General features: G+C 40.9%; 4 protein-coding genes across 9 annotated transcripts in view; 3 read left to right on the top strand and 1 right to left on the bottom strand.

Annotated features, from left to right (window-relative positions):
* The window catches only part of HABP4 (hyaluronan binding protein 4), a 24691-nt gene extending 22333 nt beyond the window's left edge, over positions 1 to 2358 (bottom strand). The window contains exon 1 of one of the 3 annotated variants that reach the window (XM_068928169.1): positions 1917 to 2358. In XM_068928169.1, coding sequence (XP_068784270.1) covers positions 1917 to 2214 — 298 coding nt within the window. In that variant the 5' untranslated portion in view covers positions 2215 to 2358. Of the gene's footprint in view, positions 1 to 608; positions 648 to 1916 lie in introns of those variants that run through there. The other 2 variants (XM_068928168.1, XM_068928170.1) reach the window with 2 other exon arrangements.
* Positions 2359 to 10424: 8066 nt separating this feature from the next.
* On the top strand, positions 10425 to 18725 carry ZNF367 (zinc finger protein 367). The gene is made up of 5 exons (XM_068928171.1): positions 10425 to 11203; positions 12427 to 12577; positions 15013 to 15132; positions 15544 to 15682; positions 16112 to 18725. The coding sequence occupies exons 1-5, from the start codon at positions 10820 to 10822 to the stop codon at positions 16350 to 16352; spliced, it is 1035 nt and encodes a 344-aa protein (XP_068784272.1). The 5' UTR covers positions 10425 to 10819; the 3' UTR covers positions 16353 to 18725.
* A 1055-nt stretch (positions 18726 to 19780) lies between these two features.
* Positions 19781 to 43180, top strand: SLC35D2 (solute carrier family 35 member D2). 3 transcript variants are annotated; one of them, XM_068928174.1, is made up of 12 exons: positions 19781 to 20002; positions 23237 to 23270; positions 24887 to 24973; positions 27896 to 27963; positions 30007 to 30078; positions 32026 to 32094; positions 33133 to 33235; positions 34700 to 34792; positions 36939 to 37006; positions 37804 to 37882; positions 39667 to 39749; positions 40472 to 43180. In XM_068928174.1, exons 1-12 carry the CDS (start codon positions 19866 to 19868, stop codon positions 40572 to 40574), a joined length of 996 nt encoding a protein of 331 aa, XP_068784275.1. In that variant the 5' UTR covers positions 19781 to 19865; the 3' UTR covers positions 40575 to 43180. The 3 variants fall into 3 exon arrangements, with proteins under 3 accessions (XP_068784275.1, XP_068784276.1, XP_068784277.1); XM_068928175.1 differs by lacking the exon at positions 40472 to 43180 and adding an exon at positions 40059 to 40464 and having other exon boundaries at positions 19796 to 20002; XM_068928176.1 differs by lacking the exon at positions 19781 to 20002 and adding an exon at positions 21882 to 22000 and having other exon boundaries at positions 40472 to 40609.
* Positions 40891 to 69762, top strand: HSD17B3 (hydroxysteroid 17-beta dehydrogenase 3). Of its 2 annotated transcripts, none has more exons than XM_068928177.1 (11): positions 40891 to 41023; positions 48322 to 48368; positions 54442 to 54517; positions 60995 to 61102; positions 61819 to 61886; positions 63152 to 63187; positions 65328 to 65362; positions 66368 to 66449; positions 68155 to 68220; positions 68511 to 68660; positions 69329 to 69762. In XM_068928177.1, the coding sequence occupies exons 1-11, from the start codon at positions 40996 to 40998 to the stop codon at positions 69437 to 69439; spliced, it is 807 nt and encodes a 268-aa protein (XP_068784278.1). In that variant the 5' UTR covers positions 40891 to 40995; the 3' UTR covers positions 69440 to 69762. The 2 variants fall into 2 exon arrangements, with proteins under 2 accessions (XP_068784278.1, XP_009669658.1); XM_009671363.2 differs by lacking the exon at positions 40891 to 41023 and adding an exon at positions 46013 to 46298.
* The last annotated feature ends 604 nt before the right edge of the window (positions 69763 to 70366 follow it).

Below are 70366 nucleotides of genomic sequence, written 5' to 3'. Positions count from 1 at the left end.
TTGGCATTGAAGAGTCTCTGATCCACAAGATAAATAATTGTTTTTTGGGTAGCAAAAACGTTTAAGTATAAACAATGGAATTGGTAGCACTGGCAATGCCTTAACGAAGCAATAATGATGATGTGAAGAGCATATGCCTATGGAGCATCCTCCTTTGTGTAGAGCACTAAAATACATGATTCAGTTGTTACTGTGAACCCAACAGGAGCTGCTGCACTGAGCAATTCTATACTTAATACTGTAGGAGGAAATGAAAGCCTAGTGCTCTTAGTCTCATTGCAATTCTATGTAGCAAGAGAATGGAAATTTACATGAATTCAAGAGGGAGAAAAGTAGTCTTCTGTGCTAAGTTTCTCAACATTAGGCAGTCATCAGCAAGCTTTTATATACTACTTCAGATTTTGTGTCAGATCCAGTAACCAGAAGCTCAAACACCAGTTTTTTTTTAATAAATGGAATAGCCAAAGGGGAGCTAAAAAACAACCAAAAACCCAACAAAACACAAACACTCAAACCCTACACATGCAAGATATAGCCCAGCAGAACATCCAGCTGCTAAGATGATTCATCTAGACGTTTTAATATAAAAGTAGAATGGTCAGACTTACCATAACAAAGCTGGCTTCAAGCATCAAAACCCAGCAGTTGACAAGCAAATTAGACCACTCCTGAACATTATGCTAAAGAATTCAGCTACAAAATATAGAGCTTTAATTAAAAAATTCTGACATCAATGCAAGCATAAGACAAACTGAGTAGAGACTCCACTCCATCAGAGAGCCTGAGGTGCTAGAAAGGTACCGAGGTCACAAAGATACCAAGAAAGCCATGCTAGACGCTTCAGATCACTGAAGGGAGATGGCCAAAGTGCCAAATGTTGAAACATACCAAGAGGGATGCTACAATAGCAGTTAAACAATAGATGCCATGGTAGAAGAGCTAGTACCAACATGGCAAAATGTTTTTCCATTTATCTCTTAGGATTATTCCTGAAGTTTTAATTTCAACATCCAAAGGCCTGTTTCCCCCTTAAAGCCTTCTGGGTCCATCAAAACTCTGTAAGACTGAACCTGAACAGCATGCTGAAGCACAGTTACCCAGAGTAACACTTTGACTATCACTTGCTTCCTCAAGCGGACTTTCAGGTGTGCATTTACAACAGAAAATCCTGGGGCTTTTCAGTCCCGTAAGTCCAAATATAAAGGCTTTCAATCTTCAGAAAATTATAGGAACACTGCTCATTCCTCATCAGATCAGGGTCTTAGAACAGTGAGCTCCATCACAAAACAAAACAAAAAATAAAAAGGGGAGTAAGGGGAGACACAGAAAGAGGCTCACCTGAAAATAACGAAAGCACACCCACACACACCTCTCTCCAGATTTGCAACTCCCAAGTAGCTAGAAGAGCAGGAGCTTTTACTTGAGGATAACGAAATGGAGTTATAAGAGTAACTCCTAAGCATTATTGGTAGGTGCACTACCTTTTCCAGAAAGGAGCAAACTTAGCACATTCCTACAACTCAGTGGACTCAGCCATTTCCCCAGCTCACTCTCCGCCCTGCACCGTAACAGAAACGCCGATCTGATTCTCGAAAGCAAGAAGCTAAATTTACTAGCGAGGCCGGCGGGATCATCCGCTCCGCTGTCTCAATGCCTGAACGAGACACTCACCTCCGCCTCCTCCCCCCCCCCCCAAAAAAAAAAAAAAAAGCCTTCAACCCCCTTAAAAAAAAAAATCTCCCTGGAAAAAGAAAAAATAAACAACGCAGCGGAGTGAACCTGACTAGGTGCTCCCCGGGCTCCAGCCTCGTCCCGCGGCGCCAGCGGGCCGCGGAGCCCAACGGCCGCCCAACGGCCATCCAACAGCCTAACGGCCGCCGCAGCCCGCCCCCTCCCCCGGCGCGGGGCCGCCGTACCGGGCTGCGGCGGCGCCCCGGGCGCGGGGGGGCTGTCGGGCTGCTTGCGCTCCTTCTGGGACTCCCTCTTGGCGGCGCCGGGCCTGCCGCTGGGGCCGGCTCTCCTGGCGGCGGCCGCCACTGCCGCCGCCGCCTCATCGCGTTTCTTGCGCTGCTGCTGGCGGCGCTCGGCCTCGCGTAGGATGTCGAAGGGGTCGGACTCGTCGTCCAGCAGCTGGTAGAAGCGATTGGCGACAGCACAGCCGAAGCTCTCCTGCATGACGGCGGCCACCGGGCTGCCCACCGCCCCCTTCATCATCGCCGCGGCCGCCCCCCGGGGCTCCCGGCGCTGCGGCGGCTCCCGGCGTTGCCACTGCGCAGGGCTAAACCAACCCGCACCGCGGGGAGGGGGCGCGCGGGAGCGGGCGGGCGGGCGGGCGCCGCGCCGCCCCGCCCCCGGCTCAGCGCCGCCCCCGGCTCAGCGCCGCCCAGACCGCCGCCCAGACCGCCGCGCCATCGCCGCTCCCCTCGCCCCCTTTCGAGACTCGGTAGCCAATGGGCGCGCGGCAGCTCCCCGCCGCCCGAAGCCACCGCCTATCAACGCTACCGGCACCACCCACCACCAACGCGCGGCGACCAATGCTAAACAATGGCCGGCGCGGACAACCAATCCCAGCGCTGGTCTCCGCCCCGCCCCTGAGCTGAGGGCGGTAGCCAATTAGCGCGCGGCTCCGCGCATATTCAATAATGGCCCGCGGACCGGCGCGGGCCGCCGCGCGAGCCGCCGGAGTGCGGGCTGATTAATTATCCATGAGACCGTGAATTATTCACCAGCTCTCCCCACCGCCCCTCGGCCTGGGGCTGCCGCGGCTCCCCGGCTTACTGCACTCGCTAAAGGCGACGGGGCCAGCAAACGCAGCGGCGGGGTAAAGCCCAGGCATCTGCAGTGCATTAATTGATCGTTTTTTCTTGACAGCCTCCTCCTGACAGGAGGCTGGCAAACGCACAGAGCCAGGGAATGAGGACACGCTATCATTGCTCAAAAAAAAAATCAATATTTTTTGGCTTAAAGGATGGTTGGAAGAAGCAGGGGAAAACAGAATGCTTCAGACTCCTTGATGAGATGCCTTTAGAAGGGCATCTCATCAAAGGAAACCGGGAAGCCTTAACTCAGCAGTGAAAGTTCAGAGCTGAAACTGGAGGCTGCGGGAGGAAGAGCCCACTTTGAGCGGACTGAGTTGAAGCATGCAAAGGCAGGGCTTTTGGTAGGCAGAGGCACTGTGCATGCGGCGACTAAGCACTAAACTTTCAGTCTGCAAGAAGGCTATCGAGGCATGAGTATGGGCAGTTCAGTGCCTTTTGCTTCAGTTTGCAGAACCTATGACACAATGCAGACATTTGAGAGCACCAGTGCCTTGCTCAAGGGGACTGAGCTTGCTCCAATAATAAGCAGGCGGGCAAATAACTTCTTTTCACTTCTTCTCTTGCTTCCCAGAATTGTCTATATGTTTGTATATACATTTCAGGCTAAGCTATTTAATGAGAGCTTAGAATTTGTCATCATCACATGACTGTTTAACCAACAGTCTTTGAATACAATCCACCTGTTAATGAGCGGTTTTGATGAAAGATTGAGTATACAAGTATCTTGGACTCTTAAGAATAGCTCAGCTTTAGGTAGCTAGTATACTTGCACAGACTAGTCTGGCATTTCCAAAAAGTTTGTGAGTTGTCTCTTCTCTGCTTACAAAAACTGCAATGTTAATGAAACCCCTGGATCTCAAAGAGCATGTGTAATAATACTTTGAACAGCTGACCAGCTTAAAAATGCAGCACTATAGTGAGACATGTATGTTTTATAATTTAATTCAAAGACCTGCTGTGTCCAGCAAAAATTATGAATGAAACTTCTCAATTGTTACTAAAATTGCGTCATGTAATACCACATGTATGCAAGCAACCTTGTATCTGACTTTTACAAATACAGTCAACAAGGCAAACATTCCTGGAGACTCCACACTGTTTATTCACTGGGGACGGATGACTGAGCAGACAAAACATCCCTGCCCAGCCTTATCAGCAGTAACAACTCAAACACACGCTATAAAAATCTCCACCATTCCGACTCAATTGCCCAAAAAGTGCCAATTAGAGTACTGATTTCTGTGATGAGATTATGTTTTTATTGTAATCCTTAGTGGCAAACACACTTCCTCTGTTACTAGAAAGCACACTAGTTGATAACTTCACTGTACAATGCCACTCTGATAGGAAATTAATCTCATCCTTGGTGCAGGACCTTGAAAATAAATTAGACTTCCTCCAGAGCTTCAACACATGGGATCTGAAACAGAGCAGGCGGCCTAATGCAGGCAGCATAACGACTGTCTCCTCCCTCTTTCAGAGCACAGACAGGTCTGGGCACACCGCAGTAACACAAAGTCTAAAATAGCCTGTAGCACATTCATGCATTAGTCCAAGCCCTGCAACGCAACTCTCCTAGCTTTCATGTAGGTCCACTTATGCATGGTATGTCATCTTACCTGTACTGCTTGCTATATAATAAAATTAAATAGCTTAAAACACTGTGTGCCTTTTATAGCTTCTTCCTCACTCAAGACATCATAAGAAGTTTTGCATCCGTGACAGCAGTTAAGTAAGGGCTATTATCTGCTCACAAGTAGCTTTATAAAATATTGGTATTCAAGTCTGATCTCTTAGACTCTGAGACACTTCAAATTGGAGCAGGAAATTTTTCTAACTCAGCACAAAATATATTCATCATTATTATCATCATTTCTGTACAACTGTAAAAAATAGCTAGCTATAATAGCTATATATAATAGCTATATAGCTAACAATAAAATGGAGATTTCTAAACATATTTCCACAATTATGATGCAGTAATAAAATACTGCATAAGGAACATTTATCTAGATAAACTATGCTTGCCCCTGAATAGCTGCCTTATTTTATTTTCTGTGAAAAGAAGGAAGCGGAAAGCTACTTTGTCCTGTCCCATTCTAGAGAACGTACAACACATTACCAAAAGACAACCAAGTCTTTTCCAGACCTTAGTGGAACCACTTATTATCAGTCATAACATCTACATCAAATTTCCTCAAAAAGCATTGTATGCAGAAAGCTATTTGGAAATATTTAAAAAGTGATTTTTTTTTATTTTAGATGTTCTGTAAACTTGAATCAAAGTTTCTGAAGTGATACTGTGTATTAAAGACAGCAGACAAAAGGACTTCATTAATGACTACAGAAACAACGCATTTGTAGCTGTCATAGACCTTGTTTTGAAGATTGTGGTATTTTTGGAGAGGGATAAGAATAAAGACTTCAGAAATATTTCAGCAGTATGCTAGAGATTTGTTGTTACGCTGTGCTTTTTGTGAAATTTGGCTTTGTTTTTCATAAGGTTTCTAAAGGGGACAATAAAAAGTACAACTTCTCACTGACAGAATCCAGAATAGAAGCCAAAAATCACACTAGTGATAAACAGATCTGGTTTTGTCTGTAAATTTTTTTTGTACTTTTTAATAAGAAAGCTAAGCTTTAAACAAAATGTGCAGATAGTTTTCTGAATCTCTGAATAATGAATCAAAATGATTATTTCAAAATAGATTTTAAATCAAAAACTGATTAAAAGTCTTGCATGGGTGGATATTTTTAAAGTGAACTTGTAATCTTTCAATTAGCACTTTTTTGCTATATTTAACACCAGTGTGTTTTTCTTAAGTTACATAAACAACTCACCAAACAATAAAAAGAGATAGACAAAGAATACCTGAATTTAACTTTTGGTATGAAATACAGCATTTTGCCTGAATTTGTACTTTGAATAAATAACAGTGACAGGTTTGGTATGATTACAAATTTACTGGGGGTCTGAATCACACAATTGCAGTCCTTAGCACTGGTGTCTAACCTCTCTAATGGCAGATCACTCATCTTATTTCAGTCACGACCATGGCTGCCTGCCAAAATTCCTCCTTCAGCCAGGTTCTCTCTGCAAGTGGATTTTTCACAAGCACAGAATAGCAGGCCCACACAAGCAGAGGAGAATCACCTTCCTAAGCACGTGTAGATTTGGAATACGGTGCTTTCACCAAATGACCTCGCTTTTTTTTTTTTTTTTTTTTTAAGTTCACAGGTGCCTAATTACAGAAGGCAGTGAATCCCAAATGGTGGCTGATGTTCCTCTGACCTTTACAGCGAGGCATTTAACCACCAGGGAGAGGCATCCTGTCCTTCACCTTCCCTATGGCCACTCTCCTTCCTCCCCACCCCATGAACCTCATTCTCAACTGCCTAACTGTTACCTCCCCTGCAAAGAAACTTCCCAAACCTCCTTCGGGGCCTACAGTCCCACTTGGGGCACCTAAACAGGTAGAGTGTGTAACACCGTGTCATTTAGTGACATCAAGCTGTTTCATAACTTTTCTAGTGACATACTACTACTGAACTCAACTAACTGCATGAAGTTTTAGGCCATGCAATAGAGAGTGCTGTCACTAAAGATGGACCTACTTATAGTAACTACTACTCCTCCCTTGCCTTCACAAAAAGGAATGGCAATACATCTCCATTATGGCCTTGCTTACCTCATTCTGTTTCTTCCCCTCCAGAGCATTTAGTAGCTGGCCTCAAGTGAACTAATAACCAATTGTATTGTCTTAAAAGCACAGCTGACTCGATATAAAGCAGAACGTGCAAAATGCAATTATAAATACATAAATAAGAGATACTATGACTATTACTAAACTGTTGCATAAACTCATATTCTAAAATATATTAAAGTTACCTACAGTATGGTTAAGTATTTGTTTTCCTCCACCTAAAAGTCATCACCGTCTCAAAACTTTTTGGTTAGAACTTAAGAATATCACTAGAAATATTTGAAGCATGCCCAGGAGAGACAAAGTACCTTCTGTTCTCTTCATTTATTATGTCCATCTGTTTTGTTTCACTTCAATTGATAAATACAGCTTTTAATGACATAGGAGCTAATTTTTGTTCTAAAAGAGTTTTTCATTCTTGGAGTCCTGAATTATAGTACTCTTTTTGAGTCTAACTAGCCTGATAGAATGCAGGTACTTTTGACTGCTTTCTTTTGAATTCTTGCTCCCTGTCCTTTCACTATTTCCCTGACTGCTACCTCATGGGTAATAGAAAGTATACTTTGCTGACACATTAAATAGGATTTCATCTGATGGCGGTCCGTACAATATTACCCTGCTTCCCTGCTTCTTAGAGAGAACACTTTCTTGTTTGTACGCTACCTATAACTCTAAAATATTAATGCTTTTATATATTAATATAACAGTATATCATCAAAATAATATCTAGAGTAAACATATTTAATATGTTAAATACTATAGCTCAGATAATTATTTGAAAACTATTTGTACATAAAGTTAAATGCTCTACTAAAGCTTAATCTATATGATTGAGTGTTCTCAAGGGCAGTGCATTTTAAGCTCTTCATGCCACGCACGTTCTTTGTGTGCGTTCTCTATTTTTTCCTCATCCTGCTACTGGCAGTAGGACTTGGACAAAGAGGCCACTTTTTTCACTTTGGTAACTGTTACAATTCCATGAAACACTATTGCTCAGAGTAGTTACAATATCAGAAGCGGCATCAGTTCACCTCTTCCTTCTCTTCTGCTGTCTCTACTAACTTTCATAACAAAGAACTGTTATTTGGCATTAATTAGATAATTAAACAAGGAGTAACAATGTAAAAAAGTTAATCTGCAGCCTGGCCCTTGAACGTTATTACAAAATTTAACTTGTACATTAAGGTAGCACAGAATAATTACAGAGCTGTTTAGTTACTCAGTACTGTCTTTACTGCCTTATATCCATTGACTCTGTATACTATCCTACATACTGAACTTTAATGTTAATTTAATCAGTTACTGGAGTTTCTAAGCAATCACATGTGCTACTTGAAGCACCAATGGCTCTGGAAAATTATGAAGGGCTTCCATAGTTTGGTTTTGGGATGCAATTATTTTAATAAATCGGTCATTTTTTCCCAAACATGTTTTAAAATATTTTCCTGCACTACCACTCCACTTCAACATTATTTTCTAACAGGAAGTTTCTTCCTCGGGTTATTTTTAGTCCAGAAGCCTTAAAATGTGACATAGCCAAGTGTACAGAGACCTGTGTAGTCTTTCTGGTAATGAAAGTTACAGGCTGCTGTGTTTTCTTTCTGACTTGTTAAGTACTTGTTGTAGTAGTGGTAGGATTGTGACAGGCAATACTGAGTTTCAGAAGCTGGGGTACCATTACTATGACCCAGAATTTATCTAAGCAGTAATTGGCAAGTTTTTTTTTAAAGTTAGCTTAGTCATTAGTATTGAAAGGCTACCTATGTCTGGGTAGGTACTCACTACTGTAGTCCAGTACTAGGCTGTACAGTATAAGAACATTTGATAGGAGTTTCCTCTTTATGTGGAGGAGGTTTAGTTAGTAGCCCTGTAACACTGTACATTTGCTTCTCCTGCATTTTCCTGTTCCTGTCAACAGTGTGGTTGCTAATACTCTTACAGGGCAGCATTCTGCCCCCTACAAACTGCAGAGAGCAAATTCGAGCAGAGAAAGAAACCTGCATTAGTTTTACTTGGCTCCCTTATGTCTTTGATAGTAGAGTTAGAATTTAGTTATTAGTGTAAGCAATATGAGTTGCTCATTTCATAACTTTAAACTACTAAAGTACAACTCACTATGATGACAGGCAAAAAGTAGAACGCTAGTTTACTATTACTAAGTTATCTTCATGTTAAAAGGTCCAAGCTAAAGGCCAAAAGAAACGCCCTCCTGCATTATATTAATTAGTTCTACTGTTTAACAAAATGCATAAACACAGCATGAGATAAATGAAGTACTGCTATATCTGATAAAGCCAGTGTTTGTTTTTATTTCAAGTAATCAGATCGCAAATGATTTAGTTAATGAGGCACAATAGCTCGTTTGACATTTAAAAGCCAAATGCATGACTGATCTTTCAGGCTTTTACCAGATAAAGCTAAATCAATGTATTCCATTGTATTTCAGTATTATTCCTCCTTATCACCAAATCTGTCACTGTTTGGCCATATTTCTTTTAATCACATCGATCAAGTAAAAGCTGACAGAGATCCCATTTTCCTGTGCTTGTAGGAGCATTGCATCCACGTGCAACCGCAGTCTCTCTTCTCGGGTGCAGCAGTTTGTGCTAACAGATTGCAGAGTTCGAATGGGACCTAGTTTCAAAGGATGCGAGCTACAAATTTAGATTCACAAATACCATGTTAGTAATTATAGTATAAACAGCTAGACAGCTATATTAAACTGAAATTAAAAAAAAAAAGTAGCATGATACTAAAATTAGTAACTTGTAGAAACTTTGGATAAAACATAGTAGATAAATCACGAACATTTCCTGATGCACAGAGATGCATTAGAACTCATGAAGTGATGGAAATCCGGGAATAAATCCAAACAGCTATTTGGCACCCAACTGCTAGTGATTTCATAAACGTTTGGGAATCGTGCCTTAGTCAGTCAACGGTAAGACGCTGGTATAGGTCAGAGTGTATAGGTGCTGGAAGACAGTCCGGTACGGACTGCGCACCACCAACCACCACGAAACAGCATCACTCACTATTAGCGTATGCTCCACCGACCGGACGGGGCTGGTGCAGATTATTTTAGGAGGCCGGGGGAAGGAAGCCGCTGAGCTGATGCTGCAGGACGGCTCGTCAGTGTGACGGCCCTAACGCCGACACGGGCATTTCCTCCCGCGCAGCGCCAGCTCCGCGGGGAGGCGGCACTCGCCGGCGGCTCCGAGCTGCCGCGCCGCAGCGCGTCCTCACAGGGCGCGGCCGCGCGCTCGCGCCTCACAACGGCCGCCGCGCGCCGCAACGGCCGTAACGGTCGCGCCGCGCGCCGCAGCCCACCCCCGCCGCCGCGTGCGGCCATCAGGCTCTCCCTGGCGCTGGGGAGGGAGCCGCGAGAGGGGAAGCTTCCCCCTTTTCCCCGCTCCACGACGCGAGCCGCGCCCGCGGGCGGAGCGCCCCCGCACCAGGCGCCTCTTCCCCGCGCCGCGGCCGCCCCTTTAAACGCCGCACGTGACGCGCCGCGCCGCGCCCCGGGCGCGGCAGAGCCCGCGGGCGCCGCCGCGATTGGCCCGAGGAGGCCAAACAACAACAGCGCGCGCCAAGCTCCGGAGGGCGGGCCGGCCCCACCCCTTCGCCGCGGCGGGCCAATCAGCGGCCAGAGGGCGTCTGCGGAGGGGAAGCGAGTGGGAGACGGGCGGGGCGCCCACCCGCAGCCCGCGAGCCCAGTCCGTTTCGAATTCTGCCGGTGGGACAGGCGCCTGGCCAATCGGGCGGCAGGAGGGAGGCGGAACCCCGCCCCCGATGGGCGTGGCCTCTGCCTCCTCCCCGCGCGGTTGGCTAGCGGGAACCGCCGCTCGGTGACGGCAGCGCCGGGTTCGGCGATTGGTGACGCCCAGGCGCGAAATGTAACGCGGGAAAAGCTAGGGCTCGGCCTGGGCTGTGGGCGCGGAGGGGTCGCGGCGGTGGCGGCTCCTCCTCGGGCGTCGCCGGGACCAAGGCCGCGAGCGGGAGCCGGCGCCGCTTCGGAAAGGTGCGGGGAGGCTGCGGCTGCTTCGCCCCGGCCGTCGCTATGGCTGGTGGCCGCCGCTGACGCGGCGGATCGGCTCGCTGCTGGCCGGGAGGGCGGGAGGCACCGGGAGACCCCGCCAGGAGCCGCCGTCCCCGGCGATGAGCGGCTGAGGCAGCCCCGGGCGGCGACGAGATCCCCGTGCCTCGCCTCGTCTCGCGGAAAGCGGGGCTGAGCCGCGGCGGAGCTTCCCCGCCCCCCACCCGCTTCCCCGTGCCGCCGCCCGCGAGGGGGCGGCGATGGCGGAGCGGCCGCCGCCGCCGGGGCCCCCGGTGATTTTTTGCCAGGACTCCCCGAAGCGCGTCCTGGTCTCCGTTATCAAAACCACCCCGATCAAGCCGTCCTGCCGGGGGGGCGGCGAGGAGCCGGCGCCCGCCCCGCCCGTCCCCACCAGCCCCGGCTTCAGCGACTTCATGGTGTACCCCTGGCGCTGGGGCGAGAACGCGCACAACGTGACCCTCAGCCCCGGCGGCCCCGTCGCCGCCTCCTCCGCCGCCGCTGCTGCCTCGCCCGCCCCGCCGCCCCGCGGCGGCGGCGCAGCCGGAGCCTCCGGCGGGGAGGACGAGGAGGCGGGCAGCCCGGACAGCAGCAGCAGCAGCGGCGGCGGGGGGGGCCACCTGAAGGTGAGCGGGGCGCGGCGGCCGCGTTAGGGAAGGAGGGGGGAGGGGGGACGGGACGGGACGGGGCTGCGGAGTTAAAGGGGGACCCGCCGCGCCCGCCCCCCCTTCCCGCGCTCCTCCCGGAGATTTAAAGTGAAGTCACTTCCGGCTGCGGCGCGCGCGCGCACCGCGGTGACGCCCCGCGCGGGGGGCGGGGCGGGGCGCGCCCCTGCGGGGGGAGGAGCGAGCGGCCCTAACGGCCGGCGCGCGGCCGAGGGCAGGGGGCGGCGGCGGCCCGCCAACGGCCGGAGGGGTTGGGGGGGGGGGCGGCGGTCGCGGCCCCCCGCCCCGCCCCGCCCCGCCCCGGGGTGCCTAACCTAGGGCGAGGAGCAGCGTCGCTGTGGTGCCGTCCGTGCCGCCGCCGCCCGCGCCGGGAGGAGGCAGTGGCGCCGGGGCGGTGTGACTGTGCCCCCTTCGTGTCGTCGTTACGCGTCCGAGAGGGGCGGTTGGGCAGCGCGGGGGCAGGGCTGCTGCTCGGTGCCCGCAGCGCGGACGCCTCTTGCCGACCGCCTCGGGGCTCTGCTGCTGCTTCTAGAAGCTACTGTAGTAACTCCGGGAGTCGCTCCAAGCAGAGCGTGACAGCTGCAGGCCCTGCCTTCCGAGGCACGTGCTGGGGGGAGAAAACCCAAAAAACTAATACTGCCATCTGGCGACTCCTTTGAGTCATAAGCCGTCTCGTTAGGGAAGTTCAGGCTTAGTTTGCGCAGCTCTGCTGTTCGCTTTGGGCAAAGCGACGCTACAGCTCCGCAAAATAGTGTTTTGGGATAATGCTAAATGTGTTGTTCCTGTGACAAGGTCTTCCATGAAAAAAGCTTACGGTCCCCCGTGTATTATTTTCGCAGGTCCTTCAATTTTGTTGTCCTTACGTAAGAGCATTTGTATTGCCGTATGTTTTCAAGAACTGCATGTATGCTGTACCACTCTGAATTTTGCTTTTTCCTGTGTCTGGTAGACTAGTTCAGAAATATATAATTGCTCAGGTTTCTAAAAACCTTCCTTTAAAAAATAAACTGGGAAGATTCTTGTGCCATTCTTCTGTTGAATGGGTAACTTATAAATAAGTTCCTGCAGAGGAAGTTGTTGCTGCCTGTAAAAGTGTTGGCTTTTTTTTTGCTTTGTTTTGTTTATTGCTAAATAGCTTTCATGGAAAAGCGTGGTACTTCAGTATCTTAATCATTTTAACATAGGATGGGATAAGACGTGGTCGACCAAGAGCAGACACAGTTCGTGACCTAATAAATGAAGGAGAGCATTCTTCTAGCAGAATACGTTGTAATATCTGCAATAGAGTGTTTCCACGAGAGAAATCGCTGCAGGCACACAAACGAACTCATACTGGTAAGTGAAGAGACTAAAAGGAAGATATGACTAGCTGATACAAATAACTTGCGAAGAGCGTGGGAAGGGGGAGGGGGGGAAATAATTCAACCAGTTAATATTTTAGCATAACTGTTAATTAATCTTACTCTTCTCCCAAGGCATGTTAGTGCAGTTCAGGGGAGGGAAAAAGTCTTTGTGCAACTTCTTTTGTCAACTGGGTAACTGTGGCAGCAATTTGGACTAAGGCAAATAGCGTAAATATTTTATCTGCTGTTGTCAGAAATTTACTTAGCAGGAGGAAAAACTTTTCCTAAGCTTGGTGTTCCACACTTGACAGTATTTTTCATTCTAACTGCCTGCTTCACTTGAGTGAGAGCCAGTTTCCTGCATGTTTGTTTAGTTTTCACATAGTAATCAAAGAGTATCTATATGAGGAGAACAAATCTTAGAAACTGGCAATTTGGACAATGTAATACCTTAACAGTGTAGCTTAAACGTTGAGAAAAGACTCAAATGCTTAAAATCACCGTCCAGTTGTCTTTCTTTACCATCTCCTTAATTAGAATTTACTTTCTGGGCTGGAGGTGGTCACTTAAATTTACTAAACTATAAACATAAAGCAGCCCTAGAAGGCAAATCACAGTTCAGCTGAAATACAGTATCAACTCACTCAATGCCCATTCGAGCTTGAACTGAAAGGGAGGTGTTTTGTATACCATATACACTTGTTTTTCTTCACATTCTAACAAGACTGTGTTTGCAATAATAAAGTGTGAACTGTCATAGACATTTAAAAAACAGCCACAAAACCCTTGGTTCTTGTGGTCTTTTTTTTTCTGTCTGAAATAAAGACCGGACTGTGTACACTAATATAATATTAAAGGCTAGTTTCTTTATGCTTTCTCGTCAAAAGGTGTTTTTATTTCACTTGCTTCAATTAAGTGTTGAACTTGAGTCTGCAACATGGACTACTTAATTGAGCAGATTCATCCTGCCGTTACTCTGCTAACTTAGTCAGTCAGCGTCACCTTCTTTTAGTTGTCCTTCCTAAACAGTGGTGACGTGGGACACCTTTGCACACATGCACTAAATCGTACTCTCACTTGAGAGACGAGGCGGAGATACCTGCTATCTCTGTTTTTCCCATTCCTGTCGTTAGAGTTTGCATAGGGAAGTCCTTCTTGATGGCTGGCCTGAGAGAGCTTCCTTGGCTTGAGTCTGGAATAAGTTTCTTTTCCTATCTGTATTTATCCATTACAGCTTTTTTCAAAAAGTCAAGTAAAATTCTCCAAGATGCTTCTGCAATGTCATACATCCCTGTATTATTTGACCTCCGTTGCTGCCCTAGATCAGCTTATTTTAATGATAAAATGTATCTAGTTGTAACTTGAATTACAATTACATGCAGTAATTTTATTCTACCTATAATCTGTTCTCATATGCAGGATGCTATGCATACAGTATACTGTGTATGTTGCATTGTGCATAAGTAACTGTATTACTTGTTGTTGCACTAATGCTTTAGGAAAAAATTATGTCAAAGTTCTTAAATCTAAAAGAAAAACAAAAAACAAAATACCTTGCTATTATCACAGACTGGGACCTTAGGCTCTTGAAGGGCAGGATGCAATGCTCAGAGGAAAAACATTACCAAATTCTTCTCTTCTCTCAAACTGCTGTTTCTTACATCAAAAATGCTGAGATCATGCCATGACTGTAGTTTTGCAGCCTTATAGGAACTCTGTACACTAGTAAGTTTTCTTTGTTAAAAGTTTTCAAAGGTAGAGAGCAGTGGCATTACTTGCCGCTGCATCCCCTACTCAAATTGAACAGAAATAAGGATGGTTCCTTGATAAAGGACCATTGCACATGTCATTTGCAGTTGTAGTGCTCTTTCTACCTCACCCAAATTTCTACTGCAGTCCAAAAAAAAAAAAAAAAAAAATCTTCAGTGGCATGGAGGAAAGTCCATTCCTCTCACAGAGGGGAAGAAAGTGAGGCCTACACTTTCTGTGTTGCCCTTAGCCCATCCTTTGTATGCCTTCTAGGGTTATCTTCAACCCACCAGAAACTGACTTTCAGTGTGGCTGTAGTATTGAAGTTAGAGGTTTAGTCTGTTTACTCACTTCGCTTCATATATTTCTTGCTCTACCTGTGCTTAAGTTTCATTGGACAAAGCTTAGGTAGTGATGTGCAAGAGGCTTAAATCAGAAAATATGAAAATACTGGGAAAATCCAGTACCATTTAATATGTACTTTGACATAAACATCCATTTAGAGTAAGAGTAGGTCTCTGCTGTCTGGTATATTAAGGCTTTTGAGTAGATGAGAGCGTCTGAGGGAGTGAAAGGATAGCTTGCTTGCGCAAGTCTCAAGCGAAGGACTACCGTGGGATACTATGACTCTGCTTTCATATTCAGCTGTCACAAATCCGTTCTGTTACTATTTTTAAGGTGAAAGGCCTTATTTGTGTGACTACCCAGATTGCGGGAAAGCCTTTGTTCAGAGTGGGCAGCTCAAAACTCACCAGCGTCTTCACACAGGGGAAAAGCCTTTCGTCTGCTCAGAGAATGGTGAGTCATCAGAGACTAACTTGCGCATTCAGAATTAGGGTCAGTCTAGTACTGGGGATGTATGAATGTGGCAGCATTCTGTATAAAAGCTTTGGATGTTAACTTTGGAGGAGCATGTAAGGAAGAGAGGAGCCATGCAAAATCTATGCATAGTCATGCAAACATATATGTAAGAATTGCATATTTTATATAAGCAGATTGTCAGTAATTCCAACAGTTGATACTGGTGTAAAAAGTGATTGGGTGTGGTATGGGCATGCAAGTTGGGCATGCTATTCTCAACTGAATCCAGTTTTTTGTGGAGTGTGGAAGTTCAGATTCAGCAGCATCTTCATCCCGCAGATGTTAGGCTTGCATGTTAGTTGACTGCTTCCCTTAACGTGTTGTCCATTGTTTTGTGCTTTTTTTAAGGCTGTTTAAGCAGGTTCACACACGCGAACCGTCATTGCCCCAAGCATCCCTATGCTCGGCTGAAGAGGGAGGAACTCACAGATAAACTGAGCAAAAAACAGACGGCTGACAACAAAGCTGTGGCTGAGTGGCTAGCGAAGTAAGTTCCCCTTACGGTGTGATCTCTCTCTAAAGTCCTAACAGAGTGGCCTGAGAAAGCCACTCTGTGACTTACTCTTAGGGGCAAAAAACCCTAACAAACCAAAACCAGCCATTCCTTAGCATGATCCAGCCCAACCTTGCTTTTCTTTGAGAAGTTTTGACTCCTGGTTAAGACAGAGTTTCTCGTGGGGCTTTTTCTCGTCTTGTTTTTCCTTCTTCACTTAACTTCTGTTTGTTTGAAGAGAACCTGCTAAAAATGCTGAGCAAAGGAGGCCTGTGACGGCTTAAATACCACCGTGTAAGGGTTGAAAGAGAAAACCAAGTGTAGTGATTAGTCACACTACGTGGAAGGTTTTTGCCAGCTTTGAATGGTAGCTGGTGTATGAGTTATACATATTTAAAGGCATTTTCCACCTTCGCTTTGTAGATACTGGGAGACTAGAGAACAGCGTACTCCAGCTTTGAAAAGTAAAGCAATCCAGAAAACGGATCAGGAACAGCAGGATCCAATGGAGTATCTTCAGTCTGATGAAGAGGATGATGAAGACAAAAACAGCGCTCATTCAGCGGCTCGTCGCCGCCGCCTCCAGGAACAACGTGAACGCATGCATGGCGCATTGGCTCTTATCGAGCTTGCAAATCTAGCTGTGGCACCACTGCGACAGTAGCATAAGAACGGAGTCTGCCTATACAAAATGTACTCCTGGTGGTACTAAACCAGTTAGATCCTGGGCATAAGCTAAGCACCTTATTTGCTTATCATAGGCTGCTATTCTGTAGAATTTATGAAGAATGTTGTTGCCCCATAACATGGGGCGAGAGAATTGCACTTTTTATAAGGTTAAAGTCAGATGTAAAGTTTTTAAGTATTTTGTAAATACGGGACTGCATAATGCAGGGTGAACAAATTACATGTTGTGGGATGCTAGATTTTGCAAGGTTAACTCATTGATTTGAAGCAGTTTTCACAGGAAGCACTTTCTGAATAAAGTGTTTGGTTAGCAGAATGGTACGTGTGGCCAAAGAAGGCTAACAAAAGGAAAAGTATTTATCTGACTATTTAAGCAAGATTGTATTAAGTGGTAGGTCTGAAAATACTGTAAGCAGCAATGGAACCATGTTTTCTAATGTCAGTATATTTTTACCTAGTATTACTGAGGCAGAAGGCAAACCTTAGATATCTCAACTTGTAGAGAGGAAGAAACTGCTTCATGCAGGAAACTGTAAGATAGTTCAGGATCTTCACTGTGACTGCTCAAGGTATGAGACTTGACTTAGCTATTACGTGTTTTTTGATTTGATCTCAGCAGAATCTCTTGGTTTGAGTAGCACTTGTTATTCCTAACGTATGGTGTTAGGAACCTTTGCACATTGTTGGGTTTATTTGAAAATGATTAGTCTTGCAAAGTCTAGACAAAGGTAAACAATTGGAAATATTTTTTTCAGATATTTTTGGACCCTGTAATGATTTGGCACTTGTTTTTGTTTATAAAGGGGGTATTTACAGGGTGGTATTGACTTGTAGTAAACTATTTTAGATCTCTTATTAGCAAACACTAAGTTTTAAAGAATTGCTTTTATATGATTATTAGCAAATAGAAGCCTCCATACTTTCTGTGCATAAAGCCACCTTATTGCTTTACTTCAGGATAACATGCCAATTTTGTGTTCACTAACTGTAGCACTGCTATCAATTAAACACTGCAGAACAGTATTCACTATACAACTAGAAAATAGGCTTCCAAAGGTAGCTGCAAGTGTGCTAACTGTGTGATTTCATATATTTCCCAAATAAATGAAGTTGCAGAACAGTGTCTAGTACTCTCAGACGCAGATAGAGAATGTTGCCTTGTCGCCTCATGAATATTATGTACTTTTAAATACCATTGTCTCAACATGATTCTTTTCCTGTATTTTGCTTGGAAAACAACCAGAGATTCTTAATATGCTAACAATTTTATTTTCAAATTGGACACGCTCTGTTTTTTTTTTCAGTTGAGCTACTGCTTTAGGGATATTAATAGTTCATATTTACTGACCTGCTTGCTCTTAACTTCTCCCTCTCATTGAAGGTCAGGAAATTCGGATGAGAAGGGAAGCCACTTCCCCTTTTGCTTAATCAAGAGGGGAAAAAATGTTCAATTACTTGATATAGAGTGACTAGGTGCATACAGCTGTTTAAGAAACGTATTGCAATTTTACAGCAGAAGCTGCAACTGTTGGATTATGTTCTCTGATAATTAATGCCTGCTGTGGTAGAAAATCGTTAACTCTGTTTAAAATCATGTATTGATGCACTTAACTAGAGAGTAATCAGATTTTTTTTTTTTAAATTGTCTTAATTGAATGTAATTAGTTTTGCACCAATGATACAGTTTAACTTCTGTTTTCAGTTCCTCAACTTAGTTGATCTCAGGCTTATGTGTTTCTCTTTCGAGTCTTTTGGGCTTAAGGAAACTAAACACTTTAATTATTCTGGGATTCTTAGCCTACATAAAAATGCCTGGCAGGGGATGGGTGTCAGTTTAGAACTTTTAAAATAAATAAAATCCTTTTGAGCATTCAGTTGGCTGCATACAAATAGTCCGGTCCTAAAATAAGCCCTGAGTATTAATCTTTTTTAGTGGTGAATCCTGAAAATTGCTTCTGAGTAGTATTTCACACGACACAAGACTGTAATCACCAGCCAGTTGCAGGGTGAAGTCATAACTTATTTCAATAAATTAATCTTCCTAATCAGCTGTAATGCTTTGGGTAACTTGCAGAACAAGTACACTGAATTCTACCTAGCTATAGACAAAATTCAGTCAGCTCAAGCAGTTTTGTCTAAAGTGGTATGTTTGAGGTAAAATACCAAGTGAAAAAATTGAGGTGTGGAAGACTGCTTTTTGTTTTAATAAAAAGTGGTTATATACAAGATACTTTGAAGTGTTCTATGCTTCATAAGATTAAGTTGTAGTCTGGCATGACTTAACAGGAGAAGAGTAAATATGCTGTCATTTTAACAGGCGCTTTGAATAAAAAGTTGGTTTAAATTTCAAGTTTAGCATACGCGTATGGTATTTGGTAATTCATAATACTTCTGCTCTTCCTCATTTCCATAATGCTTTTGAGTTCTTTGACAAAATTTTGAAAATTTGCTTTAAATAAAAAACAGGTCTGATGCGGTGCAGCAGCCTGAAACTGGTAAGCAGGCAGTGGTTAGAACTTCTTGAAGGCCCTTGAACCTAGAGGTGGAGAGCAATACTTCACCAACCTTTTTTTTTTTTTTCTTTTTTTCTTTTTCTGGCTCTTTTCGAGAGTACTAGTGCTTATAGGTGCTGGAATTCCCGTGTACTCATACTGAAAGCTTTTTTTCTGGTGAGACTGGTTTGAAAATAAACAGAAGTGTGTTACTGTTTTGACAGATAGCTCATTCCCCGGGTGAGGCTGTGCATTACTCACTTCAAAATTACAGTATCAGCAGCATTGTGTCGTGCATAACCTTCCTGTAAGAACTGAGCCCGAGTTGGTGAGAAATCCTTGACAGCAGGGATGAAGCCTTGATCGTTCTGCCTGTGGATTTTGGAATTTTTATGCCTTCAAGAAGGGGAAAGAGATTGGTTAAAGAAGTGAACCGTTGCGTTTGGGAGCGCTACCACACGTTTTCCTCTGGAATAATCCCGAGCATAAAACTCAGGAAGGTTTTCTGTGGCCGCCCACCGGCCCGGAGAGGCCGAAGCCCCGCGTATGTATGTGTATGCACGCCTGTACGTACAGGCACTTGTTCGCCGAGCGGCAGCAGGGCCCGGTCCTGCGCACCCGCGGCAGCAGCGGGGAGGCTCTCTGCGCCCTGAAAACAGCGCATTAAGAGCTCGGAGCTGGAGAGAGGAAGTTGGGCGGCGGCTTCTGGGCTTTGCACAGTCACCCGGCCGCTGGGGTAAAACACCCTCTCCGCGGAAGCGGTTCAACCCCGCTCTTACAGCCAGCCGCCAGTTTTCGCCGCCGCCGCCCCGCGCCGCCAGGGGGCGCCCTGGGGCCGCCGCCGCCGCCGCCGCCGGGCGGGCGGGCGCCTTCCTGCCGCCCGGGCCGGGCCGAGCCGGGCCGGGCCGAGGAGGAGGGGCCGGGCCGGGCCGGGCGCGTTGGTGCTGCCCGCGGCGAGGCTCTGCCCGTCGCCGCCCGTCGCCCCGCGGCTGCTGGCCATGAGCGCCGGGCAGGCCGCAGAGGAGCCGGCGGCCGCGGCGCCGTCGCCGCTGCCCAAGGTGCTCTCAGCCCTCTTCTACGGGACGTGCTCCTTCCTCATCGTGCTCGTCAACAAGGCTCTGCTCACCGCCTACAGGTGAGCGCCCGCCGCTGCCCCCTTCTCCTCCCCCCCCGCTCTGCGCGTGTTTCTCCTTGTGCCCTCACCTCTCTCCTGGCGCCCCACAGGTGACACGGGCCGCGCAGCCCCTCGCCGCCCGTTGCCGGCGCCGCAGGTGCCGTGGCGGCGCCGCTCCAAGGCCGCTCCGGGCCCGCCGGCCTGAGAAGTACACGTTGCAAAGTTGGTGCGGACCCCAAAGCATCGGTGTCAGTTTGCTAGGTAGTTGCCGTACCGCGGCGCGCCGCGCCGGCTCCTTAGAAGGAGTAATTTCAAGAAACTCGCTGAGGGTTTCGACGAGTTTGGGGTCGGTCTCTTCCGTGTAACATCTGATTTACGTCTAATGTACGCCGCCATATGGCGGTGTTCTTTGCCACCGTATTTATGAAATGTGTAAATCTTTTCGCTTGAGGCCTGATCTTATTTTGAGTGTTGAGACGGGTATTTTGCTGGCCAAACGCCCACGGCCCCCTAGGGAAGTGGAGGTTCCTCTGATAGTTCCTGGCAAAGCCACGTCCGAAAAGTCTCAAGGGAGAACTTGCTGCCGGTGGGGAAGCTCGACTTCCCTTAGCGCCCTGGCTTCTGGCGCGGGCTCTTGACTGCGGGACTCTCCTGACTGCCGGTGCCGTAATTCCAGGCCCTGCTGCAGGGCCTGCTCCTTGGCAGAAGCAGAAGCTCAGTGACGTAGACCCCAGGCCTACTGGTTCATTTAGAAAGCAAGGCCAAACGTGGAAGTGCATAGGTCTAGTTTCAGTAAATCGATCTATTATAAGGTGGGTGAATTTGCCTGGATGTGGCCCCGAGCAGCCTGCTCTAGCTGACCCTGCTTTGAGCAGAGGGGCTGGACTGGGCGACCTCCAGCGGTGCCTCCCAACCTTGGCTGTGCTACAAAGTCGGTGTATGTATTACTGTAGCAACCGTGTCGCCAGTAATAACACAGGAGGATCATCACAGCTGTTACCTTCTTCCTTACATGTGGAAAGGAAGGATTACTTCCTTGATTCAGGGAGCCTGCAGGTCTCGTGGGCAAAACCTCTGTGCAGTCAGACGTAAAAGTAGTTCTTTCCTAATAGCTACACATTTGTTAAAAGCTAGTTAATGTTTACTTACTGATAGACTGGATAGGCAGTCACTTGCATAACAGGAATTTTCTTCCGTCGTGGGTCACAACTATATGCAAAATTCCAAGGAGTAAATTCAAATTTTAAGCATGCTGCTGCACTCTAAAATAATTAACCTGGGCTCAGTCACAGTACGTGGCTTCCAATTCCACAAGGTCAGTCAATGGCAGCTTCAGGCTCCCTGTATACTCCACTGAAGAGCGTAGACTTGCATTTACCTTGGCAGTTTCTAACTGTATCAGCTCATGCTGCTGATGCTGGCAATCTTGATATCTTCTTGTAAGAACCTTTCTGTTCAAGGTAGCTGAAAAGTGAAATTGCGAAAAGCTCTCTAATCATAAAAACACTAAAGATGCCACGTCAGTGACTTGATGTGAAGTCCCATATGGAATCATAGCCATTTAGCTATGATCTCAGGATTTTTAAACCTATATTCTTGAGTTAAGAGGCCCTATTCTTTGCTACGTTTCAGCTCATTATGAGTTCCTGGTACGTAACAAACGGAGAGGGGGGGAAAAAAGGCAAACAAAAGCAAACTTTGCTGTTCTTTTATAATATTCCATGGTATATGAACAAGTAAGTACTCTGTGTCACCTATCTTCTAAATATGATATATGAGGCAAGTTTTGTTTTTATTTTATAATGATTTTCACCTTACGGTCTGCAGGTATCTGTAAGTCCCTGGCATGCTTCTGTCATGTCCATGAAAGACAATCACGGAAAGCAAGACCATCAGGAAGCCTAAACTTTTATATAAAGAGCCAACAGCACTGTTGAGAATTTTTAGGGATTTGCCAATCAAAAAAGTGTGGAAACAACTGTCTAGTATAGGTGAATAAAAACTCTGCATTTGTGTGATGTAAGTGTAAGTATAAGCTAAAACGTAGGTTAGCTGTAACATGATTATAAGTGGAAGCTCCAGTTCTTCTGCTCTTCTTTTTCCTGATACCTCTGTTTCCTGGAATCTTTTTTACTGCTGGCCTTCTCTGTCCCCTTATCTATGTTATGGCTCCAGTGTCCTTATGACCTTCCTGCTGCGGTTCAGAGTGTTTCTTTCTTTTCCTAATACTGCAGTTCCCATTCCAGTGTCCCTCACTTCGGAAGTACAGTTCTCAGCACACCAAGCATATGTAGCCGTAGCCTCAAGAAGTTTGGAAAATTACAGAGTTTGTCAAGAAGATGGTCACTTCTTAAGGCATTACTTTTTGCAGGCATAGTAGGAGAATAAAATAGGTTTTTATTTCACATTCCCTGCATGTAAGTTCATGTGTGACCATGCGTGAGAACACAGTTCAGCAAAATACCGCATGATCCCTGGGAGGCAGCGACTGTGACATTTAGAGAGCTCCTCAACACCTAAAGCTTTTGGTCAGGGTGATTCTAAACTCTACTGCTTTTCTGTCCTAAATAGTTTATTTGCTTGTATCTCAGTCTGCACACAGAGAATTAGCACTTACTGCCACAGCTTTATTGTTGTTTTAACTTGATGTGGATTTAGGGGGGAAAAAACCATCCTGGAGGCTCTGAGGTTCTTCCAGCATTCTGCTAAAGCTTTTGCTTTCTAAACATTCAAGCATTTCTTCTAACAGCTGAAGCTAGCTGAAAGGGTACGGTAGGGGTTTAGCCTTTTTAGAAACTAGTAGGCGTTTCTACAACATTTGCACAGGTACTTTCATTTTATGAAAATATACTGTTAACCTGGTTTGGCTGTGAAGATAAGCTTCCAGGTGAAGACAAGTGCAAGAAATGTAAGTGACCATGCAGTCTTAGGATATTTTGATTATGTGAGGCCTCTCAAAAATTATGCTTTTTTACAGTACTCCAGGAATGAAACCTTCACTTATAAATATACCAGAAACAACTGACTCTTTAAAGTTGGTCAGCAGTGTGTATGCTGTATTATTTTGATGTGGTTTGTATCTTGCTGCACAGTAAAATGCTAGGACTTGAGTAAGTGTTGCAGTTCCTCAGCTTTTCTGCGATTGTGGCATCCATATGTCCAGTTGCTCACTTCAGTGTTGATTTTGAGCTTGTCTTTTTTTTTTTCTTTCTTTCTTTCTTTCTTCGGTATTAAATGTCCGATGTTTTTTTCCAGCTTCCCATCACCAATATTTCTTGGAATTGGACAGGTATGTTCCCAAATAAAACATACAAAGTTTATGGATTATGCTGTAAATTAAACTCATGTTCACATAGAGTTATATTTTAGAAGGACAAATCCCTGTTATAATGCACTGCTACTCTTCTGAATTAGTCACACTATAAGGAAGAGTGATTTGTTTTAGTGAGATGGAGGAAACTTCAGTTCAAGTAAAACCTATTGCCTAGGAGAAGTCACATAATGAACTGGAAATGCCATTAATCTTCCCTTGTAGAATTCAATAATTAAGAAGTCTGGCCTTCAAAACTGTCAGGCTTCGCAGAAAGCGCACAGGTCCTGGGAGATTCCTTGCGCGTTCATGAAATACATGAAGAGGCACTGCCTCTGTATGTGAACAAACTGCCTGTGTATTTCCTCATAAATCTTCTTCTCCCTTCCACTGCAGTTTTCCGTTAGGACTGCTACACAGTTTTGGTTCTTTGTTGCCTTATTTGCCTGTAGGCAATCTACAGTGCTGCAACAGAAGTAAGGTTTTTGTTGGTAGATATCATTATAAAATCAAGGTGCAAACATTTGTGCATGTGGCCCATAAAAAAAGAATGGGTGACTCTGCAAAGGGAGGGCTGGGACAGTTGGAGCCTTGAAGCAAATATTGTTTAGATAAATGCACGTGAAAGAAAGGATTTATCTTCTGTCAAGGTGACAATGTAATGGGTAGGGAGGAAGAGGAGACAACAGGCTACCGCAATTCTGATATCTCTGCTGTATGGTATTGAAGGGAGTAAAATGTCATAGCTTTGCTGTGAAAGATGGAGAGAAAGATAGTTTTGTACATCAGGGTATACTTTAGGATGACTCAGAGAACCGCACGTCCTTGGGGAGCTCATGTTTCGGTGGAGGGAAGAGTGGAAAATGTGGTAACACTTCATATCAAGGGCAATGATATGGCCTTGTTTCATTGCAGAATCTAAGACTCGATGGTGTTTCCATGCTTTGTTCACTGACCCCTCCCAGATTTTCCTGAACACTTTGAAAAGAGCATAGGAGATGATTTAATCTCTAGAACACTGTTCTATCCTCTCCTTGCAGATTTACAATTACTGTATTTTTACGTAAGGAAAACCTAACAAATTTTTCCTCCCCGTGGCCAGCATTAAACTCTGGTGGCATGTGCTTGCTCAGGTACTCTCGTTCATTCTGATTGTGTGTTTATTGGGTTTTGCCAACTTTGCCAACAGACTGATCCATGTCTGACTCCCTCTCAAATTACTGAAAAAGCCGCAAGAGTGATTCCGCAGACTTAACAATACTCTGCATGAAAATAGCAAGAATATTCTCAGATTCTGTCCTGTTTCATTTTCTCAGCTGCTTAATGTGCCTGTGTTGTTTTACAAGGTGCCACTTATTTTCCCAAGCCAGTAAAACATACCATATTTATATTACACTTTTAAATAAAGAGCAGACAACACTGGTAAGATAATAAGATTATTTCAGTTTATTCATTGCATGCTGCGTCATTCTTTGAATGAAATATGTAATATCTGGCATTTGTCAGACGCATAGAATGATTTTGTCTTTGAAGCAGTTCTTTTATGTGTATATATTAGGATTTTGTTCTTACATTTTTTTTTCTTTTTTTTTTAGATGGCAGCCACCATACTTATCTTGTATGTGTCAAAATTAAATAAAATTATTAATTTCCCTGATTTTGACAAAAGTATACCTGTGAAGGTAAGAATTACTTAGGTCTTCATATTAATAAAAACCCATTACCTCTTATTATAACATTCTTTCTGTGGGCCTTCAAAATTTTTTTCTAATGGAGGCAGGATATAAAATTTTGAATGCAGCTAGCTACCTACAGTGGACACTATTTTAGCCCTTTCTATAGAGCTGAAATGGTACTTTTGGAGTTGAGTACTGCTTGGGATTTCAGTCAATGATTTATTCTTTTTCCATTACTTTTTCACAAGTTCCATTCAGATTTCCATGCAGCACTTCTCTCTACATCCTATGTATCAGACCAAATTTCTCTTAACACAGATCGCACATCAACCCCACAGGGAGCTGTACACATGCAGAAAAGTACTTCAGTCATCTGAAAAGGTTCATCCTGCTGTCTGAAAATACAGTCTCTAAAGCATCTTTTCCCATGTACTACATAACCAAGTGACACTGCGTCTCTCTAGAGACAGAAGGCGAGAATATTACAGTGAAATTAAAATGATCCAATCCAATATGGAAATGAAACAAAGATACAGACAAACACAATGGATAAACAAGCTCAAAATTATATTCTGGCTAGCTGCATTTTACAGTCAGAAACATGTATACTATGGGGATATTACTGTATGCAAGGACATCCAAACCAAAATCAGGATTCTAGTATGTTAGATGCTTTACATTGCATGTAGGAAGAAACAGCCCCTGTAGCTAAGCATGTACAGTCCAAATAGGCAGGACCGAGAGTACGAGAGAGCATCTTTTAATTTCTCAGATTTAGAACAGGTCTGAATTAATGGCAGCACTGATCCTGAATGTAAGTAGATTTTTTGCATCCCTGTGCAATGTTGCTAAAGGTTTGCTGTGGCGCATAAGCCTGCATATGTATGTCTTGTTGTAGGAAACTGGCAACCAAGTGTTTTGGTCCAGCATATGGAGGGAGTCAGTTCCCAGCTCTGCTGCAAAGCTCACGTCTCCCAGCATTTCAGGCCAGAATCTTCATTGCAGAATCTTTTTTTTCCTATCAGTATGAATTTTACTATGAGCAAGTTACAACCTAGGTGCCTGATTTGGTGAATGCTGCGTATTTTTAAGGCACGTTGAAATCCCTGGGATCTTTGCTTGTGATGGTCTTGTAGGAATATCTGTATTGTCAATTATGAAAAAGGGACAATCTCTATTTTTTCCTTAATATGAATAAGGAAATTGTCCTAGTGGATAGTTTTGAATTCCACATTAAAAAAAAAAGAATTGTTGAAGCCCTGAGAGATTTCCCCTACGCACCCTCCCTCATCCTGCTGCACTCCCTACTGGAGACTTCACCCTAACCTGAATACAAAGGCATTAAAAAATGTGGTACCCGTTTTCTTTTTCCTAATAATACCTATCCTTTGAAAGACTTTCCAGGTTATGCTGGGAGCAGTCAGCACTGCAGCATTCAGCAATTGCATATGGCTTGTAGCGCAGGATCTGGCTAGTCACAGTGAATCAGCTGCATTGCTCTTTGTTGATTTCTTTACTTTGTAAAGCACCCTTTCACCATAATAAATAACTACAATGTCCTGCCTTAACTGGAATTAAGGTTATCCTAGATTGCTTTACAGCCTCGATGGTTTCAGCTAGAGTTTTAAAGCAGCAAAGTGCTTATTTCAGTGAAAGAGCTTTGGAGTTCTTGACCCTTTTAAAGTAAATATTTAACTGATCTCTGAGGCTGTGCTAGATGAAGGGAAGGTAGCTGCAATTTTACCTTTACAGCAGATTAAATTTTGGAGGAAAGAATGTAATATCAGTTCTGTTTTCATCCTGTCCATGAATACTGTTTTCTAAATGAAAGTCTGCACAAGAGGCAATTTATTACTGTATTGTTGAAAGCTCGTGTTTTTGGGCAGCGTATTTGTTGTTCCTTTTTGTCTCCCTTCTTTTTACTGTAAAAGAATAGCATAATTTTCTCAGGTATGTAAAAAGCAGCCCACTCCTCATTATGCTTTTCCAGCAATGCAGAGCTCTGAAAGAGCATAGCCTCTAACCAGCACAGTGTTTCCTGAGGACATACCTGCACAGCAGTCACAGCTATTGCACACGTTGGAGTATAGGGTGTGTTTTATTTTTCTGCCAGCTCCACTGGCTGATATCAAATGGAAACATGTGCCCTCACCACCTTTGTCCCTGTTACCTACCTTAGTTGATTTTAATGTTCTGCAGCTTTTCTGCAGTGGAAGAATATGGACTTGGATCTGCCGCTGACTCTTGTGGAGGATCCCTTACTCCTTAGGCATTTTCTTTACGCTGTGAGGTTCTGTTATTGTATCTCTGTATTGTGTTAGGGCACATATATTCCCGTGAAAGTTGGTGTGATTATGCTAGAAGCTGGGAATGCTGCAGTTTTATCCAGTCCTAAATCTTTATCTGTCCTTTTGACTATCTCAGATAGTATAATTCATTAGGCAGATTTAAAATGATACCTCTTCCAGGTATACTAATATATGTGGAGTACCCAGACAAGCATAGCATACTTGTAGCTTATTCATTCTTCTATTCTCCCTGTCCGGTTGCTTGTTTTATTACTGTTATTGACACTGCTTTAGATGCTAAATCCAAACATTAGAAAGGGTATTAATCTGAGGGTTATAGTAATTAAAATAACATGTATATGATTTAATCTAAATAGACCCAGAGTCTCATTAGAGGTAAATCACAGAAATCCACAGAAATCCACAGAAAATCAGTGAAACTAGGGTCATCAGTGGCCCTATGAACAAGGGCTACAGATCAGTTCGCACCATAGTTGTTTTTCTTTTCTTACAACACTTCCCCTTCTTCTTGCTGAAAGTGCATCTGATATTACAGATATCAAATTCTATCAAATAAAGTTTCTCAACAGTGCTTCAGGGCATAGATCTAATCTGAGTTGTGCTTTTAATTTTATCACAGTTGTTTCCTCTGCCTCTGATTTATGTTGGAAACCACATAAGTGGATTATCAAGTACCGGCAGACTCAGGTACAGTAAATGGAAGTTATAAGTGGCTTTCACCCTTTTAGGGGGAGGAGGAGTACAAAATAAACACTAAAAAGAAGCATTGCATAGGAACTTAAATGCATATTCATTTTAATGGATGATGTCTGTCTAAACCCCTGATTAGTACTATGAAACTCCAACCTAGGTATTTGATCTGTTTACAAGCTATGTGCTTCTCTTAAGGGGGCTGAGCATGGCCTGTACTGAGAGAAAATCAAAACTCTTGTGACAGTGGAAGCGCTTTCCATTTTTTCCAACTTCTTTTCTCCTCTTACCCAAGTGCCCAGCTTTTTCTGGGTGACCTAACCAGAGAGGTGAAAGCTGTAAAAAGGACCTGTTCTTTGAAGGGAGAAGAGTACATAAAAGATTCATGCTATGACATTGGCACAAGTTATTGAGGATAGTCCAACTGGTAGAAGAAATCCTGTGTACTGGGATGGTGGCAGTGACGTAGCCCTACCAGGGGCAAAGAGACTGCTGACAGGCTGGTGGGCTACCCCCTGAGAGCTGCTCTCAGAGTAAATGCGCTGTAAAAGTTCACATTTTGTAGAGGACCTGCTATAATTGATTGACTGGCCAAATTCTCCATGCAAGAGCAGTGTAGAAGCATGACAGCTGTAGCAGTGTTTGAGGTTACAGCCATACCGTTGGGGCAATTTCTTGTGCATTATTATGGGCTCCTGAGGATCTGATGGTAAACTAAATCAAAACTGCGAATTTTGTAGGTTTTCAAAACTTCATAACTTTGAGCGAATGGAAGAGAAAATACGTTGCCTTTTACCTAACGAATGAGTTTTCTCTGACTAGCAGCATGAGGCACCTGGTTCTGCACATCTTTGTCTTACACATTCACGAATCACGACAATGAAATAACTTTTTAAGCAGGTGAAAGGAGTTCAGCGGTAGTGTTCCAGATAGAACTTTAGCCAATGTGAATATGGAGATATTTTCACTCTTGTAGAAGTGCAGTTTGTGGGTTCTTCTTAATTTATGAGTTCTTCTTCCTCCTTCTCCCCTAACTGTATTTTTAAAATTTAAAAAATGGTTATTCCTATGTAAATGCTGAATCTCCTCCTCCTGCAGCCGATACGATTGTTTTAGATTTACTATTCATAACTGATTTTCGTAACAAAAAATGAGAATGGCAGCAGTGTTTCTGTCATTAATATTTTGTTATATTATGTGATGATTGTTTACATTATGGAATTTTGCACCTTGTTTGAGGTATCTACAGGGTGTACATGATCTCTGCATAAGTTCAAAGTATCAGTTGTAATATAATTAAACTCAAAGTTATGATTTGCATCCTATAGTAATGCAATTACTAATAGCTGTCTTAATACGGTGGATTAATTTTTCCAGTTGGCCATACTGTCAGATTTCCGGAGTATCAGATGCAAGTGTTTTATCAAATTAATCCAGGTTTCCCGACTGCATCACTTTATGTGGACGAAAAATATGTTGTTCAAATGTAGCCATTTGTTTGATAGTTGTGGTTGGTCCCACCTTTCATGTTTTTAGTACATTCTTTATTTTCTTCTTCTGGATTTATTTTACATTTTCTAAAGTACAACTTGTTTGCTAAGTGTATTTGCTTTGTATTTTATTTCTAGTATGTGTTTCAGAGACAGATTTATTTCTTGTCCTTTAAGTTTACAACAGAGATCTTCATTTCTTACTCTACGCGGCATTTCTGCAGAAAGGATTATTTCCCTGGGGCTATGATAGGCAGAAAATAGCCTTTGTATTCCCTTTTTCTGATATAAAGGGACTTCTTAGGAGGTACCCAGTTATGGTTGTTTTAAAAACTGGCAATTCTAGTTATTTTCAATGATTTGGTTATCTAATCTGCCTCTAGTGTCAGACTGACATTTTTTATGTATGGTAAGAGGCTCGGAATTTGTTTTCGTTGCTTATTGCTAGACCAGCGGTTTCATCCTCTGCTTAGTAAAATTAGATAACAATTGGAACATACAAATGCTATTAATCTAACCCTGTGCTTGGATTTTTTTTTTTTTTTGACAGTTTGCCGATGTTTACAGTGCTCAGGAAGTTTACCATTCCACTTACATTACTACTGGAAATCATCATACTTGGGTGATCTTTTTTTTCCATTTTAAGATACCTTTATTTTAGATCATATCAATCTGTGTACTTGTGGCATCTCATCAGGTTATTAAATGACTGGCTTTTACTGTCAAATAGAGAGAAGTGAAGAAAATGGTTTTATATAGCTTTTTTTTTTCTTGAAGGCACAGATGCATGTACTTTAGTGAATACAGGAAAAAAATTCTATTGCTCTCATTTATACAGATCAGTCTCTTGATTGCTGCACAGGAATAAGGTAACCAGAATGTGACTCAGAGAGTCTTCCTTTACGGCTTGTGGTTTGCTGTTTTAAGCCTTGGAGGCTTCTGTGCTGCAAACTGCTTCAAGCAGCCAGATCCTTATGTCTCAAACCAGTGATGATAGTATGGCAGTCTGCTTATGCAGAGCAGCTTTCTGGGTCAAGTCTTAACACATGCCAGCTTAGTGAAGCAAAGTGGTATCTAGCAGTGTGCATAGGTTCCTTTAGAAAAATGTTTAATTATAAATATATCCATTTATTTTTATGAGAAATTAGGATTTTAAAATATTGGAACTTGGGATCGTTAGTTTCAGTTGTACTATGGCTTGGAAGAACAGATATCCATATATAATACTTTCTGTTACCAGCCTAGTTCTATCCAGATGGCTTGTGCTTGGATAAAATTAGGACACAAGAGGAAAAACAGCTTGCTGAGGCTGAACCCAAGCAAGATGAGAGCAGTGATCAGAGGAGGAGCTTTCTGAAAGGTCCCCAATTAGATTACCATCTCTTTTCACAAATGGTCTGTTTGATTCTGACTTCAGGATGCTCCTGGATTCTTTGCTGAGTCTAAGTTCTCATAGGGAAAGCAGAAGTTGCTGTCTCCTACGGTCAGCCTGAGGACACCCTAGCAAGGGAAGAAAATGTCTTTCAGTGAAACTCCTCAGTTCTCAGCTGGACTGCAGCAATGTGGTATATGAGTGCATACCCCCTAACCTAAGGGAGGTTTAAGAGCAGGATGCTGTGCCCGTGCAGAATGCCACAGTGTGTTTCCTCAGGGCTGGCAACAAGAGGACACTGGACAGCCTATATTGGCTTACCTCAGGATTTCAAAAGCAGTCATTGCTTGGGTGTTACCTTCAAGGTTCATTACGATCAGAGGCAAATACATCTGAAGGCTGCCCAAAGCTTTGTTGCTGAGACAATTGTCCACAGCTGTGGACGCATGTGATTTCTCCAAGAGCAGTAAACAGTCATTTTTGATGGATTTTTTTCTCTCAGGCCACCCCAAGCTACTGAATAAAACTTTTTAAGGAACGAGGACAATGTCTGTATGGACCATTTCAGTATGATATAAAAATACTTATGATATTTCTAAATCAAGTACTGTAGGAATAAGAAGCAGTATAAATATATGCTTTGCCCCACTTTGCAGCGGGGCTAATGTAGACGTACTGAAGAGCATCATAAATGTCAGTGCTTTCCACTCCAAGTTTGGGGTTTCAGTTTAACTTCAAAATCAGTATATATTTTAGAGATACCCCACATGCTGTGCTATATAGCATCTTCCCCAGGAAAGGATGAGACGACAAACCACTCAAGAGATGTGTAGTGGTTTGCCTTTACTGAATTACTGGAAGACACTGAAATATGTCAGTTATGAGTACTAATATAGGGTAGATGACAATTTGTCCCAGCGCTTACACTTTAAACCTTTAATCTTTATTCTGAAAATTATCTCATAGCAGAATGTTTGTGGTACTTTATCAACCTCTGTTCTCAGGGCCAAAGTCTGACAGTGTGACAGAGACAGAACTTCCATTAGTCAATAATGTTGCTTCTGTAAGGCTATCAAGGCTGTGTCCTTCCGTTAAATGTTTTGTGATTACTGACTGCAGTGAAACTTTTCAAGCAGACCGCCATTTAATCTCCTTTTTTAATAACAAGAATGTGAACTGTCCAATTTTCATCTACAGGAAACGATATCCACTAAGTATTATAATCAGCGTATTTGCCATCATTCTTGGGGCCTTCATAGCAGCTGGGTAAGGCTTTCATTTGTTTATACTAAGTATGATGACAGCAAGGCTTTCTTCCTTGCTAAGGGCCAAGTGGCCCTGAATTGGGTTCAGTTATTCTGGGCAAAGCTGATTTGGACAATCTCTCTACTGACATCACTGGGAGAAGCAGGTACACAAAAGGGGGGGGAAAAAAGAAGCCAAAAGAGTTTGATTAAACTCCATCTGGAAATACTTTGGGACTTTTTTTTTCTCCTTAGATAGTCCATGTTTGCGGAGATATAAGTGAAGCAAATTAAAAATATGTGAAAACTACTGCTTTCCTTTCATAGTATCAATATATTTTAATAATCTCAGAAAAATATATTCTTGCTCTGAGTAGAAGGAGTGATTTTTTAGTTGTTAGATCCTGTTTTGACTTAGGCAATGTCTACTTCTTTATCACTTTGAACGAGTTCAGATATGAGATAGGTTCACAAAATACTCATCTGTTAGTCTCTTCGGTTTTTTCTATTTGAGAAATCCTTTACTTACATGGAAATTATTTTTTGAATATATTTTTGGCTTTGCTATGTACAAAGGTAAATAATTTCCATGTGATGTGACTTGGATAGAGCCGCTTCCTATTAAATAAATTACCCTATGTCCGTGAGGTAACTAGTCAAAACAGAAAAGATGACAATATGTCTGGTCTGACTATGAAAAACAAGTAGTCAGATTTTTATTTCCTGCTTACACTTTGTGTTAAAAGAAATAGATAAATATATTCAGTAACAGTTGGACAAGTTGTCAGAATTGAGATAGATGAAATTTTTCACCAAATGAGAATCAAACATTTCTTGCCACTGTACTGAGTTCTGGGAACTCTGATTTTTTTGTTATTTTGACGTGAGTGGAGAAATGCGAAGTGTCTTGACATACAAAGAAGACTTCAGGCAAAGCCTGTAACTTGCTGGAGTTCTCAGGATTTGCTTTTCCTCATCTATGATACTTCTGTAGGTAAACAGGGTAGTGCAATGTGCAGTATACTGTTTGTTTATTTACAGTATATTGTTTGTTTTCAAGGTCTGATCTAGCTTTTAATCTGGAGGGCTACACCTTTGTATTGCTAAATGATATCTTCACAGCAGCAAATGGAGTTTACACAAAGCAGAAAATCGATCCAAAGGTAACTGTGGGGTGGTTGTGTTGAATTTAGCATTATGAAAATATGGTAACAGCGGTTACCTATTCTATGACTTTATGAATGTACTGCTATGACCTAAGAAATAGCTTAATTTATTTGCGTATTTCACTTGATATATGGATCATTAGTATGCAACAGTCTGGGAAAGACTTCTTATGAGTATCTCAGACTAGGCTTAGCCAACTGTATATTATTTTCTCCTGAGTCTTTTAGGCAGAGTTTATAGTGATTTTAAATTGTTGCTTTTGTTTATATACATATATATACACCTATATACACATACATACGTACATACATACATACATACACATATATATATCCCCAAAGCAAAAGCAAATTATTTACCTCTAAGCATGATATATGTATGAGAAGTACAACTTTTTGACCAGAAATACAATTTAACTTAAGTGAGGTTTATGTAAAATAAACTTAAGGTGAGGAGTGGTGACCTCTCAAGTTTGAGTCAGCGAGTGTTAGTACCATCACAACCGCAACAGCTGACACCTTTGTTGGCTATCTAAATACAAATCTACAGCATACAGTGGTATACCAAAGAAAAGGATCATACCTTGATGCATTATAGTTTGAATAAATGTTGGACAGGCTGATTTTCAAATACAATGCCACAAAAACATAGCAAGCTGTGGCAAAGAGTAGTCTTGGATTGAGGTTTTGTCACTGACTTTAGAAAGTCAGCCTGTACGGTGAAAAATATATCTCTTTTAATAATCTCAAAAATCACACTGAATCCAGGCTCTGTATTTTACTTTATGAGCAATACTTAATGGCCCCATAGGTTTCTGGAAAATACAGGCATTCGTTTTAAAGGAAAAGCTAAAGCTAACCCCCAGAGCTTTGCTAAGTAGCATGGCTGAATCTGGAGGAAGGGAAAGCTGCTTTCACATTCCCCTGATCCTCTTCTGCCTTTGCATCAAACAAGTTAACCAACAGCTTGTACGGAGTCCTTCAACCTGCTCAAAGTGGCATCAGTTACCAGTGACTCCAGATGGTCCGTTTAGGAGCCAGGCTTCTTTCATTTTCCTACTGCAATGGCCCTGGGGAGCACTCCTATGCTCTACACTCTCGGGGGAGATGTGAGGTAGCTGGAACAGGTAATCCCTTGGCCAGGCTTTGCCATGGTCTAACACAGCAATTCTGGACCTGTGCCGTGGGAAGCTTCTGACTAGCTGCTGTTGCATGGAAATTTTTGAAAATGTAGCAGAGCAGTAATAATTTGCTGAGCATGCAGACAGAGTGACTGAAATGGAAGCTCGGCTGGGTATTAAACACTGAACCCAGTTATCGCAAGCTTATCTATCTCTTAAATTGTAGTTCGTTGTGTTTTGCCTGCTCATTGACAAGAATGTCAGAAGGACTGCCAGAGCAGTGTATAGTTTGTTGCTCTCCATTGGCTCATATTTCCAAACACTCTCTCATTTTTTACAGGAGTTGGGAAAATATGGCGTCCTTTTCTATAATGCTTGTTTTATGGTGGTTCCAACTGTTATTATTAGTTTTTCTACTGGAGACTTTCAACAGGTAAGGGGCAATATTCCATATCTCAGATTGATAGTCGTATTGTATTGAGTTGCTTTGGGTTTTTTTTTTTGTTATTGTTACTGTTTGTTTGTTTGTTTTGAGAAGCAATCCTACCTCCGTGTTAGGGGCTTTTTGTAGTTATGTGGCTTGGACTTTCCCTTCACGGGGAAGAACCTGTAGTTATTCCCTCTAAGGAGAAGCTGAAGCTGTGTGATAGCCCTTATGTCAGTCATTGTGTAGCATTAACAAATGGGTGGGGACTCTCAGCTAGAGTGAGTGGCTGAGAATCCAGCTGCAGCATGAGAATTGCCACATGCTCCAAAATGAGGCTACAAATGCCAAAAACCAGGCAGTCTGCAGCACTCTGTCATTGTGTTATACAAAAGAGATTCCTATTTAGTCTCAGTCTAGTTTAGTAACCTGCATTTCGTGTCCGCATAGAACTACCACATGACCCTCCATAGGTAATCATGGTACGATATAATACTTTATCTGCCAGAATCAGACCAGGAGATTTGTGTTCTCTTGCTGACCACTCACAGACTTACTGAGTCACCTTTTTCTTATCTCTAAAATGAGGCTAACGATTTTTATTTTTCCTTTGAAATGCTTGATGAAAGTCACTGCAGAGCTTGTAGGTGTCATAAATCGTTCCAGTGTCCTTTGTTGTATGCTGTTTTGCCCTGAGTTCACATGATGCTTTGTTGTTGTGCTCTTAACAGTGTATTTTACCTGGAAAAATTGTCAATCCCTGAAAAAATGATGTGGTTTTTACATATGGGAAATGCCTTCCTGTGACATCAGTCTAGTATGACCTTGTGCCAGTTTAGGACAACACAGCTGATGCCCTTGTTGGCAGACTCAGTGTGGGCCGGTGTAAGGTTCCAGCTGCTTTCCCGCCAAGCAAGACTGGAGGCATTTTGGGAGGACTGGACAAGGAAGTTTACTTTGTTGCTAGGTTTATTCTGTGGGAAAAAATAAAGATTGCATTGTGCCCACCTGTTGATTCAGCACAAACAATTTAATGCTCAGCTACTTGAAAAGAAAGAACAAATAAATATCAGAGAAATGCGTAGTGCCTGTTGTGTACGTGTATTGGCTTGCTCACTTAAGAAGTCTCATTACATGATATGGGTGACTGATATTAATGTGATGTATATTGATTTAATCACAGAAAAAAGGGAGAAAATAGAAAAATGCTGATGAGCAGTAAACAAATTCTTTTAGGTAACACCTGCATCTAGCAGATTTTCAGGCCATAGAAGTTGGCTTGCTTCCAGCCTAGGAGAGCTTTTTGCCTTAAATCCATCACAGACAGTGCACAGCATGTTCCAGTCAAAAAATATTTGTCCTGTCTATGTGATTGGAAGATTGTCTGCTCCTCTAGCTAGTTCTGGAGCAGTAGCTACTACGTCTCGTAAAGGCTGCAGTTGTGAGCATTGCAGTTATTCACTTATCCTTTGCCAGCTGGCTGGCTAGGAGGATAGGAAAGCATGATGTAATGGAAAAGAAATGAAGCCCCAGAATATCCCTCTGTAACACTTTGCAGTTTGTCGCTGCACACCAGCGTGGTTCCGACAGGGGTAACAGGTCGGGGTGCCCAGGGTACCTCACCTCAGGTGCTGGAGGCTGAGCTAGCCGCAGCTCAGCAGGGACCAACAGCCTTAGCATTTACTCTGTTTCTCAGGTAGCTTTTCAGCCTCCACGGAGCTTTGTGTTGATATAAGTGACCTAAACGAACCTGGTTAATATCAGATGTCTTTTTATTTGCTTTTTTCTCTTTCTCATGTCATGACTATTTGTAATATAATATTAATTGCAGTGTTGATATCTCCATCAATAAATACAAAGTACAAATCCTATGTAAAATACATTTTTTTATCCATTGCTTGCAGTATGCAGTTTTATATCTGCCCTGCTATAGCTGAGACAATTAAAAAATATATCTAGGTATCATGGGTGCTGTTATCCTGTTGTCTCTGAAGCTAAATGCATCAAACTGCTTGTAGCAGTAATATAAACCTTTCATAATTCTAACAGGACTCTAGTCTCTTTTGTAATTTTGCACGCTTTCACTTTAGCTGTGTATTTTGTGTGTATACAGTTGTTTATGTAGCATATAATTCTCTCTATTGTTTTTTAATAGGCAACAGATTTCCAGCACTGGACAAATTTTTTGTTCGTCTTTCAATTTCTTCTTTCCTGTTTTTTGGGGTAAGATACAAAATGATCAAGTAAGAAGTTTCAGTGGTCATATTTCAAATCTCAAATGTAAGACTTACTGACAAGTTGTGTGGGAATTCTAAGAAAGTACATTTCTCTCCCAGGCTTCTGTCTTCTCTTTTAACAATTTCTAGTAATGTAAGTGACTATTCCAATACTGTCTGTGGTGTTCTTCTCACAAGTGCAGTGGTCAACAACATGACAGTTAGCTTTTCACCTTCTGTACTCAGTAGGTCTGTCTCTTCTAGCTATCTCTTCTGATATGTGACTTTCTTTGCAGCTAAAAGAGTGTAAGGCTTTTAGTGTAGGGACTATTTTAATGTATTTGTTCTTTAAAGTACCAAAAAGTACTTTATGGGGGACATAAGTAATGAGACAGTGCTTTTTTCCTGTTGGCCCTGCAGTGCCAAAAGAAGAACAGAGAAGTGAGTTGGTTCCTATTCTATTCTCTTGCACATGTCATCAACTGAAGGGTCAAACTAACTTCAAATATGGATGTTTCTGTTACTAGTAGTGATTAAAGAAGCACAGAGAACACAGATAGGTCTCTGCTAGGGCTCTAGCAACATACAGAAGGATTTTCTTTTTAAGCTGTATTTTGAATAATCTGTACATGCACGTCATTGACTTTAAATACAGGTCCACAATGTCTTTTCTAGGGTTTGGAACAGGTAGGATTGAAGATCCCAGTAAAATATTGATCCTGAAAAATGTTGATTATTTCAAAGTGCTGCTAAACTTGTTAGTTCCTGTGGGAAGAACTTCAATAATTTGTGGCTTTACTTTAGGTTTCTCTTGATGTATTCCACTGTCCTATGCAGTCATTACAATTCTGCGCTTACGACAACAGTGGTTGGTGCTATCAAGGTAAGTTATGGAGCAGAAGACGGAGAAGAGAACACTGAAAGGGGTGGGAAAAAGCATTGCCTCAGCAAGTATCCTGATTATGTTTTGAGCTGGAAACACAAGATGAGGGCTGATCCTAATTACACTGTTCATGCCATAGTTGCATTTTGTATTATGAGAGCCACACTACAAAATAATTGTGTTTTCTTCTCACTGAAACTCAAGTGTACTCTAGAAAGAAATGTGACTATTGGGTTTGGGTTTTTTTTTTCTTTTTCCTACAAGAGTCACTTGTACCAGTTTAATTAAAACTTGTACTTTCATCCACATCTGTATTGTACTGTCACCTGCTATTGTTCTTTAACAAGTTACTGTCAGTTAGCTGAGTTAGCCCTAGGCAAATTCATGGCAAACTGATGCATATTAACCCCCTTTCGCTGTGGCCTAAACTGATTTCCATTGCTGCTGACTAAGGGGGCATTCATTGATACAAAATAATGGCTAAACTGTAGTAGGAATTTTCTTGCTGTGTGGCAACTTGCTTCTGCATCTGTGTGGGAACTTGCATTCTAGCTGAGTAGACTATTCCATTTTTATTTATTTGAATTCTGGTCAATTTGATGAACACCAAAACGTATCTCTCTCAAAAACTGAAGCTTTTGCCCCTGCAGTCTGTTTTCTGTAGCCTAACTTAAAATAAAACCAGTGCAACTTCCTTTGTGTCAAGGTCAGTCTGGGGAGAAGCACACAGTTGTAAGCTGGAAGCGTTATACCAAAAGATATACCTTTTGCTGCTGTGGATGCTGACAGTTGTGTTGCCCAGACTAGCTCAGGTGCAGGAATAAGAGTCCTCAGGGTGCTCCTTGGCATGGATGACAGGAAAACAATTCCTCCAACATGGCAAAACCTGCAAAAGTAAAATAGCAATTCTCTTTTTACAGTTGTCTTTTTGCAAGCTAGCAGGATTGATGTAGTAGCCTTTCTTCTGTGGCCCTGAAGGTGTTCTTTTCTATTTTGTATGTCTGCGTTGAACCATTAAGATAGAGCAATGCCGTTTCTATTGTCTGAACAGTAATTACTTTTTGAGAAGTTTTAGGTTGTTTTAAAGTTGAGAAGCACTTTATGACTCAGTAGTCCCCAAAGAAGTTATGTCATTGACCAGGCTAGCTTAAACATATGAAGCCAGCAAAGTCTTAGTAAAATGAGCACACAGTTCTTATAGCTTTCCTTGTGTCTATAGGGGGCAATTTTCATTTTCTGAAACTTGATGGCAGGAAAAAAAAAAAAAAAAACCTTTGACTCAAAACTGTACTGGCATTGAACTTGAGCCAAGTGCTTTCACTGCACTTTTAGGTGGCAAAGCAAAGAGGTAACCCTTTTAGAGTAGTAATAAAGAGCTTTTATTGTAACTTTACTACATAATCTTTTCTGCTTGGAGAAACCAAAGCCTGCTTTTAGGAAATGGAATTTGAAATGAGTCTTCCAAAGTGTTGAGAAGAAATACATTTTCAGAAGGTGGCCTTAGTTTCATTTGTGCGTAATGCCCAATGGCTAATTTTCTCCTTTGTTTCTTCCAAAAGTAAATCTCAGCGCATTGCTCATGTTTAGAAGACATTTTGATTTTATTTTGCTGTTATGTTACCCATAAAGTTGACGTGCCGTAAAACTAATTCAAACATTAATTTTAGAGGGGCCAACAGCTGAGTATAGCTATTTGCTTAGAAGAGTGAATTAATTGGTCTCATTTATATTCTTGGAGTTGAAAACTGACTGTAATAACTGCATTACTTTTGCTTGCTTTTCAGAATATATCCATTGCTTACATTGGAATGTTGGTTGGTGGAGATTACATATTTTCCGTGTTAAACTTTATAGGGCTTAATATTTGGTGAGTGGAACTGGAGCCTGGCCTTTATTTCCTAAAGCTGAAGCTTTTTCATTGCAGTATGGTTTTATCTTTTGTTTGATCTGGCCCGTTTGGCTGATGCAGTTTTGAAAATACTAGCCTGAGGAAGCCTTAGGATGTACAATTAGTTATGCTTTTCATGTCTGTTTACATGTATTGAGTGTTATCATGGTAGGATCTTAACTATGGAAATATTCCTGTGGATTTATTATGTGGGGTTGTGAGTTCATCCTTTTTTTAAATTATCTTATTTATTTATTTATTTATTTATTTATTTATTTTTATTAGCAGTGTTGGATCTGATTAGTTCTGAACTCAGAGGCTTCCAAGAAAAAGCCAAGTGCTGTGGGAAGTGAGAACACTGATTCCATGAATTATGCTCGTCCATATGAGTTATTATTTCTGAACTGTTAAGTTTTGTGTTTGGATGAACTCCTACACCCGCTCATATGAATGCATTGGAGTAACTGATTATTGATCCTTGTGCATTCAGGGCTAGTTTCTCAGATGTCTTACATTTACACAGCTCTAAGATGCTCTAACTGATGCTGGCTGGCATTCCTTGATCCTTTGGAAGAAAAGTTATAAACATAAAACAACCCTGGGTATACCTTATCAGGTGTGTCTGACATCTGTGTTAATTCTCTCTCTCTCTCCCTCTCTCTCTCCCTCCCCGTTTTTTTTTTTTTTTTTTTTTTTTAAAGTATGGCAGGAGGACTGAGATACTCATTTTTAACCTTAAGAGGAAGCAGCAAGCCTAAGCAACCCGGAGATGAAGAGAATGCACTTCTTGAGTCAAAGAGTTAGCAGTCTTTGAAAAAGACTGAAGTTTTTTTAGTGCTGCTCAGAACTTGAACAAGTGTATGCTGGAACATATTTGAAGCAAGAAAAAAATCTACCTCAGTTGCCACAGATGTGAACACCTCTCATCAGTTCAGAAATATTCTTGCACACTATATTTTTCTACATGTGGACAAGTTTCATTTTAGCTGTTTTTACATCACAGGCTAATTTACAGGAAAGAATGCCATGAGCAATCCTCAAGTTATGAATTTCTTTATTTTTCTAGACTTTGCAGCTATTTATATTCAACAGAACAGTTCGGTTTCAGTTTCTGTCAGTACTCTCTGAGGCAAAACTCTGTATCATGAGGCTTGATTCATCATTGCCTTATACCATATGTGATCTTCGATATCAGTGAAGAGGTGAAAGACACTAGCAGCTCAGAATGATTTCACATACACTTTTGCCCTTATGTAAGTGATTGTAAAACACATAGGTCAAAGAGGAGCTGTACCCTGAGGTTGTTCCCTGTGTATGTTTTGACTGAAGAGCATGGGATATGGCCTTGTGTGTTTTGTATGCATTGGGTAGTCATTCTCTCTCAATCCTTTTCTTATCCTCAGTAACGTCATGGTTTTCTGCTGCAGTTGTCACTGTTGTTATAAGTGGATCCTTATAACTTTGCTGCAGGATCAAAGGAAGAGAGAGACTGAGAGAAGCATTTTAGTGTTTAAAAATATGATTTTTGTTTGTTTTGTTTGTTTGTTTTATTTGTTTGGTTTTTGTGTCTGAGTCAGTACCATACGGGTAGTTATGAGAGATGACAAAGGTAAATCTATTTCTGTTCAGGTACAGTCATCTTTTGATGTCATTCCCCTCCTCTGAGGTTTTGTCTATAATTACTTTATAATGCTGCGCAGAAGTGACACTACAATGTACAAAATACAAGAGGGGAACTGATGTGTAGAAGACTGACTTATTTTTCGTTGAGGAAAAAGGGTCAGTGTCCTGTTGTCCTATATATGCAGTGAAAGCTGACCTAGTACTATTTTATGCTCTAAATTCAGAACAAGGAGTCATGACAAGCCCAAGGTGTTGCTACAGTAGGCAAGGCTAATTTTGTGGTTAAAAAACAAGGTCTGGAATCTGCTGGGCTGGGTTATTCGGGGGGACAATAGTGGCACTGCCCTATATCTTTATTTCCTTCGCTGCAAGTACAGCTGATTGATACATACCTGCAGCCCTGAAGATAAAGCATTAGTCTTTAAGGCACCTTAGAAACATTGCATTGCTGGAGGACAGCAGTAATTCATCTTGCTGAAGTTTTTAGTTGCAGACAGGCATAAACCAATATTTTTTTAAAATAAACAAATTAAAAGAAGAATGAGATTTTGAAAGACTTTGACATGGAACTGGGTGGATGTCATGACTTGTTTTCTCTGAGTCTGGGTTAAAATACAGAAAAACCTGAAAAGTGTTATTCTATGTGTTACACCTGAGTGGCCAGCCTAGATTAAATCTAAAAAGCACATGGGTAGCTCATATCAGAAGCTTCAGTGGAATAACCAGTCTCCAGCTTAAGTTCTTGGTTCCATGGCCTCCTGTGGCAATGATTTCACAGTACAATCATGTATGCAAAAAGATTTCATGTAGTGATGCTGCATTTCCTTCTCTTTTTTTTAGCATTCTTACAACATTGCTTTCTTCTGTTGTTACTGAGAAAGGACAGAAGTTCCTGATCTACTTAGGTGTCCCATTATTTCATGTGTCCTTCTATTCATCTCCTTTCTAAAATCTGCATAGTTTGTAAAACCTTGTAAAATGAAACCACTGTGTTTTGAAAAGTTCTAGAGCTACCTTCTTTAAACAGGAAACAGGATTTAGTCAATGATAGTGGATGCTTGCACTGATTTTGATGGATCTAGATCTGGCCTTGTAAGAGCAATGTCCTGATGTCTCTTTAACCACATTCTGGTTTTTACTGTTTGTACAAGCTGCATTCCTTAAGGAAAAAAAAACAATTTAGGGGGTTGCTTCTGCCTCCTGCCAATGGAAGTCAGAGCTCTGACCAAGCTCAAAGGAGGACTAGGTTCTGGTAGTCTGCTGGGCTACCCATGGATTTGAATGGCAAAAGGAGGAATGACTGCAGATACCAGAAGTGGAAGATACTAGAAATGGAAACAGAAGTCTGGATTTTCCAGTTGACCAGAACTGGATAGGAGATGTGACTTTCTTTCTTTCTTTCTTTCTTTCTTTTTTTTTTTTTAACTATCAGGGGAATAGAGGGTGGGGGGGTCTATAAGTATTTTGGAGAGAGCTTTGGTTTTAAGATATTTCCTTTGTACTTAAAAAGCCTTCAATATTTTTAAGTGTATTCTTTTGTAGGACTCATCACCTCTACCTCCAGAATCTTAAATACTGAGCCTCAAATCTCAGTAGTGGGATAAGGCAATAGGAAAGTTTTCATCAATTACTAAAAGATTATCAGAGCAGTTTGCTTGCAAAACTAATTAACAGCCTAATGGCAGCTACTAAATAAGAAAGATGTAGTTCCTACAAAGGAACAGCTACCAAATGCATTTTAATTGATTAATATTTTGCTATACCTTTTATAAATAAAGAGATACAAAGTATTTTTTGTAACTTGCTTTTTATTTTTGTAGGGATGGACAAGTAAGAATTTCAAGTGCACTTATGTAGCATAAATATTTGTCTTGTGTACCATCAGCTTCTCTACTATAGTTCAAGTAGTTTTGTTAGTTCGTTCTGTATTGTAGAGGAAGTGATTTGATTTAATTCATTATCCATATCGTGCTTCCGAAGTCCTTCCGGCTCGGACTTCTTAGCTGAAATACAGACCTCATTCTCACGATCTTTATGATAACTTTACTCGAATGGTTTAAAAGATAATTTAGAAATAACCAAAAGTAGGTACTAAAATAGCTTTCAAGTAAACATAACGTTGAATATCAAAATGGGCTAAGGGAGAAAAAAAATATCCTGTCCATCCTTTCAAAGAGCAACTTGACTTCAATCTTTTAGTATTCTTCCTCTGTATCTGCAGAGAAGAAAATCGCTCTTCTGAATTAGCTGTTTGAAACTCTGATTATATGGGTTCATTCACACACAATTCTCATGTTAGAATTTAAGCAATGACTGAAATATCCACTTCTTTCAGAATCTCTAGTTGAGTAATTATATCTTTCAGCAAATAAAGTAGTAATTTCAAACTGATTCCTCTTAGTATATATCTGTAGATAGTCCTAATCTTAGTTTTCTACAGACTTCATGTTAGCTTAATCAAATACTAAATTAATTGTAAAATTGCATTACTTAGTTGCTGTGTGAAGCCTCGTTTTCTTTTCTTTTTGAATGGAGGAAAAAATGGTTACAAAGAAACACTAGCTTTCAAGGTGCATATTCAGACATTAATAAGTGGCCTATTTTTAAAAGTATTGAATTGACTTCTTAAAATCATGTTCCCTTATGTAAGGGTCATGTAGATACATGTTGCTAGCTATAGAACTTGATTTTTGTAAGACAGTCTAATTCATGTTTTTAAAACTTCAAAAGTCCTACAGGCGGCAACAGGTGTCTTATGTAAGGGAACATAAGAAGAAGCTGTAAAAAAAAAACTGAAAGCAGGTTCCAATTAAACAGTAATTGGTTTGGAGAGGAATATTAATCTTTAGAGTGATCTAGGCAAATAGTAATATTATAAGGATTGCTTAGCAGCAGATTAGCAGTAATGGGAGGGGATTAAGAGAAAAAAACACAGTTGCTATCACACGCAGCTTTACAGATATGCAATAGGTAAAGTTCTTGAAATGATTCCTGTGAAAGTTGGAGAAGCAATACCTCAGGGGAAAACTTAGAGTGGGCTTGACAAATAATATTTAACGTTCGTAAGAATTTATTGGTTTTTCTCTTGATAGCTCGGCCTGTTTTAAGAATATTTTAAGAATAATAGGCCCATGAAGTATTGGAAGACCAAAGTCTCTGGAAAATAAGATGGCGAGGGTCGCTGGGGAGCATGGGCAGGGCTAGAAGTGCAGCAGAGGAGGCTGACAGTTACAGAAGATTGGGTTGTGGCTCCATAGTCAAACAGCAGGGATTTTTTTCACTTAAAGCAGGTATTCAGCATCCTTATTGCATGTGAAAAATACAGTGCATCTTATCCAAATTTAAGTATTCCTTGAATAATGAGTGATTCTCCAGAGAATTTGTGATTGTTTGTAAATTCTCTGGGAAATCTAGTATTCCAACCTTTTTTATGTTCTGACTGGGCTTACTTACGGAGTAAAACAAGAGCTGCTAGGGTGTAGAAATTTCTAAGTATACTGAAATCTTATGTGTGAAGAGACTGAGTTCTCGCTAGGCTAAATAGTACTGGTTTTTTGTATCTTGTTGCAGACAGGTTTAGCGCTACGTTCCTTGTGACTCAGTCGTGACATTTTCTCTGCAATACTTCTGCATATGGTGGTTTTCCAGCTGAAGGTGTCACTAATGTGACACGTGACATGTGCTTCAGTTGAAGGTTACTGGGTGTGAGAAGTCCAGATTAAATTTTAAAGATGCCCCGTGACAGAAGGATATTATTAAAGCAAATGCACTACTTTTATCTTGCTTTATATTAAGTGTATATAAGCATCAGTATTTTTTCTACTCCAGTTTAAACTGGTCTTTGAAGAATGAAAAAAATCTTTCAGATTACTACAAAGAAGAGTTTAGGTTGTTTCTGTGCCTTCCCTGAGAATTTCTGTATGTTAACATTTTTTTGATTGTTTTTAATTCACTTTTTTTCTGAATTTCATTAGTTTCAGACTTTTTCTTGCAGTAAGCATTCTTGTAAATGGTTTTTCCCCTTTGGATTTTGGTACCCATCCTCAACTTCAATATGAGTTCAAACAGATTGTTTCAGAAAGGCTGAAAGTCCTATTCCTCCTTAAATATATTATTGTAACATTTCATGCCATGATTTCCCCATTTATGAAATTATGGTATTAACCTCTTTTCCGAAAGCTCTTGGAAGAGTTATATGACATTGCTTTCTCTGTATAGAAAGAATTAGGCATTATTACCACCCTTAAATTTGAAGACAAATCCAATTTTTTGGCCTTAGCAGAAGTTCAGTGTGAACTTGCCCTCAAAGTATCTGCACTAGAGAGTTTAACTCCTCAGCACTGTAAGAAGTATTGTTGATGTGTATTATCCCCAAGGTTTGGAGTATTCTTATCCAGGGTTTTGGTTTAGACCTGTCTTTAGACTCTCTGAGTCTTAAACAAAGACAATAAAAATATTTCTCCTCTTTTTGTTCTTGGATAGTTTCCAGAAAAGGAGTGAAAACTTGCCTCTAAAGAAAGCACCAGAAGTCATTGTTCAGTTTGGATTCTTTCAGCAGTTTACAAAACTGGGTGTAACGTAGAGATGTTATTCTAATCTAAACTCTGGACACTCCTTGAAAAAAGAAAATCACGTGATTTGGTTAGACGCCTCGCTTCTGGGCCAGCGCTCAGAGACTAGCAGTGCACTAAGAGGCATATCTGAGGGAGATAGGGACTGTTTCATCCCAGCTCCTTGTCTTCGCCTTCGGCATGGAGGAGTTCCAGCGTCAGCTACTCACTGTTTTGGGGGCTCTGATCTGTTTATGTACTCTAGTAAAATGCATCCGATTTCTGAAATATATTTTCCCACATACCTGGAATGCTTTGCCTCAGGCTTTCTTTCGGTCGCTGGGAGAATGGGCAGGTAAAGGAAATTTCCTCACGTTTTCCTTCTTGTAACCGAGTGATGAACTGTTATGCTACTATTTAGGAGAGGTTTTCCTTGCATCCCATCCCTTCAGAACAAAACTCACCTTCCAATAAGTGTGGTTTGCTTAGTTTGCTTCATTTCTTCTCTCTCTCTCTATCTCTTTTTTTTTTTTTCCTTCCTAGTAACTTTGGTTTTAGAACCAGAAGGTTCTGCGTACTTGGGGAGAGTAGAAAACAACGAAACTGATAAAAGCGCACACACCTGGTGAATAGATGTGAATTCCTTCCCCATTCCTACTTCTGATGTTTTTTCTCTACTGGAAATGCTTTAGTTTTAATAACATTGCCTATATCCTCAGTTTCATGATATGTGAAGCAACTAGTTTATGTTTAGCATATGGCCTCTTCAAAGCAACTTTTTTTTTGTTCACAGTGACTTTTCTCCAGTCTATTTTTCCTGAATTGGTTGCCTCTCCTTAGTGGTATCATTAATGAGGCAAATCTACTTTTGCCTAAAAACTTCAGAGACTGCCACTTGTCAGTTCTATTTTAGAGCTATTACAAGTTCTCATAAAAATAACAGAAATGTTTGATAAACACCTTCTTCCTACTAAATGCTGATATTTTTATTAGGCTTGTTAGATTACTGGGATGAAGTAGGAATGAAAAGTTACTGCTTTTTCTGAGTTCCTAGGCTACAGATATCATCAATGGTGGCATCTTGCTAACAAGAGACCCCTATCAGTGCTTCCTTCCTGTGCCCACATTAGAGCGTTGAACTCGCTGGATTTAACAAGCATTTAATAGTCACATTTCCCAGTGGAATAATAAAGAGTGAAACCCACTCCTTTGCAGAAAAGGTGCCTAAAGACTAGATATTTTGGAAATAATATGTAGGCCCTATTTCAATTTAAGTGAGGCATGGGCCTCAGGTCTATGCACAAAGAGTGGGTTGCTGAGTGGAAGTTTCTATAAAAAAAAATCTTGTTTCCCTGAAGTTTGAGAAACCATTGCTTCCGTCAGTGGACTCACCTTTTATACTCTGTCCTTAAAAACATGTAGTCTTCTGGATGCAGTGAAATTCATAGATTTGACTGATTTGCTCTATCACGTGGCAGGTCAGATCCTGAAAATCAGGAGAATTAAAGCTGGCAGGTGGAAATTTGTTTCCCAGTAGATATTTGCTTTGTATCTACTGGTCTATAAGGAATGTAAAAAACCACCTGCAGCACAGAAGCATTTTTCAGATATTGACTAATGTTCCATTTTGCTCTGAAAACTTACCAGGTTTATCTTGGAATTGTCTTACTGTTTTCCTACTATATTTCTTCCTTGTGATGATAAATAATGCTTTCTTTCTGTATTTCCTCTTTGATATTTGTTTGCATAACTTCTAAAGTTCAGGGTGCTTTACGTTTGTCAATACTTGCTTATTTTCCCAGTGATACTAAATCCAAAAGCAGACTGTGAGCAGGAAAATTCTGAAAGAAGAGCATTTCATAGGTGGTGGTAAATTTGCTGAGGTGTTTCTTTACAGACAAATTTCTTGTGAAGGAAAGATGTTACATCAGCTTCAGGAACCAATTAGTCCTTATCTCCTGCCAGTCTGGCACCAACATAGAAGTTAAAAACTTGCAAAGCAAAACTTGTATAAATATGCATTTGGAAGAAATTTCTGCCACCCTGTAGAAAGTCGGTTTGTTGCTGTGTTTCTCCCTACTGAAAATGAAAAAAATAATTACCTACTGTACTAACTGACTTACAGCAGGGACGGATTTGCTGATATTAGTAAAATACTTAGAAGAAGAAAAGTGCTGAACTGCATAACAAAAATTGTTAGATGAAAAAGTTACAAGGAAATAAATTTTAAGAAAAGGTTGATTCTGTGCTTTAGAAGTACCATGTAGGTAGTAATCATTCAGAAACTCAGAAGATGAAGATTAAAGAATCCAGGAAAGCAGAAGCTAAGGCAGAGCAGCAAATGTAATCTCTCTTTTTTTCCTTTTTACTTTCTCCAGTGGTCACAGGAGCAGGAGATGGGCTTGGAAAAGCATATTCCTTTGAGGTAAGATAGATTACTTACCCGTTAATTTTAACTAAATAGCAAGTGCTACTCCTCCACCAAACTCTGAAAGTTAGTGAGGTTACTCTAGGATCAAGAGCAAGTACGACCACCACAGTACTAATCCTTCTCCTCTGCATGTGCAGAGTAACACTAATCAACTTCTGAAAGGAAAGTGGTATTGCATTTCTGAGGAAAATCATTCATGGCACAACACTCGCGTCAGACCAAGAAAAATCAAGTGGAACCACTGAATAGCCCAAAAGATTTTATGTTGGCTATCTAGAGCAGGAATTCTCCTGGGTTAGCTTTTTTTCCTGGTTTTGCAGCTGATTTGCTGCGTGTCTTTCAATGGGAATGGGGTTGTCTAGCATTAAACATACAAAACATACAGTCATTTTGTAGCCCTCACAGTTGCAGAGGAAAAGCTGGACAGATATAACTGAAACCACAAATAAAAGATACTTCTATGTGAATGAAAAATGACTACAATTCATGAAAATTATAACGAAAGCTAAAAGCCTAAGGAAGAATCTGTAGCTCTAAGAGCAGGAGGAGAGTGAAGGGAGGAACGGTGAAGCTGAGAGCCGCCGTCAGCTCCATAGGGACCTGTCACTGCAGAGTCACTAGGCAGCCCCTTTCTATTCCCCCCAATCAACATTAAAGGCAGGGTGACTTCTTGGATCATCTGTACTCCTCGTGGTAATTTTCTCCTTGATGCCTTCATTCAAAAGTGGCTTTCTTTCTAGAAGCTGCAGATCAATGACACGTGAGTTATGGCCTTCAGTGCTGAGATGACCAGGTGAAAATTAGCAGCCTTTAATATGTCAGCACTTAGATTAGATGTGATCCCTTCTGATCATAAATTATATAAAAAATATATCTTAGAGGAAAGGAAAATGAGTTTACCTTTGAATTAGTTGACAGAACTTTTAAAGCCAATCTTTTTAAGAATGTGCACTACTTACTTTAAGCACTCACCTCATGATTTTGATTCCTGGGAGTGGCAATAAAATAAATACTTTTGGAAGCGCATTGAATGTAGGAAGCACAAGGACAAATACCCAGTATTATAGTTTAACATTCAACATTCATCATAGTGGTGATAAAGATCACAGGCTCTTCTGTGGGAGAAAAGGGAAAAATGTTGCCTTCTATTTTCTCACTGAATTGCTCTAGTGATCAGCAAGTGGAAAGGACTTGAGGAATGAATAGGTTGGGGAAGGAGGGGATGGGTGGTAGAAGGAGAGAGGATTTAGGGTAAGTGCTTAATTGTATCTTTAAAACCACACCTCTGGGTGTAGCCACCTGCACATGCAGCTTGCTGAACTAACTTCTTAAGTGAGCACCTGGTGATATTTCATTCAGGTGAAGTTTCCAGGCACCTGTGAATGTCTGGATCAGAATCTCTATCATTGTTCTGCTTCCTTCATGCTATTGGGATGATGCAACGGTAAGTCCTATTAAAAGCCAGTTCTTGCAGAATCGCTGCTTTGCACCAAGAGAAAGGATAAAACAACTACTATATTTTCTTGAAAAACTTGGCTAGAAGAGGCAAGTTTTTGTGGAACATTTGTTAATTATTTTTGGCTTTGTGGGATGATGGAGAGCCATCCCTTATCCGTGCTGAGACATACCTTCTTCCCCAGGTGGTCCCTTTGATTTAAGCTTTGCTCAGCTACTGCTCTGTGGGGCAGATCCCAAGCTGACACCACATGAGCTCATAGCTTGGCACCTTCATCTTGCTGGCGGAGGTCAAAGCACACACTTGTGTGTGGCTCATGCATAAATAAATCTGACCTTGCTGTTTTAATGTCTGTAAGCCTTTGGAGTTTCTGGCTCAGCTCTACTCTCTTGCTGGTCTGATGTCAGGGCACAAAATGCTCTAATGTTCTTCTGGTGTAGGTCCCTCTGGTGTCAGGGGCTGATGTGAAAGCAGACCTTGTGATGTGCATCTTCCCCATAGGTCTTGTCTGTTGGCCACAGGGCTGCAGGTAATGCCAATTCCTGTAGAGTTTGTGCTGTAATACCAAGCAAAGGATTTCTGTGATATCCTGAGCTCAGAAAGGGGCTGATAACAATTTACGGATTAACACAAGGGATCCATGCTTTTTGATAGTATATTGGACTTCAGACTAGGGAGAGCAGTTCTTGGCTTTTGGAAGGCCAGTGTGATGTGGCTTTCCCTGTTTAATGTTTTATGTGGAAATCCCAGTAGGTGGTTCATTAGGTACAGTTGGCAGAGGTCCAGGCAAAGAACATTACAATATTTACTGGTTTGGTACCTTTCTTGCCAAGGTTTATAGCTAATACAGGCTTCTGCAAAGCTTATCAAGCTCAGTAACCGGCTGAGCTCATGTGAAGAGCCAGATAGCTGTGAGGTTTTCCAATCAATATATATGCACACCGCATCACAGCTTTCCAGAGCACAGATTTTTCAGAGCAAATTATTGTTCCTTTCCTGAGCTTCTGTTGACAGGCAAGCACACAGACACCTTGAGCTTATTCTCTTCTGCGTGAAAGCCCAGGCTTTCTTGAAGGCATATTCAGTTTATCTAACACATCAGGGTGATTTTAAAGGCCTGGCCTTCTTGAGCATATAAACTCAGTTCCTTAAACTTGCTACTGTGATGTCAGGGTACTGTAATGTTGGCTCTAATTTGCTATATCTATTTCAAAAGCCAGTTTTCTGTAAGATTTGGTCCATTAGTTCTTGGACTGATGGGGTTTAGACTCACCAGACTTACACCAAGGCACAAAAATATGTCATCTGTGAGTGTGCTGCTAGGCTGTCATATCTCAGAGCTTTTTGACATCTCTACTCAGCTGTGAGCATTTCACGATACGGCTACAGTCTCGATGGCTCTGTTTTTTCTGAGGTAATAACCACAGATCTGCTTTAGTGACTATCACTGCACTGCCTTAACAGCTTAAGCCTAGTGGGCTTATGGAAAAGACCGTACGATACTCCAAGAATTACAGTTCATCATCTGCAGACTTCTCATTTGATGCTGGGACACAAGCAGGATGTTGGTCACTCGCATCCTTACCTAGCTGGCTCGTTTAATAAATATTTTGTTATTATTAGTTGTGCCTAACTTTCTTACAAATCAGGCCACTCACTGCTTATCAACATTTCAGCACAGCATTTTGAGACAGGCACTGCATTTCTCAAATCTCAAACCTTTGTCTTATTTCCTGCAGATATGCTATCCTGGCTCTGTTGCACAGGTGCTAGCACAAAGCGTGCAGAATCCTGCTGCCCTGTGGTCTCAGTCCTGGTCTACTGGACCAGAAAGATTTGAGAGGTTTGGATCACAGAGACCTTACAGGTCTGAACTCCAAGGAAAGAAAATGAAAGAAGCAATGAGACAGTATCAGTGCAGTTCTGGGGAAGAGAGAAAAGTATCCCGATAGGTAGAAGTAAACTATGGCTTCCATAAAATATTATTTGGGGGGTTAAATTATTAAATCTAATGATCTGTGTAGAGTGTCAGCAATGCAGTAGTTACATGCATGGTTTGAATCAAACAATCTAGGTCTTGCCTTGCCTCTAACTTCTGTTATTTGAAAATTTGTCTCAGATTGAGCTGCAAAAATGCACTAGATGAAGCACAGTGATTTTTCATTAGTTTAGTGTGGATTTAAGCTTTTAAACAGTGGCTTTGTGAGATCCTCGAAAGCAGATCATGCTTGACCTTTCTTTTTTATTAACCTAGTTTCTAAATGCTAAGTTATCATTATTTGTTATGACTGGAGGCAATAATAATCTTACATTTTAGTGCTCTCAGAAGTTTAGAAGCATTTTAATCCTTTGCCACTGGGAGTCAGGATTTCCTAATACATGCGGGTTCACACTGCACAGGGCTGGAAGCCAATTGCTTACTCTTATCTGTGATGGGAAATTCCATCCTCTAATATCAAAGCCTTTGCATGTTAGCGAAATACTTTGTGCTAAAGGCACCTGCACTAAAAGTTACTTTTATCAAGAATGCAGTAGTGTTAAAGCTGATTTAACCATTAGCGTGGATGGCCAGGAAATCATTTTCTAAGCACAGTGCTTTTTGCTCCCCTTGAAGTTGTGTTTGGATGTCATGGTAGTTAAAATGTCCTGTTTCTGAAAGGATGCATGTTTTCTATGTGAGGGAGCAAGTAAAGGAATAGTCAGGTACGGCTTCTTTCAACCTTATAGTTGAAACTGCTACAACCTTGTAGTTCTGGTTGGTTTGGTATACAGCAGCTAAGGAGAGCCCAGCTCTCTCACCTGATGATAATGTTATAGAATTGCCACAGACTTTTGCCTTTAGCTAAGAGACAGCTCATTAGGTCATAACAATAGAAATAATTTACTTAGTTTTTTAGAATGGAATTTTTTTACCAAATGACAAAAAAAAATCTTTGAGATGATATTGAGAAGCCCAGATAAACAGATTGTTGCTTTTGTTTTTTTTTTTTTTTTTGACATGGCTGATATTTAGTCTTGGGTCTGCATGCTGAAAAATTAAAATAATCCCCATCCGAACATCCCTAAATTACAAATAGGAATAAGTGACCATGGAAACAGAGACCATGTCTCTGTTGCTTTCCAAATGGATTGGAAACAGCTTGAGTCAAGCTCATTGTGAACAAAGGGAAATTTGCCAGTATGTAGACAATTAAGACTTCTCTTCCTGAGTACTTCAAATGCAGCCCTTAGAATGAGCTTTCGAAAATCCAGAGTGTCTAAGTGCTTGCATGTCTCTTTGGAGCACCGAACAGTTATGTAAGAGGGTCTCCAAAAGCAGAGAATTGTGAGCGTGGTCTTTGTGTTGAAAATGCAAATGGTTGTGGCTGATACATTTAATAGGCAGTCTGCCCCATATACTCTCGATGTAGCGAATTTTTAAACAAAGGTCCTTATTTCTTAACATTCTTTTCATCGTTTCAGAAGAGCTCAATAGGATAAACTGTTTCCCTCAAATACGTTTGAGAAAGCATTGCAGGGAGTCAGCGACAGCAATGAATGGGCGTTCCGTGTGTGGGCTTCACCCGTTCATTTCTCGTTCTAAGCAAACTTGGTACTTTCAGATGAAGTTGGCTTTATCTTTTGTGCTGACTAATTTAACTCTCTTTCTCTCTGCTCCCATGGGCATTTTTCTACTTTTAGCTCTATCTTTCTTTTCTTTGTGCATACAACTCAGTTCAGCTGCTACTTGTTAATAAACTAATTTGACAAGTTAGCGGCATATTTCTCTCTCGAGCCCTGCCTAAAACTCAAACCACTGGGAATGGAAGGCCCAAGGAAAAAGGGCCTTCTCCGTTTGTTCTGCATTTGTTCTGCGCATGGTAATACCAAACCGACGGCAAAGGGACTGTTGTGCTGAATAGTGTTCGCAGCTGTAAACTGCAACTCTGGCCAACATCTTTGTGGATGTATCTTTGTGTGACTGTATTTTGAATTTTTATGCATGGACTTCTTCATTCTTCATTTTTTTTTACTTTGCCTCTAACGAAACAAACACTTAAAATGTAGCTATCTGACCTGCATGAGATTTTATTTCTATAAAACACACGAGTAAAGTCCAAATCCTTTCAAACTCTTTTGTGCCTTCAGTTCAATATGTTCAGTCCACATCTCAGAGGGAAGAAAAAAAAAAAAGAATATGAGGGTGGAGGGCACGCTTATAAAATGACTAGGAAGTCATCAGCATATTTGGCCTTCTCTTTCCAAGTAAAAGTCCTTTTTCTGGGAAATGTCACATTGTCTTCACTCCCTGTGGGCGTTCATTCATTTAAAAATTGTTTACGTTTATTATTTTGGGTCATATTTTGGGGGTTTTGGACAACAGTGCAGTGTATTTCTCTTGTAAAGGTCCAAGATTACATAGTGGAGGAGATGTTTAGGCAGATTGTAAGAAGTCTAATTAATGGTTGGCCTGGTTTTAACATTTGTTGTTTGCCCATTAGGCAGGTGATGGGTGAATGAAAGCAATTAAAAAAAATCCATAATCATTTTTATTGTAAAGCAGGGAAAATTTATAAAGATTCTTGTCACGTCATTGTTTCCTGTAACAACTTTTATGTTCCTCTCTTGTAGCTGGCAAAACGTGGACTAAATATAGTCATGATAAGCAGAACTCTTGAAAAACTTCAGAGAGTAGCCAGTGAAGTTGGTAAGTGCTTGCCTCAAACTCATCTTCAGGTTTAGCAGGCTGTCTTCGCACGGATCTGTAGTTAATTTCCTAGGTATGCTGGCACAGTATCTAGCACAGTGGGGCCCCAGATATAGCTACGGCTATAGCCCCAGATATGGCTGCAGTGCTACAAATTATTTGTGGTAATACTCCGTTGCGTGAGCCCTTCCAAACTAGCCATGGATAGCTTTGAAAATACATGCTGGAGTTCAAGTGGTGGAGTGGGTTAGATGCAAAAATGGATGCAGGTTCTCTACTGGCTTCACCAGGCCTTACAAACTGTAAATGCAGGCAAATGAGATGTAACACTAACTAGGTTTGTCTGAAGAATCTACTGATCAGTTTGTGACTGGGAAAGAAAGGTTACTTTTAGGCCAGTTCTTTTAATCTAAAAACAAGTAACTCACCTAAGCAAATTAACATAAATGGAACATAGCAAAGTAGGAGTGAAAATCAAATGAACACGCTTACTGGCTTTTTGTCTGTAAGGTTTACAAGTCACGTGTAACTTTTGGTAAGGTGGTTAAATAGCATGTCTTCAGAATTAATGTTGCCTTTCTTAAAAATAAATTAGCTTAGGGAATGGCTTGTTTAAATACACTGAAATCCAAAGTTGGGATTCCTATAGGAGTCAAAGGAGTTTATGTCCTCCTCTGACTTTAAAGATTACTGTAACTGAGGTTATTCTTTCCCACTGTCTGTCCGCCCATGAGGAGTGTTTGATTTACATGTTCCTGTGTGAAATGTGTGGCACTCCAAGATCACACTTCTGTTAGAAAGACTTTCCTTTAAATAGACTTGGCAGCTGGCTCCATCAGAGTATCAGGTCAAGGATACTTATCTGCTGAGAGAGCAGTGTATCTCTCAGGGATATGATAGACTTGAAGTGGGTGAAGAAATCTGTAACTTCTGAACCTGAAGCTACTGAAGTCAAGGACTGAGCTCTTAAATTTTCTGCCTGTTTCCCTCCCTCAGTGCGAGGGATAGAGCTGTTTTCCCTCGAGAAGCAAGGAAGTTCAGTGGAGGAAAGCACCAGCTCCCTGTGAGCAGTCTCTAAAAGCAGCTATATCCATGAGGCCAATGTGACTATAGCCTACGTAGCCCCTCTTACAGTAAACAGTCATTTAAAAAAAAAAAAAAAAAAAAGACTTCCATGGGATTTAGGCCAGCTCCACTGTGACTGTTGCATTTCTTTGCAACTAATTATTAAAGAATTAAAATAACAGAATCCTTTAAAAAGGCTAAAGAGTTTTCATAGTTTCTTTGTATTGTAAATTATAATTAGAACCAAAGAAAGAAAACAAGAAGATTCATGAGACTAACACAGCTAAGTAAAGAGAAGAAGTGGTGGAAGGCTGGAAAGATAACATACTGTAAATTCCTGTGTACTGTGATTTATTTAAGGCCATCCGCTGACCCCCTTCCTAACGGAGGCCCTCTTGTGCTGTGTTCTGTAGAAAGACGTAACAAGAGCCTAGACCTGTCCTGAAAGGTATCACTCAAATAGCCTATCCTGCAATATCCTCTGTGTCCTGCAGGAGTGGCCCACGACTTTTTGCATGTGAGGAAAGCCTGTTGACTTCAGCAGCACTATACACGTAATCTCTGGTGTGGGAAGGCAGATAGTTTGACCCCAGGAGCTCAGGCTATGCTGATTAGGTGCTGCAATGTGTTCAGCTGGGTTGTGGGCACAAAGAGATTTCCCCAAAGCCTGCTGAAATTGGTGGCAAATCCCAGCAAGATCTTTCCATTGTTTTCAGTGGGTTTTGGCTGAAGCCCAGAGTGACTCATGTATTATTTGTTGTGTCAGGTTGGAAATGAGTACATAATAACAAGTAGATGGCACAAACAAAAGGAAGGAGAGGAAGATATAGTGAAGAAAAGCACAGAGTGTATGATCTGGAGGCCACTAAAATCAGCAGGGAGCTCTGGATCAGGCTTTTAAATGTGTGCTTATGCTAAAGCTTTGGAAAAGTTCCACTGATTTCAGCTTGCACACTCAGACTTTGTTGTAGTTAAGCTAGGCAGTCTTCAGAAAAGGAGAAAGGTTAAACTTACTGTGATTTTTTTTATTATTTCTAAATTGCTTAAACAAGCAACGTCTCAGCCCAAGCAGTTATCATTATCCCTAGAGTTTGCTTTAGGTTATATAAATAAGTTGTAGGACTGGGCAGTAACTTAGACTTCCTCTTCCTATACTGCCACACGGTATGTGTTTTCCCAAAGAGTTGGACATCATTATTAAGAGAGTTGCTTCCCTCTTCAACCTGACAATATCATTTGCCTAATTATAGTGTTACTTTCAATTTAGATACTGAAGAAAATAAATGAAAGGAGGCTAAACTGTGGATAAGTTCAGAGATCTCAGTATTTGGCTTTCAAATAGTCCGGTGAATCATAGGTGTGCCAGAAGGCAGCTCTCAGAACTGGAATTTGGAGCGGAGAGAAATCCACAATAAGAAAAACATTTCTCTAAAGAACTGTTGGAATTGAAGCAAGATTTCCACCCATTGAGACAGGAAGGCTTTTTCGGAATGTGAGATAAAAGGTAACAAAGTAAGTCCTGCGGCGAACAGACAAATAGAGCCATTATGTCTGGTATACTGCTCATTTAACACCTTTTGTATTCTGGTGAAACATTGATCAAGCCGTAAAAGCAGGAGGTTAGCAACGGAGGCATGCTATTAACTGCACTCCTTTAATTTCTTCTCCCTATACTTCCTAAGCAAGCTATACGGAGGGGGTTAGATCCTGACTGAAAAGCTGCATGCTAGGATATGTTGATGTAACCAAGGTCTGTAATGTTTAGCTGTTATATTATTCCACCAAACAGATGATAAAAAGCCACTTCTGTAAGACGTGGAACTTATTCACAGCAAGCTTTATGTTTTTAGGAAGAAATAAATCTGTATTTAAGGAAAGATAAGGTGTTTAATCCTCAGAAAGTAGAAGAAATAGTGCAGATATTTTGGTTTAGACTAGCGAGGTGTGTGGCTCAAAAATTTAGGTTTGGTAATACAATAACTGGTTTATCAGCCTTTGCTGCTGAAATCATCTCCGTTAATATGAAATGATAAAATGAATATAAAAATCACCTTACAGAGTGGTCTAGAACCAAATATCATTTATTCCCACTAAGACCTGTAAAGGTGCTAATTCAATTAGCTGCCCTCATTCCTAGAAATTGTTTCCAGTCTGTTTTACTTTTTCTTCCATCCCCCTAGAAGAGCTGGCTCCCAGAGCTAAGCAGATAACAAGCTGAGATGACTGCATAACTTAAAACACTTGACGTATCCTTCCTTTTCCCTCAAAGGTTGTTAAATTACTTATAGTTAAACTGTAGCTACTGCACATTGCAGATGCCAGCTGGTGCAGCATTATTACTCGAGGCTGTTTTTCCAATATACACAGCTACAAAACCAAGAGTAAGTTTAGGGCCTTGACCCATATTTCTGAGAGCTCTAGTGATTAATAGTATTTCCCATGTTTTTTTCTCACTGAGTTTGTGTTATCTGGTATTTTCTATCATCTTTTTCTGTTTTATGTTTTTACCCTCTTTCTTTCTGTTCTTCTCTATTTTCCTGTTATTTCTCAAGTGTTTTTACTTTACATTTCTGAGGGGATATATTTCTCAAAAAGCTGGAGCCAGAACTTGTGCTTCATAATATTATAGAACTTTTTACATGTATCCCTAATCTTAAATGTTGTTTTTACCTCTTTTCATTGTTGAAATAACTTACCTAGCTTCTTGTTTTGCCCTGCTCTCTGCAAATTTCCTCTGAATATGAATGCCATCTTAGTCTGAGTACTTTTCTCTTTGTATTCAAATTCTGCTACAGTTACTTCAGAAGGGTCTCTTATTCCTGCAAAGATCAGATCTCCTGCCACTCAGGCTTCCTTTATTTTGCTAACGCAAGTTTTCGGATGACCTTCGTAAGTCCCTAACCCTAAAGGGAGAGTTTCTGGCAGAGTGCATGTTCCAGCCAACTTCATGCTTCAGCCTGATTTATTTTCTTCTTGGTAAATTTTAAAAGGCAGCATATTATCCTATCTGACAAGCAGGATTCCCAAGTGGTCTGAGGTCAGGAGGAGTTAACTGTATCCTTCTTAATGATGCATTTTGTAACACACCAGATTAAACACCTCAATTTGAGTTTTAAATTTTCATTAGAATAATCAATAATCTTCCCTTCATTAAAAAGAAGTGTATAACCTGTGCTCATGTTTGAAAACCTAGACCCTTTGCTTCTGGCACAGCTAGGGCTTTTTTTAAAGGTTGGAATGGCTTGTGTCTTCAAAGGCTATCATAAATCTATGTCACAGAGAGGTAGAGACATAAGAAACATTGGAAAGGGTTTTTTTTGGCTCTCTCCTTTATGGAATTATTATCTTTTTCTAAAGAGCTATCCCTGGGTAATTCATTTATCAGCATGATAGTTTTATTGTTTTTTAATATATTGTTTCATTCTTAAATGAGACAGAGTAAAGCCATCTGGAGTAGTTGTTTGCTGGCTGACAGCACTGGTTGCAGCAGCACTGTTCTGTGTGGACAAGGGGTTGCAGAGGAAGGCCAAATGGTTTGTTTGATCTTCATTTTTATATTACTGTAGTTTTGGCTGCCCTTCTGATTGCCCGCAAGAAAGATGGCCACAACATCACTACACTTTTTAAGACCATCTCATTTTGTTTATAGAGCTCTTCAAATCTGAAGGTCACTGTAGGTATCTGCTCCAGCTGTTGCTCTGTTCTTTTCCTTCCCTGCATTTACACTCACAATGTCTTTATTCTTTGAAGTCATACCATTCCCCCAGTCTGGGACCACTAGGGGGTCATTTGCCACTAGAGTTGCTTTTATAGGTTGAAGGTTCAAAGGGTACCTTTCGTCCCTTTCATACACACAACTGCAGCCTGGAAAGAGGCAAGAAAAAGGGCACTTTTTGCCCCTCACCCTGTCATGGAGACAGATGTCCTCTAAAATTGCACATAAGATGCAGCCTGCTTTTCAGACCTGGAGTCAGAGAGTCTGCCGTTCCTCAGGCTGCTTGTGTTACTTGACTAGCATGAGGCAGTGGAGACTCACAGTGTATCATGCAGTGAGGAGGGAACAGCTCGGAGATCTGCCCCTCTCATCCTCCAATGTGGGCCCTGTTTTGAGGCAAACTGGCCCAACGGACCTGAAGCTGCAGCTGGCTTCCTGCCAGCCTAGCGTCCTGCAAGAGCTAATGCAATGAATAACCGGCCTCTTCCTAAGTCTGAATGTACACCGAGAGATATGAGGCAAGATTTCTGGATAGAAATCCGTGTGTCTGATTCACATCTGGGGCAGTGTGCTCTCCTGCCTGTATGAAGTTAGATATAAAATCAAGCTCTGAACAAACAGAGCCGGTTTCCCAAGAGGGACTCAAAAGCACACTTTCTGCCACCCGTGCGTGCATGAACTCCTGCCAATTGCAGCCAGTTTGCATTCAGATAATCTACTGATGTTTCCAAGCTCCCCTTTGCCATTTTTTCAGCAAACTTCATCTGGATTTCAGGTTGCCCATAAAACTTGAAAGCAGGTTTAGTAGCAAGAATTTACAACATGAACCTGTAGTTAGAGGAGACCTCACTGGGCCCCTTTAAAGGAGAACCTCACCTCTAAAAATGAATAAATTAGAGTCTCTTCCACTTTTTCTCACGCAACTTCATTGAAAATATGGACAGCAGTAATCCCGCTGCTGATACAAATGGTGATATACAGCTGGGCTCCACTCCTGCATAGCAATGACAGGGGAAAAATCATACATGTTTCCCTTTCCCTTCTGTGCAAATTACCTTGTAAAATTTAAGTTATATCCTCCCTTACATGCCTTTTACTCATGCAGAATCCTAGGGAAGGTCCAGTTTACAGGGGTGCAAATGTAAAAACAGGAGAGGAGTAGTCTGAAAAAGAGGCAGAAAATACTGCATCACAGTGCCTATTTTCCTCTCCTCCTACATGAAAAAATAAGCTCTGCTTATTGAAATGGTCATCTTGTACAGGAAAATACTTTGCAACAATTCTGCAGAACTGAGCTTGTGTAGAAGATCTGGCACCCACATACACTTGTCTAACATATGCTGACAGTGCTCTTTTGTAAATATTATGATAACCAGGGGAAGAAGTTCTGTATTGTTTATTTCTATTTTTTCTTACTTGAGGATCAAATGTTCAGATTTTGTGAGGGAATTTCCATTGATTTCAGAGCAGAAATTGATTCTATATTTGTCAGGCTGTTTCTCTGAAAACAATTGGTTACAATGAAAGTATTTTACTTGTGTTGTGATTCTTGTCAAAGCCAGAAAGTTGAAACAGTTACTTATTCTACAGTGGATGTTATTATATTGGACATCTGATTTTTTTCACTCATTACTCAGTTGCAGTTCTCCCTCCCTCTGTGTAGATGCAAAGGGATTTTCTCTTTTTCTTGGTTACAGAAGAGGCCACAGGTCAAAAGGTGAAGATTATACAAGCTGATTTCACTAAAGATTCAGTGTACAAGAATATTGAAGAAAGTGTTGAAGGCTTGGAAATTGGTGTTTTGGGTGAGTCACTGAAGCCTGCTAACTGAAGGGTGTTTTGCAGCTGCAGGGTATTACACAGAGAATTGCATAAAATGATGCATATCATAACAACTTGCTACAGTTAGCAGACACTGCTAAAACCAAACATGCCTAGTGCTTTTGAGCATTCACTATTATGAGCAAGTTTTAAAAGTGAATTAAGATTCTCCAAAGGCTTTCCATTTCTCTGGCCTGTACAATGATTTCTTTCCTGAGAAAGCTCCTCTGCCACTTTATAAGCAGCATCCAGCTTGTGAGGTGACTTCTTCCCCTGTCTGGCCTCAGGGAATTAATTTTCACTATTGGTTGTTTGACAGCTGTGTGCAATTCTTGTATTCAGTCTGAAATGAGCCTGTGGCTAACCCTAATTGGTATGAGCCACACAGGAACAATGAAAACTTTTTGGTTGTTGTTAGTAAAGAAAATCATGCTTTTAATAGTGAAACAAACAAATAAACAAAGAAAAATACCCCAATCAAACAAAAACTCCAGACCCAAACTGTAGAAACAGACTGTTTTTCCATTTTCTGAAGTTAATACAGATGACTTCAGTAAGAACAAGACTCAGTGCTAGATGGCATCTCTCTTCACACACAGCTTAAAAACTTCTGAGTCTTAAGGAGAACCCATTTGTTTAACTAGCTGAGCTATGTACTTTGTCTAGATGTGGTTCTTATCATTATGTTTCCTTTGATTAGTTAACAATGTTGGAATGCTTCATAATCCTCTTCCGTGCCGTTTCCTTAATGGACCAGACATAGATGAGGTAGGATTACTCTGTGGTTTTCTACTTGCACTATAACAATCAGGAACTGTAATTCCACTTAACAATGGACAGTTTCTGCCCCTACTACAATCAGCATACATTTAACTGTTCAACTGAGTGGGAAAAGAACTGGGCCTGAAGGAGCAGAGTTTGTTTTGTTTCAATTTTAATGTTCAGAAGAGTTTGCAAGAGAAAAACAGTGATAGATTTCAGCTAAATTGGTGCAGACACTTAGCAACAGATCAGAGTGCGCGATTGGCCCCAGTATAGCAGAGACAGCAGCCTCTCTGGCTCACTGATCATTTGTAATGTAATGGGGTCCAGCCTGGTCACAGCCACGGGTGTTGGGTTCTTATTAACTTTACTAGAACTTCCTTTCTTTGAAATACCATTGCTTAAGTATGTGAAAACTGAAAAAATAAGCCCAGTTTAAAGAAAGCTTACTATTTTAGGAAGTAGATGTAGATATACATGTAGAATAGTTTTAGAGGATTACGGACCTGATCTTTGCCTTACTGTTGTTTACCTATACAATATTAGTTGTGGAAAAACCAGATTTTCTGAGCATCTTTCTTGCTGGCACCTGCCACAGGATCCATTCCATCTGTACAACATAACCTGCTACAAATTAGAGGTCCCCAAGCAGGCTGCTTCCTTTAGAGCGGCAGCCCCACAAGCAATATGATCATGTGAGAGAGGGTCTCTGTCCCAAATAATTGCCATGGATACAGTGCCTTCTGGTGGCAGCTATACTACTGCTATGACTTGGGTTCGCTTGCTGGTCTTAGGAGGGTATATCTACATGGTAGCTTATGTTGCAGTGCCAGGCTGTAAAAAACGTTGCAGCCTCCATCACTGGGAGTTATCCGGTGTCAGCTGGGCACCTTATAGTTTGTTCTCTGTGTGCATCTGGCTTCATTTCCTGCTGCCTTCACTGCTTGGCTGCTAGGCTTCTGGATTTCACCTTGTGCAAAGATTTGGCTGGGCCAAACAGTGCTGGCATTGGATATAAGGAATGTAAGGAATATAAGGAATATAATATCAGGGGGTGTGAATGTCATGGCTAGAAAAAATGAATCCAAGGCTAAGCTGTCCTTGAGTACCTCACATTTTAGGCACAGTTAGTGAAAATCCAAACTTAGGAGCTGAAAAAGCAACTGCTTTGCTAGATATAGTTTTTCCGGTGAATTTTCTGCGTATATTATCTAAGTTAAGCTACACACTCTGAAGTTAACTATGTGTAACTATTTTCTTGCTTCCTGCAGAGCCTCATCAACTGCAACATTATTTCCGTTATAAAAGTACGTACCACACAGATTTCTAATCGATAACATTTTTATTGGAAAAAATTTATCTCTATGCAAGAATGACCAATTAGCTTTCCTGCGTATTTTCATTTCATTTATTCCCAGATAGTTATTTATAACATCAATGCCAGCATTATTTTAGGGAGTTCGTGTGGTATGTTTGGTTCTGCTGCCTGTGAAACATTTTGATCAGAACTGACTGGAAACTTTTTAACATAGCTGCTTTGTTAAGATATATTGTTACACTGCGGCTGAAACATTTTGCAAAAACATGTTGATTTCAGTAAACAGGAAGATCTGTAACAGAATCAAAATCCAGGGGAGTAGAAGACACTCAGTTTGACTTTTTGTACTGGAAGAGCACTTTTTGACACGATTCTGTTGTGCAAAAAAGTTTTTGCATCAATGCAAGACAGAAACTTAAGGAGTTGAGTCCCAGTCCTGTATTGTCACCCCTCAGTGTGACAATTAAAGTTTGTATTGCTCTGCTGTTTGCAAGCAGCATGTTAACATGAACAAGAGCAGAACACTTCCTAGTTCATCTCAACCTTGGCTAAGGTATTTCTAAACATGGCATGCAAATTATCAACAGATGTTCCTCTTTCCTTGGCTAGGAAACTTTACCTCCCAAATTTGTACTGCTGCTTAATGACTTCAGAAAATAAATCATGGACTATCAGTCAATTAAAACACTTTTCTTTTATAAAGTGTTTTGGTGAGCTTTCTGCCTCCAGGTTTTATTCTATTTATATATCAATATAGCAGAAACATCTGCAACACCTAAGCACTAAACATACATATCCCACATAAACAGGTCCACAACAAACACTTTGTACTGACACAGCCTAGATAAAAAAGGATTCTCCCTTTGTCACTTCATACTTTAGACATGCCACAAAATCAGCCCTTTCCACTTCACTGTGATCTGGGGCTTCCTTTTCCTTGCTATTACAACCACTTTATTTTTGGCTTTTCACAACATTCACTTTCCTCCAAAATACTGAGATGAAATCATGCTCCTAGCCAGCATTTCTAATGGCTAGGTCCAGATTATCCTGAAATCTTTTGTTGGCTTCCTCTTCCTGGCTTGAGTCCTGGAAGGATCCTGCCCACTGCTCACTGCTCCATTCAGATGTTTGAGCTCCAAGTATTGTTGGCTCCCACAGAAGTCAGTGAGATTTTCAGCATTTTGGTTAGCAGAAGTAGGACCGTTTCCCATGTTTTCTACCATACTTGGAAAACCCCTTCACTCAAGCTGGCATGACCCACCTCCATCCTCTCTTTTTTTAACACCCTTTCTGCAAATGAAGCTTGTGAAACCCACCCTGCTCCTGCTCGTCCCTGGTGCACAATCACATTTCTAAAAAAAACCCCGGAATTAGCAAGGGTTGAATTAAGCTGCATCATTCATTTACACTGCTTTTCATTACTGCCCTTTACAATTTAGGTCACGCTCTTATTCTGCAGAGATTTATACACTATATGTGTTTATAACAAGTCAATAGTCTTGAGGATGAATTCCCAAAGGAACATAGGTTAATGTCAAGAATACTCTTCAGGTAAAACAACCAGCAGCAGGCTTCATGCCTAAAAATTGATTTAATTATGCTCTAAAAATTATAAACATGATTAAGTCTATTATTAAAAATAAGAATGGATGATTAAATAATTAGCATAAATATGATCCTAAAGCTATTTTGCTAGCAGAAAAAAAAGTTGTCTTTTCATGATTTTCTGCTATTTCTGATCCAGGTAGAGCCAGAAGTGAAAACACAAGAACACTGTGAAACCTACTTTCTCATTAGGTTCAATGAGAATCTGATCAAATCTTGAAGATTCAGGAAATTCAGATACTGTTGAAAAGCTTTTGGATAAGGATGAGATTTTCACTGCCTAGCAGATTAACCTTTGGAATTTTTTGACAACAATTCAGCTGATTGGCAGACTATGAATATCTAAATCTTTCCCAAGAGTTTCAGGGTGCCATATTTTAGTTATCTGAGTTGCATACATATGGCTGGGGCTTGAGTAAATGGAAAACCTTCTGCAAAAAAACCCAGTCAAAAAATGAGTCAGAAAATATTGTCAGAAACAGAGATATTGGATATAATCCTTAACTTAACTTGTCTTACAGATGACACAAATAATTTTGAAAAAAATGGAGCCAAGGTAAAAAAATTTTTTCCTCCCTATAACTTTTGATAGGTTCAGTTTGTTTAGTGGTAGTTATGCTTTTTCATGATTAGCTTCTCTACTTTATGGTATGTCACTTGGTAAGATTTCTGTTGATGTTATTGCTGGGTAAATGAATGATACGAACTGCCACAAACTGTCAGTCAACTGTAGAACAAGACAGAAAATATAAAATACTGGAGTCTGTTTCCAGAAAAAACATGCATGTATTGCAGAAACAAAATTACATGTGATGGGCCTAATTAGGCGAGTAGTTGCATTTGAAAATGTGGTAATATTTTGTGATAGCTGTTCTCAGAATAATACTGTTCAAGCACTGGAGATACCTGTACTTCCTCAGAGAGATTAGTTCAGCTATGTAAATAAGGATTTATTTTCTCTATTTAATATAATGTGTGTTTTAGACATAGGGGGTTGTTAAAACAGAAGTTAAGGTCATCACATGGAGTTTCTAGAAAATGTTGTTACTACTGCGTGTTAGAGGACAGTATATGCTTTTTGTTTGGGCAACAAAATAAGCTTTTACTGCTTAATTTGTTTTCTTTTTCCCTGGTTGTTGCTGAATGAATTGTTTTTACTGATTTGTACGGGGAGTTGTGAGAAACTAAAGCAACAGATGCATGAAGCAGGAAAAAGAATGTGCTGTTTAATGAGCAAAGGAGACCTACCAATTACTTAGGAGCATAAAATATTTCCTCTGATGGCAGTTTTTGCTCTGTCAGAGGTACAATAGCATGTACGATGTTCCCATCGTTCTGACTAGAACGATGCACTAGTGCACTAGGCACTTGAATTTCACTTACGACATTTTTCCAAGTTGTTTTGGACTTGAGTGCACTGAACTAAACTATAAAGGTTAGGTCTTTTGAGAATGTAGTCTACTATATAACAGGAGAAAAAGTTGTTTTCAAGTTGCACAGTTTTTCACTGTAATGCCATCAAAAGTAAATTGAGTGTAACTGTATTTAAATTAAATTTCAGACAGAAAGGTCTTATTCTGAATCTGTCCTCTGGTCTGGGTACTTTCCCTTGTCCATTATACACAATGTACTCAGCTTCTAAGGTAAGTCTTTGACATTGCTTTATAAATAAATGTCAATCAAGTGTTCACTAAAATGTTTATATCAGCAGCATAGGGGCAGGTCCTCAGATGGCATCAATCCATGTTGCTCCATTGAAATTACAGAGCAATGTAAATTTGTACCAGCTGAGGACCAGGAATCAGTGAAGCTATACCACTGGAATCCAGCTGAAGATATGGCTCAAAAAGAGAAAAATTTTCCCTGTAATTTAACAGTATTATACCAACGCTCACAGCATGTCTTGATTCAGAGCAGTGATGACTTTTACTGGGCTGGCTTATCTGTTTTATTCAAAACTGTAGATGCACAAGACTGTTGATAGATTTTAGTTATGGAATGTGGAGTAAAACCACTGGTTGGTGGGCGGTGATTTGCCCGACTTCATAGATTTCATTTTGAGATTCTATTCTGAATTAAAATCTAAGTGCTTATCAAAATAAGGAGTTACTGCCTGTCACTGAAACTCCAAAAACGTTCCACTCAGCTCAGATTTGTTTCAAATGAAAAACTCCTAAGGAATGATATTTGCTTGAATATAACTAGAACTCAGCTTGGTTTATTTAAAAAAAAAAAAAAAAAAAGCTAAAAATTCTAGTTTTCCAATTCCTTTTTCTATTTTTAAAATAAGTTTCTCATAGTACTCAAAACTACATTCAAACCATACAATTTTAGTTACTTAAAAAACTAAGTTAATATTTCAAAGTGATGTAGTATACTGATTGTCATCTTTTGACTTTTTTTTCCCTTTGGTAAGCGTTTCTGAGCACTTTTTAATGCACTTCTTTTTACAATGCCCTGAAAGGAAGCTATTTAACTTGTCAGCATACTATTGCTTCATGTCATATCATGAGACTATTGAGGTTTAAAATTGTAAGACCTGGTAAAGGATGGCTATGAAATGCCCTCAGGTTTTCTCCTTAGATGCTTTTGTACATCTAATTACTGAGATTTGATTCAATGTTGCCAAGTTCCAGAATATTTCGCAAAGGTCTAGCTCCTAAGATGACTTATTATACCAGAAACTCAACTTTTATACAAAAAAAAAAAGTATATGTCTGCTCGTCATGGTACGGAGAAAAAACTTGGAAACATGAACTCTAAAGGCTGAAGCTGTGGAAAGCAAACAAGCTCCTTACGATGTTTCTACTCCAACGACAACGCACCAAAATCCTCAAATACATTACTCTAAAATTCTTAAGGCTGGAGTTGGATTTCACTCCCCTTTTTACTGCAAGAGAAAACAGCAGCATAAACCTTGAATTGGGAGGGTGTGTGTCAGCCAAGAAAGAGAGCCACATGCAACAGTGCCAACAGCTAGTGTGAAGGGGACTTTGGCATTTATAGTTCTGCATTTTCATGAAATGTGACAAAGCTTTCAGTATAAACCTGCAGTAGTAGTTGTTTCAAGCCTAGTTTGAGCTAGTGTTGGGCTACATCTTTTCTAGTGCAGATAAGGAGTGAATCCTGCCATTGCTAATGCAGGACAGCAGAGATGTGTCTTGAAAAGATCACTTACAGGTTTTTCACCACTGCACTATGACTTAGGTTGTATGATGCTTGGTTATTTTTGGTAAGGACTACATATGTACATACTTGTGACTCTATGTGGAAGTACTTTCACTGCATGTGCACTGTATGTGCAACGTAATCTTTCATTCTTTCTTTCTTTTTTGTTTTTTGTTCTAGGCTTTTATATGCACTTTCTCCAAAGCACTACAAGCAGAGTATAAAGAAAAGGGAATTATCATACAGGTGATATTATCTCTTACCATATTTGCCTTTATGTTAATGAATCCTTGAACATGGTTTGGGATGCTCAAACCTATAGCGTATAGCCACCCTTGGTGAAGAGAGTGCCTCTGCCGAAGCGCTCTCTTCTCCGTGTGGAATTACAGACTTTTTTCCTTATTCTGCTGCAGTACCATTTCACTGCAAGTACATGTTACAATTTGTCAGATGCTGAGGGATTCTGCACAGTGAAATGAAAGACCGTATGAAAATGTTTGATCCCATTACACTATTCTTTTGATTTCTTATTTTAGGTGGTGGCTCCTTATGGTGTTTCTACTCCAATGACAATGTACCAAAAACCCAGTCTTATCACAAAGACGGCAGAAGAGTTTGTTAGTGAATCACTGGATTATGTCACCTTTGGAGATGAGATTTTTGGATGTTTAGCCCATGAAATATTGGTAATTGAATTTGATAGTTTGTAAGTGGGTCCCAAAGGCTGGACCGAGGCTGACCGGCAGTAGAGGGTTTTCACTGACTTCAAAGACCTTAAGATTAGGCTTCAAATGGTAAATGGTAAATAAATTGTTAACGCTAATTAGACACCAGTAAACTATGAATGGAGGAAAATGCAAGTAACACGCATTGGCCCTCAGTGAAGTCTGACTTTCTATGCTTTTGTATCTTCAGCTGAGCTCAGTTTGGTCTCTGTTTTCATGACCCTGTTATGAAATACAATTGAGACCCCTACTCCTTTACAGAAATTGGCCAGCAGATTCAAACTTTTAGTGAGGTAAAGTTAGTGGGGAAAGGAAAGGATTAAAAAAAACCACACTGCTATCACATGAACTTTGTTTTCTTAGGAAGCCTAGCTAAGAAAACAGAATAAATATTTATGTAATGATGAGCACTAAACAAAAGTATGAGGAAGAGAAAGATCTGCTGAAAACTGAGAAGAATGAACATTTGCCTCTAAGAGAAAGATTCATACTAAAAGTATACTAAAAGTATAAAGTAGAAGCTTTTGCATTTACTATTTTCTATGACCTTTGTGAACACTGAGTTAATTTCTTTCAAAAGGCTTCTGTAACCATTTTCTTTGTATTGTTTTTGCTTGATTGTTTTAAAGGCGTGCATCCTGCAGCTCATCCCTTTATGGGTATTCCACAGTGACAGACTTCAAGAAACAGTCTTGCATGCATTTACCAGGTATCTGAAGAAGAGGTGGAGGAACCCCTAGGAGAATCATTTTAGGGGAAGACGTGCAATTGACAAAGCCAGTGGGATGCATTTTGCAGTGCCTGTGTGTGTGTGTGTGTGTGTGTGTGTGTGTGTGTGTGAGATCGCTTACCAAGGATAATATGATCCAGTGAGTCTTTTGAGCACATCCATTAGCATCCCTCTTCAAACACCATAAAATCTGCAAGAGATGTTCCAGTGACTTCTATGGGCTTTAGACAGATTCTAAGAAATGCTGCTGCTGCTACTGTTCTAATATAAGCTTGGAGGCCACAGATACCCGCACTTATTTGAAGTTCACAAATAAAACAACCATTTGCTTTATTTCCAGACTTGTTGAAAGTGTATTTTTATTTTTGGACAGTATTTTGTGTCTTGGTTTCTTCTGAAAAGAGAAGCAGATTTCCAAGAAGAAAAAAAATAGGAAGCTTTCGTGGGAGATGTACACACTGAGGTATTGGAACTCTGCAGCCATAAAAAATGTATTACTGTCAAGATCCTATGATTGCCTTCTCCCCCTGCAATATTTGAGCTGGAGGAGGCAGGAGCATCAGCAAAAGATAGGCAGTAATTCTGTGTTCCTGGATGAAACTAGAAGGCAGTTGTAGATAACTATTTATTCCACTGTACTTCAGTTTGTTACTAATCAGGAATTGTAATGTTTCTTCCAATTTTGCAGGCTTATTTTATTTCTGCATTCCAAAAAACTTTTTTGTAAAGCTGCATTAAGATAGCAAAGACCTTATTCAAAAAAGTATATATTGGTGTTTGTTGGCCAGATGTGACCTGGCAAAGTGTCTGTAATATTTGCTACATGGGATGGATAGGAATCACTAAGTATACTCTACTGGCTCCAGAAATTCCTGTTCTTGGATTGAATCTAGTGACAAATATGGAATCTAATGGCAAATATAGTGACACCATATAG

This window comes from Struthio camelus, chromosome Z, assembly GCF_040807025.1.
Source record: "Struthio camelus isolate bStrCam1 chromosome Z, bStrCam1.hap1, whole genome shotgun sequence".
In the NCBI taxonomy this organism is placed as follows: Eukaryota; Metazoa; Chordata; class Aves; order Struthioniformes; family Struthionidae; genus Struthio; species Struthio camelus.
The sequence above is the reverse complement of the archived record's forward strand: the minus strand, read 5'-3'. Positions and strand labels throughout refer to the sequence as shown.

Bases quoted from the DNA above. Each gene is read 5' to 3' on its own strand.
- ZNF367 (XM_068928171.1), top strand. From the start codon at position 10,820: ATGGCGGAGCGGCCGCCGCCGCCGGGGCCCCCGGTGATTTTTTGCCAG. The intron at 12,578-15,012 runs GTAAGTGAAGAG...ACTATTTTTAAG, and splicing joins ACACAAACGAACTCATACTG to GTGAAAGGCCTTATTTGTGT. The intron at 15,133-15,543 runs GTGAGTCATCAG...GCTTTTTTTAAG, and splicing joins TTTCGTCTGCTCAGAGAATG to GCTGTTTAAGCAGGTTCACA.
- SLC35D2 (XM_068928174.1), top strand. From the start codon at position 19,866: ATGAGCGCCGGGCAGGCCGCAGAGGAGCCGGCGGCCGCGGCGCCGTCG. The intron at 27,964-30,006 runs GTACAGTAAATG...TTTTTTTGACAG, and splicing joins TCAAGTACCGGCAGACTCAG to TTTGCCGATGTTTACAGTGC. The intron at 37,007-37,803 runs GTAAGATACAAA...GCTTTACTTTAG, and splicing joins CTTCTTTCCTGTTTTTTGGG to GTTTCTCTTGATGTATTCCA.
- HSD17B3 (XM_009671363.2), top strand. From the start codon at position 46,145: ATGGAGGAGTTCCAGCGTCAGCTACTCACTGTTTTGGGGGCTCTGATC. The intron at 61,103-61,818 runs GTGAGTCACTGA...TCCTTTGATTAG, and splicing joins CTTGGAAATTGGTGTTTTGG to TTAACAATGTTGGAATGCTT. The intron at 61,887-63,151 runs GTAGGATTACTC...TGCTTCCTGCAG, and splicing joins ATGGACCAGACATAGATGAG to AGCCTCATCAACTGCAACAT.